The 65508-nt window shown below is 44.4% G+C and overlaps 1 protein-coding gene across 1 annotated transcript; it reads left to right on the plus strand.

The window, feature by feature from the left end:
• The first annotated feature begins 9821 nt into the window (after window positions 1-9821).
• Window positions 9822-47707, plus strand: PSD3 (pleckstrin and Sec7 domain containing 3). The gene is made up of 8 exons (XM_010170260.1): window positions 9822-9980; window positions 18698-18741; window positions 27471-27664; window positions 30161-30231; window positions 37529-37686; window positions 38569-38713; window positions 42202-42345; window positions 47495-47707. Exons 1-8 carry the CDS (start codon window positions 9822-9824, stop codon window positions 47705-47707), a joined length of 1128 nt encoding a protein of 375 aa, XP_010168562.1.
• The last annotated feature ends 17801 nt before the right edge of the window (window positions 47708-65508 follow it).

A 65508-nucleotide genomic window follows, 5' to 3' on the forward strand; every position in this document is an offset into this window, starting at 1 on the left:
ATTCTGTGATTCTGTGATTCTGTGAAATCACACCAATCAGAGTGCTGTGTACACCCTCACTGCTCTAATCTGCGGTCTCCACACTTCCTCCATTTCATGGCTGAGGCTCTTCAGCAAGGAATTCCCACCTTCCTGGTACTGCTGAATGGAGACAGGAGCCTGATGAATTTGGGGAGAGGGGAGTGTGTGGCAAGGTGCCAGAGGGGCCCCAGGAGGACAGTGTTGACTGCTGGAGCACCCTGCAGCTGTGGGCAGAGGAGGAGGGCAGAGGGGACCAGGGGTCTCTTCTCCGCTAAAGAAGCCAGAGCTCCACACAGCAGGAAGAGAGCTTGCCTCTGTGTTTCTCCCTCAAAATGAAGTTTTTCCCATTAAAAATGTTTCTGGAGCAGCCATTTCTTATTTTTTTGAAATGAAAGATCTGTTACTGAAAGCCCTTTTCAGCTGCTAGGAGACAACAGAGTTTAATCTAGCGGTATAAAAAATCAGGGAAAGCAGGATAAAACCATTAATCCTTGTCTTAAACAGTTGTTTGCAAAAGCATACTTTCCTTTCACTATCTTAAGAGCCACAGAGCCATAGTGACTGAAGAGAACACCCAGCTTGTCTTTGCTCCCCTCCATCCTCAGCAAGGACCTTCCTGCTGCGATAACCTTTGTTTCCTTTGGCTTGCGATTTTTGAATACTGTTGTTTGTCCTGTCTAAGAGTAATAACTAATTAAAGCACACCTGTGCAAAACTATGAATTAACCAGGTTATGATGGTGTGTGCGTTGCTTTGGATCCCATGAGTAACAGAGATCCTGACACCTCCCTGCCCCATTGAAATGCAAATGTATTTTCTTTCAGTGTTCCAGGAACTTGCTTCAGTGCATATAAAGAGAAAAATCTGAAATCTATGCACTCCTCTCAAGTCAAATAAGCCCAGGTATTGTGTCAAGGAAAGAAACATAAGATAACAGCAAAAGCCTCATGCTCTCCACCAACTCTCTGTCCCTGAGCAGGGAAAGCAGAACTTTAGAAAAGGCTTAAAACATAAAATTTTGTAATGGTGATGCAAAAGTGAGGATTCTTCTGTGATCTATGGGTGGTACTAGGGATTGCTCATCTTGCTAGGAAGCATCTGTTACAGGACAGGCCTGTTTCTGCTTTCATGATCTGCATTGCTCTGAATTATTTTTGCTCCTCTAACCTTTCATCTCTTTCTTTTCTGATTGTTATTCAAAAGATCTCACCTAGCCCACCAGGCTTTTGTGTCAACAAGGAGTGAAACCCAAGCAGAGTCAGCTAAGAATTTCCATTACTACTAGCTGCAATTACGTGGCTCAATACTAGGTTCCTAATGAATGTTTTGAGGTTTAATTTTCATCTGTGCAGGCAAGGTCTCCATAGTGTCTTGTCCAGGCTGATCAAGCAAGTGAATCATTTGATGCTTAGCTTCTCCAGCATGTCACATAGCCAAGGCTGTCAGCAGTCCCCTGGTTTAACTGAAATGCTTAGCAGCTCCCGAGTATGAATGTCACTGTTCAGAGTTTCCCATTTCTTGTGCTGTCAGTGTGGAGTGTATAGACTGGTAGTCTCCAGGAATGATGAGCTCTACCACTTTAAAGGAGGAATTTTGGGCTCTTTTCGAGCTGGGAAATCTCTAATACAATGTCACACATGCATTTTGGTCCCTATGACATATTACTCCCACCTCCATGTAGGTAGAAAACAAATTCTGAAAAACATTCTTTGATCTTCCACCCACTGATCTGCTTGAAATTTAAGTTCTGTGCTGCAACTCGAGGGAAGGAGGAGTAGGAATATAATTTATACCATATTTAAAAAAAAAAGAGAGAGAAGAGGAGAAAACATTACTTCCACCAGTTTTAGAATTATTGCTGTATAAATCTTTAGTATTCCTTCCTTTTATTTGTCACCGCACTTTTCAAATGACATTGGACTACTCTGTCCCAGTTACACTGTTTTCTTTCAAGCAAGAGCACTAGGTTGCTCCTTAAATTTAGATTTTTTTTTTTCCTCCTTTTCTGTGATGTTAAATGGAACATTTAGTTTCTGTCTTGAGGTCATGCTTCCTTGGGTGATGAGTATTCGTAAGATCCTGGTACAAACATGGGGCAAATCCAAGCCACCTATTTTCTGCCCTGCTGACAGATGGGTTCTGGCAGGAGTTGTGAGGATTAGGAGGGATTTCTCTTGCTTTTGGGGCAGGACAGCTGGCTGTCACTCCATTTGTGAAGGAAAAAGATGTCAAAAGTTATGCCTATGTTCTCCTCTGGAGCTGCTCCTTCCATGGTGCAATGCTTGCAAGTGCAGGTGTCACCCATGTGAAACCTGTGTGGTTCTCAGAGTGGCCTGGATTCTTCTCTTTTCTGCCCTTTTCCCTGCCTTTTCCTGCCTTTTTCCTTTATGTTGTTCTTGTGTTTGCTGTCGGAGTCAGAAGGAAGCATTGCAGGGTGGTTGGTTTTTTATGCATATCTCTGGGGGAGTGCTGGGTGGTGAAGTGCTTGGTGTTGTTGAGTCTAAGCATGCTCACTGCAGGGACAGAGACAGCGATTGTTTGCAGCTGACCTGAGAGGGCTGGTAGGCTTTGCACCAGTGCTTGGTTCACCTCTCTGTGGGTTTTTGTCACAGCTGTGCAAAATTTTATGGTTTTGGTGATTTAATGGATTTGTTCAAGGTGTGGCTGGTTTTTGTAGCTACATTTGTTAGCTTTAACTTAAGGAACTTGGTGGTCCATGTTGGTTGGTACCTACTATGAGGCTCACTTAATTTCTGTCATCCCTGTTGGCAGTAGACAATAGTTCCTAAAAGGACGAGTGCAAGAGGAGAAACTTTTTCCCCTGGATACTATAATACTTTGCCAGGAAACACAACAACAAGTCTGTGACACAGAGCTGTTTTCAGATACGCTGTGAGGAAAACGAAGATGGGTAATGGCATCTGGACACTTGCAGTGCTAATCAAGATAAAGGGGGCATGGTTTCTTTGCATCCCTGTTATTATCAAAGAGCTTGTTTTCATTAAATCTGTCGTCTCCCACCATTCTCATCAAGGCATTTATCTGAGGAATGGTTTCTTTTAGCTCAAGATAGAGCATGGATCCCAGAGAGGTGCAGTGATACCAGAATTGATTTGGCCAATATGGTTTTGTCACTCTGCTCACTTTTACAGCCTTGCTGTTGTAAAATGTCAGTAGTAAAGACTTGTGTGTGTAACCACAAGCCAGCTGGTTGTGGACATGCTTTTAGCCTGCTTCTCATGTAAATTAAAATATACAGACTTCAGTTGCCGTCATGGGGTCATAGGAGCAGTGCTTGTATTTTCCCAGTGCTATGAGTTGACGTGCTTTACTTCATGGTTGAGATGGTCTAAAAGCACATGCTTATGCAGCTACAATAACCTGGTTGACATGGGATAGCCTTCTGGTCTGCAGTAATTTGACCACTTTCCATTGTAAGGATTACTTTCCATATTGTAAGAGAAATCAGAGTCATCCCCAGGGATTCTGTCAGAGCCTATAGCTCTAGTGTGTGGACTACAATATAAACCATAAGAAAATAAAAGATTTTTTCTCAAAGACATCAACAAGTGTTTTTTGCTGATAAATTCGGATTGGGATAAATCCCAACATCTCCGTAAATGTCTGGGAATAAGGTACTGTGGTTAGTGGATGGTAGGAGTCTCTCATGGGGAAAGCTAGGTGGAGAATTTTGGTTACTAATTTTGAAATTTTCTGTCAATATCTGTCATTCTGCCACCATACCTGCTGTTACCCTCTTAGGGTTTCTGTTGATCTAGTTGCTTATGCATGTAGAAATGAAGCTGTTGCTCTAGTGTTTCTGCTGTTCACAGGGATGGCAGTTGCAGACATTTAGATTTAATCTTGATTGTAAGCTATCCGTGGCCAGCAGACCTCAGAAATCATTATCTTAGAATGCCAGTTCAATGTTACTGTTGATCAATTGCTGAACTCTGGTTCTGTAGCCATTGTGTATGAGTAGCTTATCCAGCAGAATTAGCTTTCCCCTCTCTTTTGGGGGAAAAGGAAAAAAAAAAAAAGGATGAAGGAAGAAGGAAAGCAGTCTTATGAAAGATTTAATGTTGTTTATTTAACAAACAGTATTTAATAACAGCATTAAATAGTGTCACTTTTCTGTGCTACACAAATATGTTAGTGGATCTTGAAAGTATATTTCAGGTAATTGATGTGTGTGTGTTTAGGTATTTTGTTAGTTTTTGTTGTTGGTATTTTTGCTACTGGGATCAGGCTTAAGTGATGCTAATGGATTCTTGCAGCTTTGTGTGAGTACACTGGAGTTCTTCAGACACAATAACATAGTCCTTGGGTTTGGTCCCTAAAACCTAGTATTGATTTCACTTTGAATTTTACAGCTTTTCTTCTTTACAGCCCCATGATCTGGAAGACAGGGACAGGGAGCAGAATGAAGCCCTCGTAATCTGAGGGGAAATACTTAGCAACCTGCTGCACCACTTAGACCGACATGGGTCTCTGGGGCTGGAGGGGGTCACCCAAGGGTACTGAGGGAGCTGGTAGAAGTGCCCACCAAGCCGCTTCCCATCATTTATCAGCAGTCCTGGCAAACCGGGAAAGTCCCAGTTGACTGGAGGTTGGCAAATGTGATGCCCATCTACAAGTAGTACTGAAAGGAGAATCCAGGGAACTACGGGCCTGTCAGTGTGACCTCAATGGTGGGAAGGTTATGGAGCAGATCGTCTTGAGTGCCATTGTATGGCATGTACAGAGTAACCAGGTGATCAGGCCTTGTCATTATGGGTTTATGAAAGGCAGGTCCTGCCTGACTAACCTGATCTCCTTCTATGACAAGGTGACCTGCTTAGTGAGTGAGGGAAAGGCTGTAAATGTTGTCGACATGGGCTTTAGTAAAGCCTTTGACACCATTTCCCACATCCTTCTCCTGGGGGAACTGGCTGCTCATGGCTTGTGTGGGTGGACTCTTTGCTGAGTAAAACACTGGCTGCATGGCTGAGCCCAAAGAGTGATGGTGAATGGAGTTAAATCCAGCTGGAGGCCAGTCACAGGTGGCATTCCCCAGGGCTCAGTGTTGGGACTGGCTCTGTTTATTTAATATCTTTATCAATTATCTGGACGAGAGGATCATGTGCACCCTCAGTCAGTTTGCTGAAGACACCAAGTTGGGCAGGCATGTTGATCTGCTTGAGGGTAGGAAGGCTCTACAAGAAGGGTCTGGGCAGGCTGGAGTGATGGGCTGAGACCAGTTATATGAGGTTCAGCAAGGCTGAGTTCTGTGTCCTGCACTTGGGTCACAACAACCCCATGCAACGCTACAGGCTTGGGGAGGAGTGGCTGGGGGGGGGCCCCGGGGGAAAAGGTGGCAGAAAAGGACCTGGGAGTGCTGGTCAACAGCCGGCTGAGCCAGCAGTGTGCCCAAGTGGCCGAGAAGGCAAATGGCATCCTGGCCTGTATCAAAAGTAGTGTGGCCAGCAGGACTAGAGAAGTGATTATCCCCTTGTACTCTGCACTGATGAGGTTGCACCTCAAATACTGTGTCCAGTTTTGGGCCCCTCACTACAGGAAAGACCTTGAGGTGCTGGAGCGTGTCCAAAGAAGGGCAATGAAGCTGGTGAGGGGTCTAGAGCACAAATCTTATGAGAGGCAGCTGAGGGTTGTTCAGTCTAGAGAAAAGGAGGCTGAGGGGGGACCTTATCACTGCCTACAACTACCTGAATGAAGGGTGTAGCAAGGTGCATGTTGGTCTTTTCTCCCAGGGAGCTGGTGATAGGACAAGAGAAAGTGGCCTCAAGTTGCACCAGGGGAGGTTTAGGTTGGATATTATGAAAAAATTCTTTACTGAAAGGGTTGTCAAGCATTGGAACAGGCTGCCCAGGGAAGTGGTTGAATCACCACCCCAGAATGTATTTAGAAGACTTGTAGATATGGCACATGGTTTAGAGGTTGACTTGGCAGTGTTAGGTTTATGGTTGAACTTGGTAATCTTAAGGGTCTTTTCCAACCAAAACAATTCTATGATTCTGTGATTCTTGTGTTGTTGAGTGATGTTAGGAGGACCAATTAAGGACTGAGTACGTTTGACCTCCCTGGGAAACTTGACCAGTAGGAGGAAGAGATGGGAAAGAGCTCATTACACAGTAAGTTGGAATAACTGCCTGTTTTGTCTATGGGTGATGTAGTCTGCCATAGTGCCTATGACAGGTGAAAAACTTTTGAGTTGCTTTAAAAGGGTGAGGTGGATGGACTAGTAGAGACTGTGGTTTACCCCTCCTGCACCTGTTTTAGCCCAGAGTTTCAAATTCTCCTGCTGGTTTATGGTTTGCTCCTTAGAAGTGCTGGTAGGGAAGGTTCATAAATACGGTCAACATTCATACACCCCAGTAGTGTGACTGGGCTGTTCAGATGAAATAGTGACTGAATATCTGCATTCTGCCCTTTTCCCACCACCTCTTTGTTGGCCTCTTATCAAGAGGAAGATCATGTCTTCTGGACATACCTGGAGGGTCACCTGGATGTAGACAGCTTTGATGTCTCTGGTATTGCACAACCATATCAGCCCCTCTTTAAAAAAATCCCTTCTATCCCTTGATTTATGTTAACAATCCACTTCTTCCTCAGAAATCCCTGTTGTTCAGTTACAGACAGGAATCAATTCTGCGTGCATGCAAATTTCTAAAATGGTGGGACTTCTCCAATGTTAAAGAGTGGTCTTTCCCCAGAAGACAGTCACTGTGTACACAGGGCTACTGGCTCAGTCAGACAAGATTGTTAGCACTTGCAGATGAAAATCAGGGGCACTGATGAAATCTGAGTTGAATCCCTGAGCTGAAGATGTTTAAGGCTTCAAAAGCATGATCTCAGGAGGCTCTCTTTTGGAGAGTATGAGCTGAGAGAGAAGTGTTTCCCATATTCCATTGGGAAAAAAAACCAAAACAAAACCAAACAAACAGCTGAACAAGATGCAGCCTGTCACACTTGGTGTTTTGGACTGCTGCTTGGTTACAGCTGAACCAGACTTGTTCCCTTGTGAATTAAAGTTATTGTCCTGCTTGAGGATCTGCTAACCTGAGCTCAGAGGATGCTAGGTGGAGAACTGCTGCACTGAGGTAGCAACGATGATGCTATGCTGTGGGCAACAGAAGATAAATGTTGCCATGATTCAGTCTAGCTTGTGTTTAATAATGAAATTGCTCTTCATAATTCACGTTGGCCTAGGTCTGCATGCAATATTTAGGGAATGTAATTATTTCAGGTGTGTTGAGGGTGCTTAGGGCCTTATAAATCCAAGAGCAAGAATAATCTGCTAGGCAGGGGGCTGGTGGGAAAGGGAGTGATTTGTGGCCATTTACGTAGCATCTGTCAGGACCTGCTACTTAGCTGTTTGATTGCAGTCAAAATTTCCTCTAAGAAGAGATTTTTTTTGAAAAGCTTTTCCTCTAGCAGTGGATAATTTCAGATAGATTAAGTAGCATAAAACCTTTTCTGGGAAGTGATAAAGTAACTTAGAGCGTGTAATTGCTTGTTGCCAGATAAAAATGGTCCTCTGTTCCTTCAGGTACCCCCTAGCAATGACAGGTTTGTCTATAAAGGCTGGGGTACATCTAGGATTTGATCTTAATGTGTGAGGTTGGAGTGGTCTTGCTAGACTTGACTGTGGTGGAAATGAGAATGCATTCTGCTTGTTTACCAGGTGGGAAGAAGTCTGTACCTTAAGAAGGACAACGGCAGGATCTGTGGGGAATCAAAAGCATGTCACCCCAAGAACAGGTTTTATAGTGATATTTAGGTTGCTTGTTCCCTGTTCCACTGGCCATTGTCTTTCAGCCTGGTCCACACTGATTGCAATCTGTGGACTGGATTTGCATCTGTAGCATCCTTGAGGGTAACGCAAACAAAAGGTGACTGATGACTGAAGGGCTGCTGCATAGTGGAGAGGCAGCAATGTCTTTTATGAGCAAAAATGCACCTAGGACGATAATGTGGCTGTCTAGCTATTTGCCCACTAAGGATGTAAATCCCTGATTGCAAGAGGCTGGGAAGATGTAACTGGGGGAAAAGCCCACTCAATTAGTCTGCTTCTTATCTACTCCTCAGTGCTGTCATGCATGTGACGTAGGATGAGCATACTCTTGCTGTGTCTTAACATAGCTCAGCTGACATGGAATGGGACTCAGGTGTGAATGGGGGCCAGAGCCTTTGGCTGCCCAACGCGTTTCAGCACAGGACATTGACATCGGAGTGCCAGGACAGCAACCCCTCTTCTCTGGCTGCATGCACAGACTTGCAGCTCCCTGTGAGTCGACAAGAGGCTCTTGTGTCCTCCCAGACCACAACCTCGCTGCTGCTGGACTTGCCCTGCCTGGTGGGCTGGCATTGTGGGGCAGGTTGCTGAACCCAGTGTTAGCCCACGATGAGGTCCCCATGCTGCACAAGCTGTTTGCCTCTTCTGAGTTCAGGATGATGTCCCTGTTGTCCACTTCTGCCTTAGTGCTTGCACGAGCTGCTCCACCTGCCCTGGAGTATGCCGACAGTTGCCACAACCCCGTGCAGAGCAGAGCAGAGCAGAGCAGAGCAGAGATCTCTCTGTCTCATCAGAGCAGGTTGCTATGGCAATGCACAGTCTGCTGCGCTCTGGGTCTCCAGGAGCCAGAAATGATGGTGGTTTTGCAACACTGAGGTAAACATCTCTCTTTTCCCTTATATAGCGCATCCACCCCTGGTTAAGAGCGCTGGCTGCCATCGGCATCGGCCTCCTCTCGCCCCCTGCGCAGGGGAGAGTGGCTCCAGGTGCTGGGAGCGCGCCTGAGCCGCGGAGCCTGGCTGCCGTGGGTTGGAGCGGTGCCTGCAGCGTGCGTGGGCTGTGGCAGTGGCCCTCCTGTCGCTGGGTGGTGTGGGTTTCCCACTGGGGAGGAACAGGGTACTGCTCGGGAGCGGCATTGCTCGCAGGGCCAGCTGCTGGAGTGTGCTGTTTGCTGGCGGAGGGGTATGGCTACAGCTCTCCTGGATGCCAAGGGTGCAGATGGGTCCCCAGCTGCTCGCTCGCAGCTCTCTCGATGGTTTGCACTGGTCATCTTGGGCAAGTCACCTGCTTTCGCCTAACTCCCTCTTAGAGCCTGAAAGTGATCTTGCTGTTCCTTGCCCCCTGGGAAGGCACCCCAAGGATGCTAGCTAACAAGTGCAAATGAATAGAGTTGTGGAAATTTGCTGGGGATCTCTCTGGGCGTTGCCAGAACTTTGTTGTGGTGCTGTGGGCTTTCATTCATTTCTCCACTGCTTTAAGAATCCATCGGTATTTCTCACATCCAGAAGCCTGTAGCTGGCAGGTGATTGCAGACTTTTTACGGTGTCCTTTGTTACTGCAGAGAGTAATGAGCATGACAGGCTGTTGCAGGCAGGGAAGTGTGGATGTGTGAACTGAAAATGAATCTCTTGCTTGATCTCCTGGCATTTGTTCCAGCATCTTTCTCTCCACCTCTCTCCCTCTTGCTGTTGGTGTGTGTGTGGAGGGGGAGTGGATGCTGGAGGGGGGAGTGGAGGAGGGGAGGAGTTTCTAGCAGCCTCTTTTTTTTTTTTTTCCCCCCCCCCCCACCCCCTCCGTCCAGTGACGTGAGCAATGCCTGGAAGAATCAGCCTGGCTCCAAACAGTGTGCCTGAAGATGCTGGAGAAAACAGCCTAGTGCGCTTTAAGCAAACACTGATTGCTTGAGCCTGAGCTCTCCAGACATAACCTTTTCCAGTTCCTCTGCAGGGGATTGGGAAGTGCCATTACCTTTCTTCTCCCCCATCCCATACACTCACTTTTGGAAATGATCGGAGTTAACAGTGTTCAGAGCACCAGCAAAGTCCGGGTGAGAGCCACAGGTTCGGTGAAATACTCCCGAGAAGAATCTCTCTGGCGGCAGTCCCATCGGTCAAAATCTATGAAAATCTCAAACTCCTCTGAGTTTTCTACTAAGGAAAGCAAGGTAAATAACTAAATGTTAATAGTGTTTCTCTCTGATAGGAGTGGAGGTGGTGGTGTTGAAAAGGTTACAGTCTGCAGGAATTAAGGGCTCTGGATGATCTGCAGTGATGACAGAATTGCTGTCAGGTCAGAAAAAAATATCTAGGCTTGAGGAGAGACTTGAAGGTGAAAAAGGTCTGGTGTGTGGCAGGGATTGAGTCTTAGAGGAATGCCCTGTCGCTGAGCTTGGTGCAATAGTAAACAGTGAAAACTTGCTAGCGAGGATGCTAATCGGAGCTCAGCCCTTAGGAAAGGTGCCAGAGTTGGCAAGTGATGTCCTTGGGATTATCTGTTTAATGGGAATGATTTTTCATAGAAAAAATAGTTTTTGCTCCTTCTCTGTAGCTCTGTGGTTTAGTAGGTGTGGGTGCTGGGTAAAAAATATCATCTCTCTTGCATGCTTAATTACATATTGCCATCAAGTATTTATTAGGAATGCATCACTTGTGCGTTTATAGGAATACCTTAGTGTATTGTAGCCATTGGTAGCACAGGCTATGCCCAGCTGCTACAGTGGCTGTGTGCAGCATCTCCCTTACCCAGACTAGCCCAGTTGTTTGGTTTCTAGGCAAACAACCCCCACTCCATGCAGTATTGTTTCTTTCCTCATTCCTCGCTCCAGCTCAATAACTGAGAGCCACCCAGGAACCCATGGCAAGAGCTTTAGTAGCCATCTCCCTCCCAAAGGTGCTCCGTGTCTCCATGGGTTGGATGAACTCAGTGCAGTGACCAAATATGCCTCTAATTTCTTTCCTGCTGCAAATTGATTCTGCCTTGGGATTAGAATATACAACCATTTGCAAAGGTGTGTTGAATGAGGCTGAAGTATTTCAGAGTGTCAGTCAAAGGCATTTAACCATGTCCTGTATCCACATACATGCAAACAAGCAGGCACATGCATGGATCTTCCTGTTCTGTGCCTTCCCTGAATCTCAAATCTGTCCTGAGAGAAACCTTTTCTGCCCAGTACTGCACAGTAGTTCCTAGCAGATCACTGTCTGCTGGCTTACAGGTTGTATGGCATTTTAGAGCCTCAGCTGCAGATCTTTAATCATGAAGTAACACAAACGGAACTAAATGAAGTATTTTATTCAGTCTAGTTTCAGGAACATCCATTTTGAGGGTCTTACTGACTATAACTAAGAAACTGTGTACTGCTAAGGTTGTGGCAGGATGGCACTGCTAGCATGGCCATCCTTCTCAGGCTGTTGCTGATGCAGTATCTGCTGCTCTAGCAAATGCCAAAGTAAAGGCTGCATCTTGCAGGTGCTCTGGGACCCTGCTCTTGTGATCATGTTCGCCCTAGGCATGGGAATAATTGCACGGTATTTGATGGGAGGATTTATCTACGGAAAGTCTCTGCATATGGGGGAAACTCGGGTCTTTTGACATTAGGTGAATCACTTAATCTCTGTACCTCTGTTCCCTCTCCCAGGCTTTGTGCTCACTATGTATGCATGGTGTAACATCCTCAGGGCAGGGACTTTCTCCCAGAGATGGCATCTGACATGTGGTGTCTCTGTGGGATTCACGTTTCTGCCTTCTGAGTTGTGTAGGTTGTTGTGTGAGAGATATCCACTTCTCCTGCCTCTCTCAGAAGATTGGGAAGCATACTGCAGCTTTGGTTTTGCTTGTAGTGCTGTTCCCTTATTTCATACAAAGACATTTGTGTCTGTGGAGCATCTAAGACCTGCAAAAGCTGTGTTATGGAGGGCTGAGCAGATCCCTACATGCCCATCAGTGACGCCTGCCCAGTTGACAAGATGACAAGCAGCTCTGCCACTGATTGGTCTTGTGATTTTGGGCAGCCCTGTTCTTTCTGTATGTCTGTTCCCCCTTCTGACTGTTTTGCACTGATTTAGAGAACTGATTTATATTTGAGTTTTAGCTCTTCTGTTGTGTTGATGGAAGAGACCTGGAAGTTGTTGCTGCTGTGTGGCATTGCAAATGAGGTCTTTTTATCAGTGTAAGTATGTGAGTATGTGCTTATACATCACCTCTCACGAAGTATCTTCAGTTCTAGGCTGGGCTTTCAGGACAGTGGTGCTGTGTAGACCCCCTTGGTCTCAAGTAGGGCTTGATTTGTACGCTTGTCCTCTTCCATACTTCTGTGATTGTGTTTCCCACTTTGTGTCTGAACTGCTTTGTATTTTATGGGCTTCCCCTACAAAGTAATTAAAATGTTCAAGACCTGTTTCTGTTACTGTTTCAGCTGATTTAGTGCCGGAGACAGATGAAGTCATTTGTGCCTAAGAAACATACTCTTCTGATACTTTGTACCTATATGACTCAGCCTATTTTGCTGATCTAGAGAATATTAAATATCCTCATTCTCTAGCCAGTATGAACAAGGCACCAACATGGTGCCTGCATATGAGGTCTGCCTGCTGGAGCATTAAAGCAGCTAGGTAGCCCAAGGACCCATCATCTCCTTGAAAAACATCAGGCTGTGCTTCTGTGCACGCATTTGTACACACATGCACCTGTACATATACAGGCCCCATCAGGTGATGCATCCTGGGCGTGTATTATAGGCAGGTATCACATCCCCAGACCAGCAGCAGAACCTGTGAAAAGGGTACTGTGGTGTTCTGTTGTTCTCGGGAGAGCAGGCTCAAACCCAGGCTGCAAGCAAGGTGACTTCAGAGGACCTTAGGATTGTCTGTGTGACCCAGCATGCTCAGCAGTCTCTTCTCCTGACAGACTCTGTTTTCCTGCAGCCATGGACTGAATTGCAGAGTGCCTGTGCCTGTCCTGCCTGCAAATACACAGGGCTTGTAAAACAGTTTCTGAAATAGGCTGTGTAGGTGCTCCGCTATCAAGAAACACTTCTCTAGCTTTTCCTCTTTTCACCTCTAATAATCCAGTATGAGGCCTTTACTAGTAACACTGATGAAACACTCCAGCAAGTACAGAACAAATCTCTTGAAGCAACCACCATGTATCAGTTTTACACAGGACGCATTTCTTGTGTGGCATTAATTTCTTGGCTCTCAGGAGCCCCAGCTAACTATCCTTTTCTGTTTTATGATGATGTATCTGGCAAAATCTTTCCTTCCTTTTTTCTTTCTCCTCCTTCCTCCCCTTCTCCATACAACCCAGATTTCTAACAGAGGACTTTCTCTTAGAAATGTTCTCCTCCAGTTGGTGACGCACTTGAAATTCCCTGGGTGAAATGATCTCCTTTCCTTCCCCCCTAAAACATTCCTATCAACCCTATCTCCACCCACACCAAAACAACATTCATCGGTTCCATATGCTGCTGAACAGCTCTGTGCTGTTTTATGAATAATGTATGCCGGCTTGTTAGAAGAACGTTTGTTGTACAAACCAGTGGAATTTGAAATTGAGAACAATATCAGCAGATATGCCATGCCGTGCACTAACCCACAGGCTTCTTAGGGTACTACTGTGGCATCCTTGCTGCATCCTCTTCAGAAGGGGGGGAAATGCATGAGACGTCGGGAGCATGTGGGCTTTGAGCCTGGCAAGGAGCTACAGTCAGTGATCAGAGCCCTTATCCTTGCCTTACCAGGTGTTACAGATCTGTGCATGAGGAGAAAATGTCAAGATCTGGATATTGGGGGAAGGTGGCAAATAGGAGATGGTGAGGTAGTGTAGATCTGCATGCAAGGAACAGTTCTGGGGGAGGGTCAGCCTTCAGATAATCACTGAAACAGCAAACGGGCAGTGGTATATAGCAATGTGTCGCACCCCATCCAAACCTGGCAGAAGGCAGTGACACAGACACACTCCCAGGTCCAAAGGACAGGCACACTAACACCTATCAGGACTGCATGCAGATACTTGTGATATCTGGTATCTGTTGCCTCTGTAGCCTGTTTTATTTTTGTAGAGTTCTGCTACTTTTGTTGGTTTTCCTCTCTCCAATAAATAGCGTATGGTGGGAGCTGGGGCTGGTGTCTGGCTGACTGCTGTGATCTGAGGGGCGGAGCTGATGGACCAGTGCTGAGTGACTGGGTGAGATGCTGAACTTCTGACTGAACGCTTCTGACTGCAAAGACTGAGCATGTCTTTACCCGGAGGTTTGACTGGGGCTTCCTTGGTTGCCTGGGGTCAACTGTACCACTACCAGCTGGAGGTGACGAAGAAATGTCCCCAGGCAGGGCTTCTTCTTACAGTGGTATCAGAGGAAGGTGGCAGGAGCCTGAGACAGAGTGCACAAGTGCACCCCTGTTCTGGGGGCTGAAAAAGCCACCTGCAGTAGCTCCTTTAATGGTCAGATAGTCATTCCTTCAATAACAGCTCCAAAAATTGGGTTGGAACTGGGTGTGAGCAGAAAGCCTGGGAGGCAAAAACTGGAGAAGAAAGTTTGGGTCATCCCTGCTGGCTCTCTGAACTTTGTTTTCCCCGTTTATCCACTCACGGCAGGCATTTCTGGCTCCTTCTCTTTTTGTGCATGGAACAAGTATAAGAAATACCTGTGGTGTATTCCTTTCCCTCTTGTCAGGCTTTTCTGGTGTGTACAGAAAGTCAGTAGTCTCTTTCTAGAGCCAACCCTATGTTGCCTGTTGAGGGAAGGGCTCACACAGTGCCCTGGGACCTCTTGCACACTGCTGGCCAAGCTGTGGGGGCCCTATGCCTGCTTGTTACATTGATGATTTACCAAGATGAGTATCTGGGTAATTCATTATGTCTTTTGTCCCTATGCGCACACCTGGTTGTGCCTTTCTTTTGTTCTCTGCTTCTGCATGCAGAAGCTGAGTCACAGCATAGCCAGCAGCCTGGTTAAATAGGTCCAATGGTTGGCAAATGTGACAAGGTTTTGAGGGAAGTAAGGATGGTGAGTGACCTTTTTTTCTTGGCAGCTTTGTAATATAAACAGAAGTTTTCACAAGCACTCTCTGCATAGTTTTGCTTCTCTTTCCAAATTGAATAGGAGTACCAACTGGTGAGAGCTTATGAAAATCTGGATTTTTAGTTGACCTGCCTGCTTACCTAAGGGAATGGAACTTCTTACAGAGTTAGAGGCTTCCACTTAAAAAAGAAAGTGTAAGTTTCTTGCTGAGGTATGAACAAATACAAACAAATCCCACAAATACTTAACAAATCCCCTTGTTTTTTCATACTGCAGTCTGCTAAGTGTCAAATTGGAGCTGTAAGAAACAGCATTTGAGTTAAGATAAGGAAAGTGTCTGGGATGTTGCCTACTATTCTGTTTTATGCAGCAGGTAATTTTTTTTTATTCTCCCTTCAAAACTGCCTTTGTTTCTCCAGACACCTTAGATCAGTGCTGGGTCTCAGGTGTGGTGGAACCAGAGATAACCAATACTCAGAAAAGGGAAAGCTGCACGAGTAGGCTTTTGCGATCTGAGTAACAGAGTTTAAGAGCTGAAGCAGTGAAGCTGGATACCGCTGAGTAATTGGTAGCTGGGGGCTTGGATCCTGCCTTCAGTAGCCTTGGGTGCCAGAAAGGACAGAAAGTCTCTTCCCTTTCCAAGTGGTATTGGTCCAGCTTGGAAGATGGGACCCATGCAGTATTTGTTCTGGCACTCCCTGCTGTCATCCACCCTCCAGTTTTCTGGCTTAGATAGCAAATTTGCCAAGCACTTCCCAGGCTAGAAGATAAGAATCTGTGATTGTTGTCAAACTGTAAGAGTGCTTTAAATCAGAGCTTTTTTTTTTAATTCTCATTGCCTAGAGAGAAAACATGAGTTAATAAAACCTGTCCTTGCAGCTAGTTAAGTATCATGAAAGTCATGTCCCCGCCATAATCTCTGATCAGCTTTGTTGCAATTTAGTGAAGCATTTAAGTGCTTGTCTCCAAGTTTGTTTGATTTAATCATACTCGAGAGAAGTCTGCTGAAAAGAGCTGCTGTCTGAATCAGGGCCTTGGGAAACAGCCATTAAATAAATGATGGAGCAGGTGCTGGGTTGTATGCGTCTGCTACTGGCTGCAAAACGTGGGAGGAGGAAATTCTACTTCTCTAGTTCATGTGAGAGCCCCGTAGACATTAGGAAAATGTTAAAGCATAAATTGCTTCAGAGAAAGAACGTAAAACAGCTCTAAAAAGCTGGTGAATGCAATGGCAAGTGTGCAGCCCAGCAGCAGTCTCTCCCAGAGAGGTGGGTTGAGGGGCAGGCATGAGAACTCATGTATCTCCATCCCTTGAGAGGTCTGCTCACTGAGGTATCACTGAACACACTTGGTAGACACACCAAACGTGCCCTGTATATGGCTGCCCAGGCTGTGGATACTCTGTAGGGTTTTCTCTTTCTTTTTGTAAATAGCAGAGACTTGCTGAGAAGCTATGTTTCATGCTGTATGGGGGACACTGTGTCCTTCGTCAGATGTATGCCATATGACTGTGTTGGTGTCTGTTATTCCCTAAAGGAGGAAGATGGAGTCTGGCTCATTAGTAGAGATGGGGACAAACACATGTCACTTTCCACAAGGCAAAAGCCTAGGGCATTTGTTGTTCCCATACCAGTCTGGAGTGCTGCTTTTGTATGTCCTGCTCTTTGGCTGTAGTAATCTCTGTAGACTTCTTTAGCAGCAAAATCCCATAAAAAGCAGTACTGCACAAGGCAGGTGTTCATTTTCAGAGGTCCTGACCCAATCTTGTCGGCATTTGAGCCAGGGAGCAGCAAAAGACATTTTTGATACCCCAGGCCAGGTTTTTGCTATGTTTCAAAAGCTCATCCAGCCAGCTGGGGAAAGAAATGCTGCTTCTATAAAAATGGGGAGGCAACTGGGGCAAAAATGCAGCCTCTTTCATTTATATGTAATTTTCTGGCTCAAAATGTAAGAGAATATTTTAATCATAGTAGGAAGAAAAAGATAAGTCAGAGAATAAGAGGGGGCTTTGGCCAAATCATTAGAAACATAGTGGCTTCTGCTAGAAGATACTGAGTGACCTTAGGGAGTCAATGTCAGCATCAGCTGATGAAGAAAAATTGCGGTGTGTCTAATTCTGCTGGACTGCTGACTGTGTGGAAGGAGAAATATTAGTCCTTTCTTTTGCTTTCTTCCTGCTAGGTGGTCTTAAAATCTCTTGATAATTCTCCCCTGAAAATTAAGCAAAGCTCCTACAAACTGCCAGCAACACCCTTTCCCTCACCTTTGTCTGTTTGCCTTTGGATCAGAGCTCCTTAAAGAAGTTTGAAGAAGATAGGTTAACTAGAAATAGACAGTGAAAACTCCAGAGTTGGAAATATTTCACCATATTGCTGTGAGTCGTACAGCAAAGTCCTGTTAGCAGTGAGGATCTCTCTCTGCTAGGTCAGTGTAAGTAGGGTGTGGGGTTATTCCTCCTGGTGGTCATATCTGTTCTGTTGCTCTGAGAAACCTGCTTTTTATGGTACACTGTGACTAAAAGTTGCTGCGTGTGTAGCCTCAGCATGAAGCGAGTTGTACCAGTATGTTTGACCTGCTTGTGTATGGTTCAGTCGAACCAGATTTTCACAGAGCTGAATGTTAAAGATGCTCAAATAGACCATGCAAGGTTTAGAAAGGAGTGAGTGCATCTCAGGATGAGCAGTGGATATGCTTATGGGATTCTTGTTGCAAGTTTAGCTATGGCATATGCACAAGACTAGTTTCAACTCCTCAGTTTTCCAGATTATTTTTGTTTTGGGTCAGAGTTAAGGCTATTTAAATGGTAATGTTTCTGTTGAGAGTGTCATAAGTATTATACTATGTGATTTTCAGTCTTGTTCATACTTGATGTGCTACTTTTTGGTAATCATGTGCATCAACAGTTCTTCTACACGTTAACATATTTTGAGACTGTGTAGGAGTTACGTGCCAGAGGGAGTAGATCTAGCTATGTATATAAGATAAATTACAAATGTGGATTATAAGTGTGAGAATCAGAGACATTCTATACCAAAACACTTCACTTGAGTCAAGTGGCCTATTTGAAGAACTCCATTAGCTTGTAGTAATAGTAGGCATTTGTCCATTGTATGCAACAGCTACTGGAGGGCTGAAATCACTGACACACTTATCCAAGTGATGGACCTACTCCCTCTCAAAAAAATCCATTCCAACTGTGTGCTATCCACCCAGGCTTAAGTCAGCCTCCAGACCCTTTTCTTTGCAGGCTGATATCAACAACAGAATTGTGACCTTTGCTGTCAAACCTACTAGCATCTTTTCCTATTAATTGAAAGAGTAATGATGTTAGCAGGCAGCAGTCCAAGATATTGATCTTCAAGCACAAAAGCTGCTTATTATTCATTTTCTGTTTCGCACTTAGAAATGAAACATGTTTATGTTTAAGTGTGTGACTGGGGAGGGATTCAGGTGTCTATGAGGCTCAGGGGCTTTGGATAGCTATAAAGTGAAGTCTTGGCCCCGTTAAAGTCAGTGAGAAACAATCTCACTATCAGGAATTAAATTGGACCTTGAATTTCAAGGCTGTAGTCTTTTGGCTTTTGCAAACTTAACAAGGTTATTAAAAAAAAAAAAAATATCCAAACAACAAACTCCCAAAACCTGCTTGAGAAAATGACCGTTATCTCAAACCCTGCATTCTGGTGTTTTTCCCTTAGATGAGATCTCTGTTCGAGACTTTTGCATTACTGTGAGCAGATATGTTACTTTCTTCCTCAGAGACAGCTTGCTTGCTGGTATTAGGTAATTTTCTTCAGCGTATTAATGTATGTGTAGCAGGGGTCAAACAATGATTCCATCTCATTTTTCTCTCTTTGCAGGCCCTCTACAATTCAATCAAGAATGAGAAGCTGGAATGGGCAGTGTAAGTACGCTGTGTAGAAATTAGGAGTTTAAAAATAATACGTGTGTAGTAATCTGTTTATATGTCCTATGTCACCATCGAAGTGGGCTCCAAAGCCTGTAGAAGATAGCCAGTGTACATAATGAGTTTGCTTTTCTGTTAATGAATGACCTTGCAATACTGCCTCATTTGTTTCTCCTTCAAGGGGAGTTGTTAGTGATAGGAGCCAACTGCATTTGTAAGGAAAGAGGACATTTCATTTAGTATGAAACCTCAGCCTGAAAAGAGAGAAATTAAATCCTCCGTTGTTCTGTGACTGCATAAATAAAACAGAAGCTGATTTATCCCTTTAGCTTTGGGTACTTGTGTCAGAGGCACTGAATAGAAACACATGTCTTGGATTGAGTTTCCTGCTGTTGGTTTATTGTCTTGTTTTGTCTCCTGATTAACTATGGGTAACTTAACAACAACCTAATATGAAAGATGATAAATTGGACAAAGTCCAATATCCCCTGTCCTCAGCTGCTTTTGACAGGCTAACACTTGTTAACTATGGAAATACTGCAGACAGGAAAGAGCTTCAGTTTCTGATTGTGTTAAAATGACATTTCTCTGTGCTTAGGTTTTATGTGGTCTAAGTATGCCAGCAAATAGAAGGGTCTGCTTTAGATTTTGCTGCTTGCAGAACAGTGGATTCTGGTGTAAGAATGATGTCTTTTACCTCTTTTGGCTGTACAAGATGTTTACCTGCTTGGTTTTATATATCTGAAACCTCACCTTCTTGAGAGCAATGTATGTCTGGATGCATGCTCCTGCATATTTTGTGCTAGAAGTCCTGACAACTGCCATAGGTCTTGCAGGCCCAAGTTCATCGTCTACAACTGAATTTCTCGTCAGGGTATGCATCCTCACTTACAAGAGCTGCTGGTCCCAACTGGGATTGCAGCCCCCCTTCCGAAGTGTGTTGGATAATGTCAGAGTAGTGAGGAAGGTGTGCTGGTAAGGGTGGTCACCAAAAACTGGCATCCCTGATGAGCCTCATAAGAAGCACAGTGGGAGGCATTTTCCAGACCGTGTCTTGGACCTGGAATGTACTGTGTGAATCTTACATGTCACAACGCCAGAGCTGTTTGGGAGACACTCTCTCACAGGTACTTTAGACCAAGCAGAATCCATTATGTGACTTTCTCGATGTCAGAATTTTTCCTTCAGCTCTTGGCAAGAGGCCATACCATATGTAATACACTTGGGCACCCTCCAGGTGGGACCTGGCTCATGCCTGGCTCTGCTCCCATGAGCTTCAATCAAGGTGATTTATGAGATAGCTTGTTCTTGTATAGGTAGTAACTGCTTCAGCATTTACATAGTCCAGTCCCTTGCTAATGAATTGTTTGGGAAAAAATTTCAAGAAGGCTGGAAAAGGGAGAAATCAGAAGCCTCCTTAAATATAACTTTGGGATGTGGATGTAAAGCCACCTTCTCCAAGCAGAATGCTTAAGGTGGCCTATTGTCCATTCCACTCTGAAACTCAGACAGATAGCTGGGACTGATGTGACAGTTACTTTCCATGCTGTGAAGAAAAGCTCATTCTGACCATAGTCAAAGAAACTGTGCCTTTACCTTTAGGGCTGAGGGTGCTGGTTGGAAGAGGGAGCGTGAAGATGCCTCTCATCACTTTTACAGAGATGTGTGGTTGATTTAAAATAATCACCTCAAGGAGCTCCAGGACTGCCTGAGCTAGAAGGAGGAGGCACATCACTCTCTTGCTCTACTGTCGTGATCTGCAGAGAAAGGTGGATAGGAAAGAGACACAGCTGGATTTGCTGTGATGGGATTGAGGAAGATCCTCTTTTTTTCCAAAGAGTATCTCTTTGCTTCCCTGATGCAGTTGGGAGGGGAAGAAGTAGGAGGTAAGGCAAAGGTGGAAACAGGGCTCCAAAACCCAACACAAGCTGCCTCATGATACTGGCATGTTGAAGGAATGCCTTTCCTCCAGCCAGAATCCTTTTGAGGACCTAAGACTTTCTCTAATGAGCTAAGCAATAGTTTAAGAGCTTCTCTGTCAGTATGTTATTTGGTGGATTAATGACTGTCAATAAGTCCATAGGCAGGGGAAGGTAACAGCAATATGTAAGATGGGGGAAGACTGCTACATGATCCTTATCTTAGTAGCTGTGAGCTAGGTGTGTCATCATCCTAAATGGTTTGCTGTCCATTTCCAGTAGAATTACAGTCTGATCCAAAGCACACAGAAAGAAAAGCCTACCATTGATTCCAATTTTGCAGTCAAGAGAAGTGGCACCTTATTCAGCAGATGTGCTTCAGAGACATTCAGTAGAGTATTCACTTATCCTTTATGAACGGGGAAGCATGAGTACAGCTCTGGAAGAGAGAATTGCATTACAGTTCTTTTTGTGCAGTAGTTCCAGGTTCAAATTCTTCAGAAGGTTAAAAGCAAATCACGTACCATGATCTGTAAAATCACAGAATCGTAGAATGCTGTGAGTTGGAAGGGACCCACAAAGATCATCGAGTCCAACTCTTGCCTTAGCATAGGACAATCCCAAGATTCAGACCATGTGTCTGAGGGCACATGTTGTCCAAATGCTTCTTGAATATTGTCAGGCTTGGTGCCATGACCACCTCCGTGGGGAGCCTGTTCCAGTGCTCCACCACCCTGTGGGTGAAGGGCCTTTTCCTAATGTCCAACCTAAACTTGCCCTGGCACATTTATCCTGAACTGGTGAATGTGGGATCCTGAATACACACTTCTAGTCTGCACTGCACCCCTCACATTTTTTGGTTACTTTTCACAGTAGAACTGCCAGAAAACGTTCTGCCATTTACTTAGCATGCCATTTACTTTGCTTGCCATTTCCTCTTGCCTGCCTTGTTGTTCAGTGTCCTGGGAGAAAAGAGAAAAGCACTACGGGAAAACTAACCATCAGAAATACAATTTTTCTTTCTTTTATCCCATTCCGTACTTCCTCTCTACTGCTTACAGTTCTAGATCTCTCCTGTCTGTTGGACTGTGGTTAATTTCTTTGAACAGCAAATGAAGCACTAAGTAGTGACTTCACTTAAGTCATTGGCAGAAGTTCCTGCAATCCTGCTGACCATAGTGAAGCAACATACTATTTCATCCAGTTAGTCCAAGGCATCCTGTTTTCAGTGTGCTGAGGTCACTGGAACCACCCCAGTAGTGCATATAGCCCCAGAAGTTGCGTTGTAATTTCTCATGCTGCTTAGATTTCCCTGAAGGACTTGATATTTCTATGAGATTTTTTCATACATGAGTGGTAAACTCTTGTTCTTCAACCCTGTCATCACCCTTAAGATGAAATGAATTCAAGATTCTGGGAACATGAGCAACAAGATTAAAAGATCTGGGTTTGTTTAGGTGGAAAAGGGAACACTGAGGAGACGGACCCGAATCTATTTTTTTCAGTGTATAAAGGGTGTCGCAGAGCAGAAGGGTGTGAATTATTCTTCACACCCATTGTAGTTGGGCTTAGATTTGAAACAAGGTAAGTTTGGGTTAAACATTAGAAATAGCTCTCTAGCAATAAGTGTTTTAAATCGGGGCATAGGTTTGCCTAGACAAGCTATGGAAGTGCTTTCACTGGAGGTTTCTGTAAACTGATTATTCTGTCCAGAATCCGTTAGGAAGAGTGGATCCAGCCTTAGAGGTATAGAGATGGATTAGCTGTCCTCTTATCATCCTTTGAGTCCCATTTTCTATAATATTATGGCCCAGGTTTTTGTAGATGTTTCTCATCCTTTGGCTTTTGCACTGATCATCATCAGGTGTAAGCTGAAGAAGAATAACTTGATTTCAGAGGTGCCAGAGCTAAATATGTTTTGTTCGTATGATGTCTGCATGGAAATATGGTGGTGAACATTATTGTTCTCCATTGTTTGTAATACTGTGTCTACTTCCTGTTGAAGGTGATAGGAATAATAAAATCATCATCTTAAAACAGACTGAATGGTGATCTAAACTTAGCATATGAAATCCCAAAGTGCTGTTTACAAAACTGCAAAAAACAAATGGCTGCATTTGAGATGGCTGCATCCTGAAAGCTTTCTCTCGGCAGGACAGTGTAGTTTTCAGGAGAACCACTTATGTTTTGACTAGTGGATGATACCATTTTATTTCCAGAGAAGTTTAAACATGGACACAGTATATTCTTTTTTGGTTTTCTGGACTCCACTGAAAATTCCTTGCCTTCCAGACAAACCAAAATAGGTCTTTTTGAGACAGTGATGGTGGGAGAGGGCTGCTGCCAAATCCTTTCTGTGTTTCTTACAGCAAGCTGTGATGCTGACACAGGGATGGTTATGAAGACGTCTGTGCTGAAGCTAACCTTTTTCTAGGTCAAACCCAGAAATCTCTCCCCGTTATAATTAACTCTTTGTCTCCCAAGTTCTAAGATGTTTCCTGTTTGCAGCTTCATGATTGATTTTAGAGAGGGGTCAGGTGGTAATCACCTGGTTCTCCTTTCTTCTTTCCTCCATTTGGGAAAGGTGCCAAAATTTCTCTCCACTGGTTTCTCAAGTAATTTTCCTAATACAGATGCTATCAATTCCACAGATTCATATAATTATGTATTACAAATCTGAATATTTTTTTAAATGGCAATTTTTAAGTGGATAAACCCAGCCTTTTGCCATGTTGTGTAAGTTTCCTGTTTGAACAAATGCAGAGACAAAGCAGACTTTTAAAAAAATAGAGGGTTTGGACCCTGTCTTTCCAGCTTAGTGACTTTGAAGTTTTTCAAGGCAGAACCTCAAATCAGGCTGTAGGGTGTGCAGAACTGTTTTTGTAACTGAGAGAACCAGGTGGTGGTTTTCTCCCAGAAGACAAAAATGGCACTTTGTTGTGTAGGGTCTTTTTGGGGAGAGGCAAAAATGGCAACTTCTACATTTTTGCTTGTGTTTCAAATCTGCATGTTTAAGAATAAGGGGCAAACTCTTTCTGGTTGTCAGTGACCATGCATTTGGGAAGGAAAACATTGTTATTTCAATGCTGTATCTTTAAGTTATAAAGCAAGGAGATTCTGGCTTTGGTGTGCTGGTTCTCATGGGCAGCCAGTGCCCTGGTTACTGCTCTGTTTGCAGGTCCTTTTCCAAAGAGACAAGCTAAGGGAGAAGGGAGGGGAGGAGCAGGAAGTGAAGCTCCTTGTTTTGGGAAACCTTGGAAATATCACGTGCCATAAGCAGAGTTTTTGAGAACTTCTAGAGGTGGTAGCCTTTTCCTGTCACCAGTACCCTGCAGAGCAGAGATTCTAGTAGGTCCAGCTTCCCATGGATGGAAACGAAACCTACAAGAGGGTTTACAGCCATCAGACCCTTTCACTTGTCAGGGAGTAGTCACCAGAGGAATCACTTCCAGATCCAAGCCAGGAATGATCTCCCTCTGCTGATCAAAGACAGAAAATATCTCAAAACTTCTGCAGACCTAAGTGGGCCCTCATGAGGATGTTTTTCTACTGAAATGTGTGATGGAACCAATGTGGGTTTTTTTATTCCTTAAAGGCACAAGAATTGTGCTATTTCTTGTACCAAATGGAAAGGAGAGGCACCAGGCCTGTCCCTGGCAAGGACCTGAGCTCTGCCTGTGTCACGCAGATCCATGACTGAACAGACCTGCACAGAGACGTCACACACTGACTCTTACCTCTGCATCACAGGAGGCCTCCATCCTCCATGCCAGGGATGCTACAGGACTTGAATGGCTGTGAGAGCCATCTGAGGATGAGGAAGTAGTTAGATCCCCCACAGGCTGTGATTTTGAACAAAGATCAGTTTTTAGGGGTATATATCCAGAGGACAGCTGAATTTCCTACAGCTCTTCCTTGCAGCTGTACTCTGAAGGCTGGTGAGGAGTAAGCTCAAATTGTTTCATCCTTGATAAAGCCTATATGGGACCTATCTATTCAGGCAGCTTTGTTGAGTATGTAAGAAAAGGCTAATGCCTGAACTGTTTTGCTACTTTGAAACTTCTCCCAATCATCCTGCTTTCTTCTTATGCTTGAACCACTGAAGCAACATGGAGCATTTGAAGAAGTGGGTCCCAGATCTCCTGGTTTTGTTTCCACTGGTGGTTCATATTCAAGATCAGAGGGAGACAGAGGCTCCTTTTAGTTCTATTTTCTCAGCTGTTCATCCATTTCTTGTTCTCTGTAAGGAGTCCTCCTTGCCTCTCTGGTTCCCTTCATTGCACCTTACAGACTGGCTCATGCATCTTGACCTTGTGCATCTTGTCAAAGCATTCAGCTCTCACAAGTGCCTGAGGCTTCTGAGTCTCAAGGATATTCCATTTTCAGTAACAGTTTAAAGGACCAGTTAAAGGTTTGTTCAGTGCTACCGTGGTCAGGACAACAGATGCCATTTTGTCCTTGTCTGCATTTGTCTTTTGAAGAGTTTCTGTTTAATAGCTGCCCCAGAGATGCTGAGTTTGAGAGCACTGCCCCTGGCACTGCTGATGTTCAGGATCCCCAAGACTGCTCATCACAACATCTGTGGCTACTTGGATAAGGGCACTGGAATATTCCCACAGGACAGTTGATCAGTATAAGATAATTTAGTCCCATAGCTCCAAAGGAGAGAGCTTATTCCAAACAAATGGAGGTCTCTGCTGACAAGGAGAAATTGACTGTGTCCTTGTCTGAGATCCCACAATTCACAAGGCACTGCTATGTGACAGATCAGTCCAAGTGCTTGTGCCCTATGAGCAGTTTTAGTCTGGATCAGGTACTACAGACTTGTGTTGAGAGAACTTGCTCCTGGAATGGACACATATCTAAGAAACATGTGTCACACAATAGTCCAGGCTTGCCAGCAGCTAATAAGTGCAGGAGACACAGGAAGGGTGGGGACAGTCAACATTGTCAGAAATTCCTACACTTTCTCAGTTTGGAGAGGACTTAAACCAAAGCGTGCATGAAGAAATCCTTATTACTTTGACCAACAAAAAGCTTTTTGCAGATTTCTCTGTTCTGGAGTGGGAAAACACATATCAATAGGCAGAAAGAAGCAAGGACTATTCTCCCTTGCAGGAATCAGGTCTTCAGGTAAAAGTTTTGTTCCTCTTAATCAGGAGACCTTGCAAAACAACACCATGTTGGTATGATGCACCACCTTGGCTGTATCTACAATTAAATCAAATGTCTGGCACCTTGGTGTGACTCCCAGTCTGAATGTCAATGTGTAGCATCCGTATCCATACTGTTGAAAAGTCTTACCCTCCAAAAGAATATGCTTGCCTCTCTACTACCTGTTGGGGTGATCCTTGACTGGGCTGATTCCTAAACAGTATCAGGAAATTGTTTGGGAGTGTGCTGGGCTGAGACCATGCCAAGCACAAAGTAATAGGAGATGATCAAAGCCAAACACCTAGGAGCATTCCCTGGCACTGCTGAGTTCATTAATATAGCCTCTGTGTCTCTGAATTTGGTTTCCTTGTTGTCAAACCAGTCCTTTATCTTTGTATCTCCTCACAGTAAGTTATTCCCCAGAGGAGCATTTCAGCAGAGATCAGGATAACACAGCTTGTCACTCTAACCTGCAGTTCTTGGGGGACATTTCTTTGGATGGTCATTCCCACAGGCAGACATGGTTGTGTTGTGCCCCAGAAGGAGCTTTTGCACTGTTAATCCTTATCTGATACCTGCCTTTGAATGTACGCATGTGATTGGAAGGTCTACCTGAGTTTACTCTCTCTGCTGATCGTCTGGGGCCAGTGTGATGCACCAGCTTGAAGTCTACCCCGTCTATTAGCCATCATTATGTTCAAGTGATAATGAGGTTTTTTTAATAAGATGGCTGGTCTTAGGAGAAGCATTGCTACCACGATGTTCCAATGACAGCCTTCATACTCCCTAACACACCTTTTCCAGTCACCTGGAGGGGAATGTGTGGGGACTTCAAGGGACACACCAGCTGTGTTTCCTCCAGATGCACCATCCACCCAAATTCAGTGCCCTGTTGTTCTCGGAAAACCATGGTCTTACTCTTGTGATAGATACCCTTTGTTTTCTAGGTTGCCTGGTCCTTTTGCCTTTGGCAATGATGAGCAAAAAGGCATTTATTAGTGAGGCAATGCTTGTGACTTGCTGAAATGAGTTGCATTGTTGTACCCAAGAGCTGTGTTGAATACATTGCCCTAATAAGTAACATTTTGAGCAGCATTTTGTTTCTAAAATACAGATAACATAATTCACCTAGTGTAGTTTTTATTTTTAAATTACTGCTTTTAGGCTAGTCTGTAGAGGAAAATAAAGAAGAGGAGGTAGAGTCTGTGTTTCATATGCTAAGTTAAGGGGTAAGCCACAGTGATCTGTAGTAATCTAATTCTTTTCATCTACATGTGAACTCTTGAAGAAATTGGAAATTTTTCAGGAGAGCCCAGCAGGCAAATATTTCCCATTTTAGCACTCAAATAAGTGAGATTAAAAATAGGTGAAGTTGAAGGACACATAACACTCTTGAAATCCTGCCTTTTGAGACTGTAAAAGGGAAAGTTGGGCTTTTTTGAAAATCTGGCTCCTATGTCCTGTGCTGGTGAAATAGGTGTACTGAAGCTTTGCTATAATCCAACTATGTTTTGGTATGTTTCTAGGTATCTCTCTAAATAGGGCCTCCTATAAAAATAGAGGTATGTTTTTACTGGGAGTGTGCAAGAATTACTGAAATAAAACTTTGCTGGTCAGTCCCTCATTCATGCTTGGTTTTCACTGCTTTTTAAGGGATGAAGATGAGAAAAAAAAGTCTCACTCAGATGGTACAGATGAAAAGGATAATGGGAGCCAGACGAAGGCTGTCAGTCGAATTGGCAACTCAAATAACCCATTCCTAGACATCCCTCATGACCCCAGTGCTGCTGTGTATAAAACTGGATTTCTGGCTCGGAAAAGCCATGCAGATATGGATGGAAAGAAAAGTGAGTATCTTTCACTCTTAACATCTCATTTTCTTGTTATCTCTGCACAATGACACTTACAATGAGCCCATGTGCTTCTCAAGGCAAATAGTGCTGCTTCATTAGGGGAAATTGCAGCAATAACAAACAACACAGCAATTGGATTATCACACGCTAACTGTTAGGCCAAGATTTACAATATTCAGTCCCATTTGCAGCAGCTATAATGCATGAGCATAATGAGTAATGTGATACAGCAAAGCAATGTGAATCTTTTGTGCTAGAAGAAAATGAATCTCCTGGTTTACAGAAGAGAAAACGGTTTCAGGTGAATTACAGTAGCTGTTCCATAGTAGTTTGTTAATTCTCCTTTTCCTTATGTGACACCAGGTTGTTTCAAATCTTCCCTCCCCTCTGGGTCTGTCTTTAGAGAAAGACTGTTCTTTATCTCTACTTGGAAGATGCTGTAACCGTTCCCTTTCCTACTTTCCCAGCCTTGTATCACCTACCCAGTGAAGTTCAGTAGCTTTTGTAAACACCCAGATTTATGCTATACAGTTTGTCCCTGCCCCTTTCTTTGTAATAATCCTTCTATGTCTCTTACTTACTTTAATTATCCTCTTTCCTTCTTGTCCTGCTTCCATTTATGGTGCACTAATTATCAAAGGCTTCTGATTCACCTGTGTGTGTTTCGTTGTTTGGACATCTTAATTTCTTTGTTTTCTATTTATGTTCTTGGAAACAGCAGAGGCTATTCAGAGCATTTGTGTTTTCACCCGATCATTGCATCACCTACTCACAGTTCACGCTATTGGGCTGAATCTTGATGGCAAAGCCTGACTTTGTGATGATCTCCAGTAACTGCAGCTCTCTCCTTGCTGGATTAAGCTCTTTGATGTTTGCATGTTTTGCTAATATATTTTAGAAAGTACAGTTCGAAGTTGGTGTTTTCAAGCTGAAGGCTGACAGCTGGACAACTAAATCCAAACAGAAATGTTGGAATCAAACTGATCTCATTCTTTGTGATAACTGGGTGCTCTGAACAGGTTCCTCTTTATTAAACTGCTGTTTATTTAACCTTAATAAATAATTGTATCTGTTTTCCTTTATTAAGTTATATATGTAATTACAAGTAATCAAAATTCCTCATTATTCAGCACACTGGATTTTAGCATTTTGAGGATAATCCTCTTATGACAAATGTAATTAGGGCCATGTTTTCAGAAGTTTCTGTACATGTTAGAGGTCTGTTGCTCATTGTCATGCAGCTCTTGAAAAAACTACATTCTGACTTTGCAGTTGCAAATAAAATGAAACTCTTTCTTTTAGAGTTAGTTAGACCTTCTTGTAATTCATTTCTTAAGGGAGTTGTTGCACAGCAGAGATCAACTTGTGCAGGATTGCTAATTAAGTGATGTGCTAGCATGCTGTATGTATTTTCTCAGGAAAGGAGCACTGAGGGCTAAAGCACTTAGGCAGTCTAGAGGAGAAGGACATAATAGGACCTGATCGCTGGAAGCGGAACTGAACAAATGCCAATTAGAAGTAAGGCCTGTTGCATGAGACAAGAATGATTAACCTCTGAAGCAAGGGACTAATAACCTCTTCACCATCACTTGTTGTCTTCAGATCAGAATGGGGTGCCTTTCCAAGGGTGATGATTTAGTTGTGTACAGGTTATTAATTTCAATGTAGAGGCAAGTGAATGGCAGCCAGTGGTGTGTGTTTGGTGGAGAATGAGCTTAGATGCAGGCTTCTGGTCTCTGACACTGTGACTGTACAGCCTGTGCCTTCTCTCCCTCTATTGCAGCTGAATTTCAAACTGGAGCCTTCATGCTGAATCCCCCTTCTTTTTCCACTTCCCCCCCCAACCCTCTTTCTAGAAATTTGTGGGCTGGATATGTTGTCTCTATTATGTTCTTCAATCTCTAGCTGACTTTAGGTTTCTTCTGGGCTTTTTTTCCTTATGATTTTGTTTTGCTCCCCTCTCTTTTTTCTTCAGCTTCCCCTGTGGCTGCAGGAAGAGGGGAGGGGATCAAGAAGCTGCCTGACTACTCAGTGCTGAGTTGGGTGTGCAGCAGCGGCAAGGGGGAAGGATGATTTTGAGAGGCACTGCTTTCTGAGCGATGTCCCTTTGGGTCTGAGCAGTGCCTTCCAGGCTGCTGTGGCATGGAGAAAAAGTGTTTCCTTCTGAAAACTCTGCTATGGCATACAACTCAGACCTAGCTGTGTAGGGGCAGTGTCCACCTGCCTACAAGAGCACAAAGACTGGATCTCTCTGGCCTGTTTTCTGCATTGCTGCTGTTCCCTTCTGATCCAGTCCAGGGCTGTCATCAGGGTTGTTTTATTACTCTCTCACACAGCAGGTATGTGCAGGCAGTGTGCTGAGTTGCATTGTCCTTTGAAAAGGAGAGTACAAAGGAGGTTTAACACAGGACTAATGTAGCTCTCCTGTTGCCTAGACAAAGTGTAAAAATGGATCCGAGTTAAATGGGTTTTCATTCGTTTTCTTTGCAGCTCCCCGGGGAAAGCGAGGCTGGAAAACCTTTTATGCTGTGCTGAAGGGAACAGTGCTGTACTTGCAGAAGGTAGGGGAAATCACTGTCTTTTGTAAACTAATTAAAGAGGGATAAAGCAGCAGGCATCCTCTCTGCTCTCACATCCCACCTCCAGGCACCTTTCCCTCCGACACACAGTGTAACTGCTCTCTCTGCCCCCCACCCTGTTCACACACATATTCAGGCATGAATCCTTTCATTGACACCCTCTCCCTTTTCACTTTCAAGTTCAGTTCCATTGTCGTCATCCACCTGTGCACCCTATCAATTCCAGTTTATACCATTGCTGTCACTTACAGCTGAAAAAGTAGCCAGCTTCATCAGCAAAGACAGCATCATCTCTCTGTGTCTTCCACGCATCCCTCTAGGCTGCTTGTAACATTGCATTTCATACGTACGACTTTCCCTCCTATAAGGCTGACCTTCTTCCCTGTCTTTTCATAGTACACGTTTCTGCAGTGCCTGCAAGACCAGCTGCAAAACAATTGAACAGCAGCTTAGCCTTGGTAGGAATCTGCAGCTTCTGCTCCATAGCAAAATTGAAGGATAAAAAGATACTTCCCTCTACCCCCAACTCAAGATAAAACACTGGTTTCTAACAAATTTTGCTCCGTGACAGCAAAGAGTGTAGAAAAAAGTCGGCTGAAACCCTTCAGGTCTTTTGACAAAAGCTTAAATATAGTACAGTTTTAACTATTCTCTTGGAACATGAAATGTAACATGTGAGTGAGAGCTGTCAAAATCAAATAAATGGTAGCAGAGAAGTAGATTGTTAGGTGAAATATTCATTAAATAGGTGTTGGCCCAGACTACCCTGTATTGTAGAAGCTTGCTCCTTTGAAAGCCTTTTTATGTTTCCATTGTGGTTTGCAACTATCAGGAGCACAAGTTTAAGTGCATACTGCTGTTTCCTCCCCCCTGCTATGGCTTCCTGAAGTTGTTGGTCTCATTGGAGCCAACCTGGATAGTCTCTGAGAAGCAAGAGAGCAGTTTGGATCAAATTCTTTCAGCATAAGGTTTACAAGGTGGACACTTTGGGTGCAGTACGTTTTTGAGAGGACTGAAATCCTGACACAGACAAAACAATCTCCAGTCAGGAGGGAAGATTTGGGCTGAAATTTGGATGTGACATGCTCAAAGCCAGTGCAAGAGGCTAGAACCAAGTCTGCTGAATCGGAGCTGAGCCTTCCCTCTGGTCCTCGTGCTGGCAGCAGGTTTAGATTTTACTAAAGTGGCCTTCATGGCAGGTTTGTATTTGCCCTTTCCTGGGTGAAACTGAGTCACTTGCTTTGATTTCTAAAGTAAGTAATCTTCAGTGTTCATCTGAAAAGACTATGTGGTTCCCCGAGAAGTAAGAAGACCCCTTGTCCATAATACATTAATTAATTTATTAATTAATAATTGATTAATTATTAATTAATAAATTGATCTGGGGGGTAATAAGCTTTCAAGGGTAAGAAATGGAGATGCTGTCTATTTTAGAGTCTTAATTAAATATGTTGATGAGTATCACTAGCGTATTAGTTTAACATGCTTTCTGTTTGACAAAATGTAGAGATGCTGATGTAGCATGCAAATTTTCTACAGAATGTTGCTCTCCCTGGTCTCACCCTCCATCCTTTGGAGAGCAAGAGAGTAATTTCGCATCTGACTGCATTTTTGCAGAATGAAGTGTGTTGCTGGAGTTTTTGTTCTTATTTGTTTGTTAGTTTTGTGTCTTACACTTGTCACTGCACTTGAATTCAGTGATTACAGGGCAGTTACTCAACAAAGCTCCACTTTTCCACTTCGTCCTGAAGACAGTTGCACTGAAACCATCTTGCTGTAGCACAGTGACAAGCAAGACACTTTAGGTTGACAGAGGGTCCTGATAGGAACTGACTCACTCCCAAAGTGATGGGACAGCTGTGAGTCTCCCCAGGGTGCCTCTGGCCTCTGCTCAGCCTCTGCCTCATGTTGCAGCTGTGAAATATCCTCTGATTTCTCTTCAGCTCCAGAAGTTCCAGCAGGGCTTTCAGCCTTGAAATAAACTTTGCTCTGTTAGGAACATAGTACTGCAGAAGTTGAGGCTGCCAGGGTTTTAAAACACAAAGCTAAACCAAGCTGTTATAGTAAAAGTTGCTGAGCTGTTGTTTCCTTTTGCAATAAACCAGGGGACTGAAATTATCCTAATTTCAGAAAGTTTAGGAGCATTTTAGAATGGGTTGATTTCTTTGTGGAAATGCATAGCTCTGTCAGTAGTCCTAGGCAAAGGATTTCCTTGCCTCTGTTTGCCTTCTCTTGTGATTATGGAGTGCTACATTCACATATGGAAATACACACACATTCTCCCTCTTTCTCTCATTATCTGTATATTATCTAGATGTCTGTGGACGTAACATCTGTGATGATGGTTTCATTGCACTGAGTGCTATTCAAGCAGGGGAGAGAGAAATGTGACTGTTGGAGGTGCTGTATGCACACAAACCTCTGCACTATTGCTTTCTGCGTTTATCTGTAACTCAGCTGTTCTCTCCAGACACTACTGTAATATAAATATTGTTTATAGCAGCTGTGATTCCCCCCAGTGAGCAGTATGGTTCCCAATTCTGCTGTTGTTCTCTTTGCATACCATTCCAATTCTCCTTGTTCTAATGTCAAAGTCCATGTATGAGGGTGGTTTCTAAATGGTGGTCACTTGAGATTTACTGGGGAGTTTATCTGGGCATCTTGTCTCCATGCCCACATTTTTTTTTCCATTGGAATTGTTCCAGTGCTAATTCCTGTGCTGCATAGTTTTATTTTTAAATGACTGATTTACGAGAGATGGTTTCTGAATTAGTGAGCACAGAGGCCACCGGAGGAGCTCAGTGGAAGCATTAGCAATTAGAGAACTAAACATGCCTGCACAGTATTATATCAAATGAGAGCTTTGACATGTTTGGGATGTTGGCCCTGTCTCTGGGCATCCTCAAGCCAAGGTTAATTTCCTGCCCTCTGTTCATAGCAAGAGGAAACTGCAAAGTAGGAGCTTGACAGAATGTCTGTTCACTAGACTGACATGGGATGTGATGTGCATATAGAAGAGAGGTTTATAAGGAGAGAACATTAAGGCTGACAGCGCTTTGTTGCTAGAGATTGCTTCTGGGCAAGCAGTGCAGGACATGAACCCTCGTGTTTTGTTCAAACTCTTCTGTGAAGTTTGCAACGTCTTCACTCATTGACGTGGCACTTTATAATTTCAGGTATTTTTATATAGCTTTTCTCAGATGTGTTTCCTCTATTAAACTATAAAAAAGGAGAGAAAGGCCAGAATGATGTTAAGTATTTGCTGATGAGACTTTCTGAAAGAGAATTTTGCAGCCGTCACATGCAACTAAGTTGAGATATCCACCCATGGTACACTGACTGATAAAAAGCCAAATGCTATTCTCTGGTCTATCAAAAGTGGATTTAGAAACATGCTGACTCCGGGTCAGCAGGATGTGGAAAAGTCAGTCACCAAGAGTCTAAGAAAGATGAATTCAGCATGTCATTGCGGTATGTGGAGCCCTCACATCAGCCTTCAGTTGACAGAGAGGTCACAGTTCCTTTCTGGATCCTCATGTATTTCTTGCCACTGTCTTGGTCTAACTTTAGTGAGCTGCCTTCTATCTCAGCTCGACCTTCATGCTGACACCAGCGCATCAGAACACATGCTGTCCTTGATGGCGTAGGAGATAGGGATATTCCTGCTCCTCTAGCATTCCCTGACAGTTGAAAAGAGTTGGAGGCCTTAGAAGAGGAATTTTGACAGCACATTCACATCCTTCCAGCTTTTTCTGAGGCTAGCCAACTATGTGGAGACATTTCCGGTATGCTGTTCAGTGCCTTTGGAGAAGCTGGCGGAACCCCAGCTGTCAAGGTAGATTGCAGCCAGTTGATCCAGTGGAATTACCAAGGATTATTGTGAACACTCTCTGTTGGTAAGGAGTTCTGAGCCAGGACTGCTTCTGGGATTGCCCAAATGTGGAGTTCTTCTGGAACAGATTTAGACACCAGAGTGGGTTATAGACGTTGGATGCTTCTCACAAAGGAAGCTGGGAGGCAACAGGCAATAAAAAAATGAAAAACAATGTGTCCTTGTGGCCAAGAAGGCCATTGTATCCTGGGGTGCATTAAAGAGAATGTGACCAGCAGGTCAAGGGAGGTTCTCCTCCCCCTCTACTCTGCCCTGGCGACGCTGCCTCTGGAATATTGTGTCCAGTTCTGGGCTCCCCAATTCAAGAGGGACAGGGAACTGCTTGAGAGAGTCCAGCAAAGGGCTACAAAAATGATTAAGGGGTTGGAACATCTTTCTTATGAAGAAAGATTGAGAGAACTGGGTCTGTTTAGCCTAGAAAAGAGACGACTGAGAGGGGGCCTTATCAATGTTCATAAATATCTAAAGGGCGGGTGTCAAGAGGATGGGGCCAGACTCTTTTCATTGATGGCTAGTGATAGAACAAAGGGCAACAGGCACAAACCGGAACACAGGAGGTTCCACTTAAACATGAGGAAAAACTTCTTTACCGTGAGGGTGACGGAGCACTGGGACAGGCTGCCCAGAGAGATTGTGGAGTCTCCTTCTGTGGAGATGTTCAAAACCTGCTTGGACGCCTTCCTGTGCAACTTGCTGTAGGTGAACCTGCTTTGGCAGGGGGATTGGACTAGATTATCTCCTGAGGTCCTTTCCAACCCCTAACATTCTGTGATTCTGTGAAGAGCTGACACTGTCCCTAGGCAGTAGCTTAAGGAAAGCCAGAATATCATGTTTCTGAGGCCTGTCTAAATTCACTTCCTGGCCCTGACGTTTCCGCAGTCTCCCTGGGTGGTGGAGCCAGTCATTTTCCCCCAAACTACCAGCAAATAAATCAGCTTTTGAACCCATGAAGGAAGGCGCTTGACCTAGGGGCTTGCTTCCCCCATCTTCAGGATGGGTCTAGGACAGATGTTGGACAGCCTCCTCCAGTTCTTGTCCTTTGGTTAGAGACTTTCTGAGATCTTCCTTGAAGAATGTTTAGAAAGTGCCCTAAGTGGGAGAAGGCAAAGTCTGTCATGATATGGAGATCCCTCCAAAGCTTACTGGGACTCAAACTACAAGAGAGGAAGGGCATTTGGGTTCGCTCACTATGGAAGTCCGTGACCTTGGAAATCCATTATATCACAGATGTTTAGGTTGAAGGCTACCTAAGGTTGAAGGTCATCTGTGCAGCAGTGCTCTGATGCAGATCTGTGATGGGTTGTGCCCTTGTCTGGCCCCATGTGGAGGTGGTACTTGTGACATTATCGCTGATTAGATGCATCTCCTGTGGTGAAGTGTTTGAGCAGGAGCGGGTTCTGGCCCTGCACTGGCTGGACATCTCTGAGGAAGGATGAGATGTGGCAGAGAAGCAGGATACTTTGTCCTCCCTTCTGGCAGGTGGTCACCACAGCTAGTGACTCTCTATCCATTGAAACACGTCCTGAAGACCCCCAACCAAATCCAGCCTGGCTGAGAGCTCAGATGCTTCCAGCAGTGTTGTAGTTGTCTCTGTCTGCAACACTGGTCTGTGTGCTGCCAAATAAGCCCTGTAAACCAATTTATGCACATTAACCAGCTCTTCTCCAGGGTGGGTGCCTCTCTGGGTGTTTTAAGGTAGTGCTGTCCCTGCACATGCTCTGTGTCCAATACTCTGTTGCCTGCTAAACCCCATCTTGTAACTCTTGTGTTAAAGTGGAGGGATCAATAGTTATCTGGCCTGCAGGAAATTATTCCTGTTTTGCAGCCATCACACCTCCTCCCTTGGTGGGTGTTTCAGGTGTGACTGATGTCTGTGATGTACTAAGGGGGAGAAATGGTGTCGATTGCAGACTGCTTTGGCCTCTCCTTCAGAAACCTTGCATATGCAAGTGACTTTTCATTGAAAAAGCTCCCAGCTTTCCCAAGCCATTTGTAGTCAGGTGGGCTTTAAACTGAACTTGTGGCTACACCATGGTTGTGCCTTCATCCAGCTTCTGTCACTCAGGAGATCAAAGACTGCTCCCAGGCTGACCCTTTGTGGTAGTTTAACTTGGCTGACAGCCAAACACCAACCAGCCTCTCACTCACTCTCCCTCCTCCAGGGAACAGTGGAGAGACTTGGAGGGATAGAGATTAGGAGACTCATAGGTTGAGATAGGAACAATTTATTAATTGAAATAAAATAAAATAATACTACAATAATAATGGTAATAATGGTAATAATAAAATATACAAATGAATGATGCACAATACAATTGCTCACCACCTGCTGACTAAGCCTGGCTCATTCCTGGATAATGATCCCAAAGGAGCAACAAACCTGAAACTAAAACCACAGTCCTGGAGGTGGCGGGGGGGGGAAGAGAGAGAGAGAGAGAGACAGAGCATGTAAAGACCAAGCATTCTGTTTGACCTTAATTAATATACTGAACATGACATTACATGATATGAAATATCCCATTGGCATATCCAAATGCCAGTTTGGGTTTCCTAATTTTACTATGCTCTCCACCCTCAGTCCTTTGGACATGCAGACTATCAAAACATGGGTAAGTTTTAAAGTCCTTTGTCTTTCAGTGACAATCGAAAACATTAGTATGTTGTCAACATTCTTCTCATAACAAATCCCATACTGAAACCAAAACACAACGCTATTCTAGCTACTAAGAAGAGAATTAGCTCTGTACCAGCCAAAAACCAGGACACATTTTAAACACAGAGGAGTTTGACGCCCTGCTTTTATCATTTGGTATTAGGAGTGGTACTGTTGTGTCAAAAACCCGGACACTGTTGTGCTTGCCGTTTGCGTATCCTGAGCAGAGAGCTATAAAGGAGGCTCTGTATTTGCTTTGTGGAGACTGATAAGGAGACTTCTCCACTGTGTGAGGGCCTGCCTAGAAGGACATACAAAGGTAGTTGTTTGGGGGGGAAAAAAAAAAATTAAAAAAATCCAGCAGTGGAGGCTGAGAACCCAACCAGGAGCCAGCGGCTGAGCAGCGGAGGTGGGGAGCTGACCACAAAGGATTTCTGAAATGAAGACAAATAGTCCACAGCTGTTGTGGTTGTCAAATACTCACTGTTTACCCCTCTTCCTGTCAAGCGGGAAGTGGAACTACTTCTCTGCCTTGAAGAGAGGTCGGAAAAGAGAAAGAAAGAGAAAGGCAAAAATGTTAAAGGTAGTGGAAACCACAAGTGCTCAAATGGGGTTGTATTTGTTCATATACTTTAATACTATTCGTGACTGTGGAGCAAGGCTTTTCCCTAGGTTGAGGGAAAAGGAGTAGCACGTGGCATAATATGCCATTTTTCCCCTGTTATCTCCTGCAGGATGAATATAAGCCAGAAAAGGCTTTGTCAGAGGAAGATCTGAAGAATGCAGTTAGTGTGCATCATGCACTGGCATCCAAGGCAACAGACTATGAGAAGAAACCCAATGTCCTCAAGCTTAAAACAGCAGATTGGAGAGTCCTGCTTTTCCAAGCCCAGTAAGTGCTTTCTTCTGATTTGTGCCAGTCGTTGAGGAAAGAAAGCAGTGCTGAAGGAGGGGTAAATTCATGCCTGGACAGGTTAAAGCAGAGGCTTAAGAGGTTCAATCTGTTGATTTGATCAGAAATAAGATTAAGTAGTGATTTGATTAGAGCGCACAAGTAGTTCATGAGAAAGAAACATCAAGTTTTAAGAGGCTTTTTAATCTAGCTGAGAAAGGCATAACAAGATGCAGCAGCTGGAAGTGGAAGCTGTAGAAAATTCAATTTGGAAACAAGGCACAAACTTTTAACAGTCAGGGTGATTAATCATTGAAACAAATGACCAAAGGCAGTCTTGGATGGTCTGTCTCCTGATGTCATCAGGTCCTAACCAGATGTCTTTCTAGAATATACACTTTGGTCAGAAACAAAGTTAGCACTTAATACAAGAATAATTTGATTAATTTCTTCAGGATGTGATATCCAGACAGAACAGATGACCTGCCTTTTGCTTCTGACATAAAAACCTCTACATTAGTCTTGTGCATGAGCTCTTTTCTGCTGAGACACATGTGAAACCTCCTAGAGATTTCTGGTGTCCAGCACAGCTGAGACCTTAGGACATATGTCTGAATGAGGGCCTTAGTTGACTCTGTCGCCTGTGTCATTTGGATTGGATTAGAAAAAGACATGTGCTAGGATGGGTTATGGACCTAATCACAAGACAGCCTGTGACTGAGATACCTACACTAGCTAATTCCAAAGACAAACCAGAAGACTCAGCAGACTCTAAGACTTCTCCAGTTCTGGTTATTTTTGCTTTTAAAATGCCATTGAAAGGGTGGGAAAGATGTAGAGGAGGCTGAGTCAACAGGTACTTAATATGTGTTTCTTCCCTAGGAGCCAAGAAGAAATGCAGACCTGGATCAACAAGATTAACTGTGTGGCTGCTGTCTTCTCTGCACCGCCATTTCCAGCAGCAATTGGCTCTCAGAAGAAGTTCAGTCGCCCACTCCTGCCAGCCACCACAACAAAGCTATCTCAGGTGAGCTGGTTTTATATAGAGGATAGGTGATGGTGATTTGTCTAGCTGGCTGGAGACTGGATGGTCATCCTTGGCATTGTTTTCTGGCTCTTGCCACTAGCATTCATGGGAGAAGGAGGCTTGCACAGTAAATCTCTTGCTCGTTTCCTGATGCAAGTTGAAGAGAGGGAGCAGACTTGAATATAATTGTTGTATGTTTTTGAAGAAAATAAACAATGACCAGTGTTCCTAGTACCAGATACAGGATTTTCATCCCACCATTATGGCTCTGTAGAGGACATTTCAAGTACTGTCTGACTGGTGTTTCTTTGAATTTCATAGAATCATAGAGTCATAGAATGGTTTGAGTTGGAAGGGACCTTAAAGATCATCTGGTTCCAACCCCCCTGCCATCAGCAGGGACACCTTCCACTAGACCAGGTTGCTCAAAGCCTCATCCAGTCTGGCCTTAAACACTTCCAGGGAGGGGGCATCCACAGCTTCTCTGGGCAACCTGTGCCAGTGTCTCACCACCCTCACAGGAAAGAATTTCTTCCTAATATCTCATATAAACATACCCTCTTTCAGTTTAAAGCCATTAAATTTGAATGTTTATTGACACTAATTTCAGAAGAAATGGACATACTCCTGCTCTTTGATTTACCGGCATGATAAAAGGTAAAAGCTGATGCATCAGGCAAGCATCAATTTTATTTCTTCCACAATACTTTTTCAGACTACAATTCTTATCACTCAGGGATTTCCTCTTTAATGTATAAACTGTCTCTTACATTAACATCTTTAACCTTCACTTCTGATCACATAAGCTTTTAGGTTCCACAACATCCTGTGGAAGGGAGTTTCACAGCTCTACTACTTCTTGCACCAAAAAACACCTACTTCTGCTTGTTTCAGACTGGCTGTGTCTGATGGTTGCACCTATATAGCTCTGTGTGCTTTGGGAGCTGTGACACGTGCCTGCAATTCCACCTGCACTGGCAGAAACATGGTATTGATTGCACTGATCAGGCTGACAGAGGATCAGAGGTGATAGATCCCAATCCTAGGTGTATAGTTTATGAGTAACCTCCTGTAACTTTTAAAGTCATCTGCCTATGCTGGATTGCTTTTTTTTGTTTGTTTGTTTGTTTTTTTGTTTGTTTGTTGTTTTTGTTTTTTTTTTCTTCCCATTTTTATAGCTTAGCAATGCTCCTTAGAAACCACTATCTCATAATATGCATTTCTGTAAGGGGGTGGGTTTTCTATGTCAGCCCTGTGTTTTCTCTCTCTGTGGCAGTAGCCTTTCTTCATTCAATGTGGTGACCGACTTTCCATCTTCTATTCTGGGTTAAAGTTTAAAACGTCTCACACACAGTAATACTAACTTGTCTCATCCTTGTGGTTTTATCTTTTGCTCATGCATATCTTTTTTAAAATACTGTATGGAGCTTTGATAACTTACACCCAGTCACCAAAAAAAAGCTTTTTTTACTCATCATTGTTCTGTGTGAATGTTCCATTTAGCACGTTGTTTCCTAGTCTCATTATTTCCATTTAATCTGGAAAGGAAAAAAATAGAACACAGCCCTGTGGTTTGTGTCTCAAAAAAGGGGAGACACAAAAAGTGGAGTAAGATAAGCTGTTTTAGCTAAAGAAGGATGTTAAGTGTTCAAAGCAGATAAATTCAAAGGCAAGTAGAAACATGTCTGCTTTTATCTGTCAGTGTGGAAAAGCTGCCAGCAGCCTGCTTCTCATTTGGCAGACAAAAAAACAGGAATTGTCAAATCCCTGTGGTTGCTGTTTAGGATTTTGTGGGCTAAATCATCATGGAAAGTACTTCTTCAAAGGACCTGTTCCTGGTCAGGCTGAAGTTGGGATGTGGTGAGAACCTAACATCGGCTAGGGAGAGAGGTTGGACATGACAGGTTGTGCAAGATCATTGTACCGAGTTTGCTTTCAAAGGCAGATCAGCATCTGATCTTGGTTAGTCCAACCAAAGAGGGATGTGACAAAGCTATATATAAAGGAATAACCAGTCTAGAAAAAATCTGCTAGGGTATTTCTTTTCCTTTTTTCTGAGAATGTGCATGCATACACAAAAGCTCCGAAGGCCCTGGAAATTACAGGTGACAAATTAATAGCTGCTCAAAGATGTCCTGCCATCAGGCTTTAGAACTCGCTGCAACAGGATGTCACTGGGACCAGGGATTCAGCACAACGTAAAGAGTGATTGGGCACCAATAGGGAGAGAAAGCAGATCCAGAGTAGTTACTAACGGCAACAAGAATTTTCAGCAGCCAGTAGAGAGTGGTTTGAGCCCTACTGTGTGTACATGGAGGCAAATTATCCCACACGTTTCTTTCTTCAGTTCTCTTGCAAAAGAGTTGAAACACAAGATTAGCTGGGGCTCATCTATCAGCCTCTGTAAGAACTTTTCCCCCTTTCTTCTCTTTCCCACAGCTCCAACTCAGTGAGCTGAGAGGCTCAGTCCCTGGTGTGACTTAGAGTGCAATGCAAGCATGTCTGAGCTAGGCTCAAAGCTGCAAGCTGCACAGCCACACCACTGGGTGACAACTACTGGCAACTATCACCTTCTCTGAGGCTAGGTACAGATGTGGGAGCTGAGCTGGGTACTCTGGTACTCTGGCTAAGTCACCTAAATCTGCATGATCATGTCTGTATTTTGGACTTATCTAATTCAAATATAATTTCATATCCAAGCCTAGAAATAGCCAGAAGGCCATGCTGCAGGAACTGGAAGCCTTTTGAGCTGGGGGAAGGTTAGCTGACAGATGGACTGGAGGAAGTGAGTGTGCCTGGGATTATGATAAAGGAAATTGCCTAGAAAAGGGGAGTAGCTGCTCCTCACTCTCTCCAACTGCACAGTGGGGTAAAAACTGGTAGCAGCTTAGGAAAACGAGATACCTTTTGGGGATTGAACAGCTCTTCCTCTTCTGGATGCACTGTATTGTTCTGAACAAATGGAAGCTGCAAACCAGAGAGCATTTGGTAGTGTGGAAATGGAAGGAAGGGCCCTGACTCCCACATCCCTTCTGTCCTGGAAGGAACTATTTTTCATTGCAAAGACCTGAGGCAGGATCTTCACCTGTCTCATTCAACCCTTGGTCTGACTGCATACAGCAGCCTTAATTGATTTGCCAAAAATATGTATTACAGCAGAAGTGTCATGTTGTCAGTAATACTGTGCAGCAGGCTGCTTCCGTTGCTCTCAGCAAGGCAAGGGATGACAGGTTTGCTCTCCCTCCCAGTGGCATCTGCTAGCTGCTGAGTTGTTCTGCAAACTTGGCCTCTGTGCTTGTGTGACTTTGAGAGAGCTGCTGTGGACAGAGCTTTGGGATAACAGACTTTACCAATCTAATTAAAAATAGTTAAAGGAAAGAGAGAAAGAAAAATAAACTATTTGGAATTATGGTACAGGGATCTCTATTTTCCTTTGTTTATCAAGTATTTTAGAGTCTATCACTTAAGTGCCTAATATGTTTCTGAAGGATGAACAGCTGAAGTCCCATGAAGCTAAGCTGAAGCAGATCTCCACTGAGCTTGCCGAACATCGCTCCTATCCTCCCGACAAGAAGCTCAAAGGCAAGGAAGTAGATGATTACAAACTGAAGGACCACTATCTGGAGTTTGAGGTATATGTGGGAAAAATTATAACTTTTACTTTTTGGGTGTGGATGGGGTCTTATACTTGGGGCACAGTCTTAAAAGTTCTGCATTTCTCATCTTACTTCACCAAGGAGTATGTTCTTGTTAGACAGATACATCACAGCAATCCCAGAAGGTGGGATGTGTCTCCTCTTTCTGATAACGATTCCTTCTGACCTTCAGCATGAATTTAGCTCCTAGTCTTCATAGTGGAGGATAAAAATGTGACCCTCTGTCTTTGCCTGATGTATCTATTTGAAGGGATTATGAGGTCTTCAGGCAGGAACTGTCTCAAGTTGTAAGTTGAAAATCCATAGTCTGAAGAAGAGAAAAAGCAGTTAAGACGAAAGTCAGAGGGACCATCAGAGGAGATGCTGGAGGCAACACAGCCTCCAGAACTGAAGTAAGCCTCCTGCCATTGTGTTATATGAGTTTCTTTTGGAGGACCTCTTTTTACTCCTGAGCTTGACTGATTGTGTACTTTTGCTTTTGCAGAAGGTTGTAACTACTGTGTTGGGTGTGACTTGGCTGCATTGCATGCAGTGAGCTTGAGATGTTTTGCACGGATGTTTTGCTGCTGTTTTGTGTAAGGAACAAAGTTGTTCAGTTTTTTTCTTCCACATTACACATACCTGAAATGATCTGACCAACAATAAAACAAGGAAGTGGTGGGCAGGGCTGGCAAGCAAATTTGTACACAATCATATGAACAGGAGAGGCTACATTATCAATAAAACAGGGCTGAAGTGAGCTGATGGGACAGCTCCCGTGACTGGAGTGCTGCATGAATGGACACAGGCTTTTTAGAAAGGACAGAGATGGCTGGCAAGGAGGAGGTGTCACCCTTTCTGTGAGTGAGTAGCAGGCACACATTAAACTTTGCCTAGGGAAGGGTGGTGAGCCAGCTGAGAGCTTGTGGGTCAGGATTAGTGGGCACACCAAGACAGGTGTCATTGCGGTGGCTGCCTGCTAGGCCTTTTCCTTGTGTTTGCAGGCCCTGGTTCTCATGGGGAGTTGCAACCACCCCTGTATCTGCTGGCAGGACAACACAGCAGGGCACAAGCAATCCAGGATGTTTCTGGAGTGCCTTCATAACAACTCCCTAACACAGGTGACTGAGGAGAAGACAAGAAGAGGCACTTTGCTGGACCTCTCAGTTATAAACTAGGAAGAACTGGTTGGGGATATGAAGGTCAAGGGAGGGGCAACCATGGCAGCAGAGGCCAGGAGATGTTGGACTTCACAATCCTGAAAGGAGAGGTCAAAGTAAAAAGTAGGATCACAACCCTGGACTTTAGGAGAGCTGACTTTGGCCTGCTCAGGGAACTGCTTGGAAGAATCTCATTAGATACAGCCTTGGGAGGAAAAGAGCTGTGGGAGAGCTGGTCACTTTTCAAGGATCACCTCTTCTAAGCTCAGGAATGGTTCACCTTGACAAGCAAGAAACCAAGCAAAGGTGACTGAAGGTCGTCATGGATAAACAAGCTCCCGGCAAAACTCCGACTTTGAAAAGTCACAGTGATCAAGGGAGGTCCCTGAAGGCTTGAGGAAAGCAAATGTCATTCCTGTCTTTAAAGAAGGTGAGGAAAGTCCAGGGAACTATGGGCTGGTCAGCTGCTTCTCCATCTATGGGAAGGTTATGGAGCAAATTCTCCTAGAAATCACTTCCAAACACATTGAAGACAAGAAAGTGATTGTGAGTAATCATCATGGCTTTATGAAGTGGAAATCATGCCTGACTCAAATGATAGCCTTTTACAATTAGATGTCTGGTGTGATTGGTGAGGGGAGAGCAGTGGATGTTGTTTGTTCTTGACTTTAACAAGGATTTTGGTGTTGTCTCCTCTAACATCCTCATAGACAAGCTATTGAAGTTTGGACGAGGAAATTGACAGTAAGGTGGTTTGGAAACTGGCTGAACAATTGAGATCAAAGGGTTGTGATCAATGGCACAAGGTCAGTTTTGAACACAGCACTGGATGTACAGAGCAAGCCACACACCTTCACTCTGTAGGGGGTTTGTGCAACTTGGGAGAACAAAGAGTTCATTGGCTTTGGGTGCTTGACACAAAGTTTATTTTCTGTCACTTCTAGAAGCATGATGCGTTAACGATGAAGTGTAGGCTGAAGTGTTAGATTGTTTTAGAAAGACTGATGAAAAAGGAAATTGTTGTGGATTTTTTCTGTTTTCTATCAGTTTTATTGTGGCAGTCTTTGGAGAAATATTCCTCAGGTACAAAGCAGAACCAGTACAGCTCATGAAACAAAAGAAATCTTCTTTCCTAGTGAGAACCTTGAACAGCAGTTGAAATGTACAGTTCAGATATGTGATCAGTGCTGCAGGAATATCTGTCTATGCAGGCAGCTGGTGGCACCAACTTCAGTTGTGTGCAAGAGATGGTGCTTAAAGGTGCTGCTGTGCGATGCTGTGTTACTTTGACACTTGGCACAGATTTCTTAGGCCATGTTGAACTACCAATCAGCAGTTAAAAAAAAAAAAAAAAAAAAGGGCGAGCTATATGAAAATCCTGAATGGAAACTTTCACCTGGTTTTGGAGTTTCATTACCTTCCCATCCAAACAAAGTCCTGTCAGGGTCAGGCAGGAGCTGGTGACAGACCTTGCAGCATGGGGTCAAAGCGAAAGGGCAAGAGGCAGCTGAGGCAGAATATTGAACTTGGCTCTTTCAGGCTGAGCCTGAAAACCAGACCTTGCATCCATGTACAAAGGGACCATGCTGATACACCTTCAGAAGTGCAGCAAAAAGGACAGAGAGTCCCAAAGGAAGCAGCATAGTCCCATTAGGAAGGAAGAAGCCAGATTTCTTTTTTGTAGGCCCTTATAATGCCTTTTTTTTCCCCACACAACAGTGTTTCCTTCATCCTTGTTCCTGATGAAAGTATAAGTGAGATGGTATTTCCTTCTGAGGGGAGGTGAATCAGGAGATGCCTGGTCCTTGTTCAGGGATGCAGCCAGGAGCATTTCTTCTTGCTGGTGTCTTTTCTTGTAGACACCAAGGAAAGAACATTTCCTCTTTGCTTGCTGTCTGAGGAAGTACTGCTCCAGATGATGGTTGCTCATTGCACCAAATTTATGATTTGAGAGAGATCTTTTGAGTGCTGTCAGCTGGGAGGTGAAGCCAGAAATTTGATGGGTGGCTACCTCATCTCCTCTTTATTATGTGCATTCAATCTTCAGAGATAATGTTGCAAATGCTTTTGAGTGGTTTTAACTTTGGGTTTTTATTTTCTTGACAGAATTTTCCAGGTTACTTTCCTTTAAAGAAAAACTTCCATCAGCTTTAATACCTAGCTTCAAATGTCAGATCAGTAAAAGAGCACTTTTGTTGCGTTTGAAATCATAATAGATGATAAATGCATCACATAGTTGCGATAGAAATTGTGGGCCTAAGAAGTCCAGGGCAAAATGACCATTGGCAGACATGCCAGGCAGAAACTTGTCCTTCATTTTCATTCTGATTGCCAAGTCTTGTGACCCTGGTGGTGTTTACTGGTCCAACAAAAAGAAGAAGGTCCCTATGGAACGTTACGCTGATTGCAGGCTTAGAGCACTGGCTTAGCTTCTCTTTTGCAGAGGGGTCCCGTTTGTTGTGTGTTAAATCATTCATCGGCCCAGTGCATCATCATCAGGGTTCTGCTTGCTGTTTCTCCATTTCCTTTTTTATTCAATGACACATCTTACCTGCTTCATGTGTTTGTCTCTCACATTGTGGAGCTGGAGCTCCTGATACAGAATTTATAAGAATGGGTTTTTTTATTTAAATTTTGACTGGATTCTTTGATGATCCTCCTTTGTGAGGTTTTGCTTATTCAAAGGACTCTTTGGAAACCCAGTCATGTTTTCTCCTTCCCCACACCCCCCACTCCCCCCCTAAATATTCCACACTTCAAAACAGTTTGACTTCCTGCCCTTGAGTAAGTTTTATTACAAGAATTTTATTATTTTATTGTAAATCGGAAGAATTTTTATGACATACTTTCTCCTCTGTCAGGAACATAACACGCTGGCAACTGTTTTGCCACTTTGAAATACAAATTAACAATCAGTACAGATGTTTACACCCTCCTTCCCTGGCCCCCAGCCCACTCAGGTCACCTTAATTTCAATGCCTGCACCATGCCTTCAGTGGATATGTCAGGGGCAGGTTATTAAATGCCAGGAGATGGGTTGCTCTGTTCTCAGGACCTCTTGCCCCAGCTTCTGTTTTTGAGGCCCTGCAGGGATCTTCTGTTAATGTTCCCTCATTTTATTGGTTGCTGAAATGCTCTGTGCAGAAAGATGTTACTGTGGCACAGAGTGAAATCTTCCCATTGGAGAGGGAAAGCTTCGCTACAGACAAAGAACAGAACAAGTGGGCCTGCAGCACTGTAAAGTGAACTTTTTACAGATAAAAAACACAAGTGTCTGGACAGAGAGCAACCTTCACCATTCACTGTGAGTGGCCCTGTCAGGGGAACATGCCGTGCTGCTGTTGTAGCCCTCTCATCTGCTCGCTTTTGTTAACGTCTGACCTTGCAGAGCATCCTCTCACAGGCTCAGTGGTGGCCAAGCTGGTACAGTCTGAGCTTAGCAGGACCCTGCTTTGGTTTCTGCCTGTGGGCTGAAGCAAGGAAAGCAGGACCTGCTGGCAGGAGTGGAGGGTCATAGGACAGAGCTGTAGCCAGCCACAGCAGTATTTTTTTTGTCCCTTAGTTTGCTGCACTTTATCTCCATGCCTGTGTAGGGCACATAACATCTTAATACGTGTGAGCACAGAATATGAGTCAGCGTGACTAAGGTCAGCAAGCTCTTGCTTGGTGTTGTTACTCGGAGATCACCGTGTGCTCCAAATAGCTGCAAGCCACCATTCGTCAGAGCACCAGGATTTGTGTGCTGCAGAACTGAGTGCCTCTAATTGCATAGCACCCCAGGCTCAGCCTGTCTGAAATCCTTTTTGTACAGTGTAATTTGCATTAGCCACCATTGTTCATGTCCACATCAGGCACCATTGTTCGCATCCATATTAGGCTCCTGGCTTTCAAGGCCAGCAGAAACCATTAAATTACCCAGACGATCTCTCAAGTGCTTCTGCAGAATTTCTTTCAGACTGATTCAGGCCTCTCTTTTCATTTCCCAGAAAAATCGCTATGAGATTTACGTTGGCCTCCTGAAAGAAGGGGTGAAGGAGCTGCTGAGCGGAGGAGAGAACGATGCACCAGGACTGAAGAAATCCCACTCGAGTCCCTCATTGAATCAGGAGTCTCCAGTTAGTGCCAAGGTGAAGCGCAATGTCTCAGAGAGGAAGGACTACAGGCCAGAAACACCCAGCATTAAGCAGAAGGTCACTTAGGGTGGAAATGACAACTGTGGGAACAGCCATGCAGCAAAGTACCGGTGGTCAAAATTTTTTCATTTAATAACCTGTCATTCACAAAAAATAAGTGCATCTGCCTGAATGGGGTGTTAGTGACATTTTCTATTGTATATTTTGCTGTTTCTGTGCAGATTGTGGGAGATGTCTTTGCTCCTGCTTTGCTTTGCTTTGTTAATTTATCATTTAGCAATTGAAGCATCGGGACTTTTTTGTGTTCTGTTTCTAAAGGAGCAGGGGGAGGGGTAGAGCGCTGTGACGTATATTCTGTCTCTTCCCTATTTATCTCCTCCCATCGGCATGTGGCTTTCATCTCTCAAGTCACTTATCACTTTATTTACATGGTGGGTGGGCAAATTAACTGGACAAATGCTGCAGTGCTGTGAATGCGAGCTGTAGCTGTAAGAAAAGCTGTACAAATGGGCAGCTGCAGAAGGCTGGCTCTAGCCTAGGGTGCTGGGAACACTGGTTTCCTGACAATGCAGAACATGTTGGTATTGGTACTTAGCAGCAGGTGCTACAGTAAATAGTCACTGTTGCTTATCGTTATTGCATTGACCCTGAAGACCCACAAGTGTGAAGGAATGAAACGTGGAAACCTGGCAATGCTGGGATGACAGCATTGGCATAATTTCTTTGCTTCCTTCCAAGCAAAGAGTATTCTCCTGAGTTAGCAGGCTAGGGGGTATCCAAACCTGTGTTGTCTTTGCGGTCAGGGGGATTAGGGACTACCCAGTCAGAATGACTACCTGGGCTTTAAATTTATTTGTGGAGGAGGCTGCTGTAGATGTCAGCGATTAGCATTGTATTTTAAAGACAAAGGGCCTCTGTGTAGTTTTTAACTATACATTCTCACTTAGCTGCTATATAGAGCCTTATGATGTATTGTGCCCTGATGCTCCCCCCCTCCAGGAGTTTCCTTGTTGGTGTGCATAGATAGGTGTTTGCAATTTCTCTGCTAATGACAAAGCACTTTGCCTTTTCTCTTCAGGAAGGGATTCTTCTGAGCAATCCCATTTTCTGTCTTGAGCTGCCATGTAGGTGGAAGAGGCTGGTGCAGACTGGAGAATGGAACAGGCATGTCCTCGCTGCGGGCCAGGGTTTGATGCTGTCTTGGCTACTGTGTGCCTGGAGGCCAGCACACTGCAGCCTCAGCTTTGACAGATCCTACCCTCCACCTGCAGGGAACCATCCCACCTTGCAGCTCCTGTGTACTCTGTGACAGACTTTCAGAGGGGAGCACAGGACAGGGAGAGACCACCATGGGTAGAGCTTTCCATACCTGAAAGGCCCGTGTTTGTGCCACAGACCCTCGGGTTGGCCAGCAATCTTCAGGCACAGTAGAAAGTTGATGTAGAAATCACTGTCCTGCTTCCCAGCCCCTTTTGCCTGCGCGACATTGTGGCTCTGCAGAGAGTGCTGGCTCACCTGTTATTTAGCACCTGGGTTTTAATCTCGGGTTTGATACTGGCCCACTGAGTGAACTCAGACAGGTCTCTCCCATTTTGCTTTGCCCTTCCCCTATGTGGAGTAGTACAGCCAAACTGGCCTGTCCTGCAGAGCCCCTTGGGAAGTAATGTTGAGGGACAGTTGAAAATTGTTTGGAAGAAAAGAAGGTTATCAGGAGTAGTCAGCATGGTTTCACTAAGGGGAAATAATGCTTGACCAATCTGGTAGCCTTCTAGGATGTTATCACCAGCTGGGTAGATGAGGGGAATGCAGTGGATGTTGTCTACCTTGATTTCACCAAGAAGGTACAGGATAGATGAGTGGATGGTGAGGTGGATCGAGAACTGGCTGACTGGCAGAGCTCAGAAGGTTGTGATCAGTGGTGCAGAGTCTAGTTGGAGGCCTGTAACTAGTGGTGTTCCCTAGGGGTCTTGTCTTGTTTAACATCTTCATCAACGACCTGGGTGTAGGAATAGCATCCACCCTCAGCAAATTTGCTGATGATACGAAGTTGGGAGGAGTGGCTGACACACCAGAAGGCTGTGCTGCCATTCAACGAGACCTGGACACACTGGAGAGTTGGGAGGAAAGGAACCTGATGAGGTTCAACAACAGTAAGTGTAGAGTCCTTCACCTTGGGAGGAATAACCACATGCACCAGTACAGGTTGGGGGCTGACCTGCTGGAGAGGAGCTCTGTGGAAAAAGACCTGGGTGTCCTTTGCGGCAGCAGTGTGCCCTTGTGGCCAAGAAGGCCAAGAGTATCCTGGGGTGCATTAAAAAGAGCGTGGCCAGCAGGTCGAGAGAGGTTCTCCACCCCCTCTGCTCTGCCCTGGTGAGGCCACATCTGGAGTACTGTGCCCAGTTCTGGGCTCCCCAGTTCAAGAGGGACAGGGATCTTCTGGAGAGAGTCCAGTGGAGGGCCACAGAGATGATTAAGGGGTCTGGAGCACCTCCCGTACGAGATGAGGCTGAGAGAGCTGGGACTCTTCAGCCTGGAGAAGAGAAGACTGAGAGGGGATCTGATCAATGTCTATAAATACCTGAAGTGTAGGACCAAATGGATGGGGCCAGGCTCTTTTCAGTGGTGCCCAATGACAAGACAAGGGGCAGTGGTCAAAAACTGGAACACTGAAAGTTCCAGACAAACTTAAGGAAGAACTTCTTTACTGTGAGGGTGTTGGAGCACTGGAATAAACTGCCCAGAGAGGTTGTGGAGTCTCCATCTCTGGAGATGTTCAAAACCCGCCTGGACACTTTCCTGTGCAACCTGGGGGAACCTGCTTTGGCAGGGGGGTTGGACTAGATGATCTCCTGAGGTCCCTTCCATCCCCCACCATTCTGTGATTCTGTTTGTTGCTGTTATTTTTGTTGTGCCTGGCACAAGACAGCCTTCCTGATGGATGTAATCCTTAATGCATAAAGAAACATCAAGATAAATTAAAGGACTGTTTAGAAATATGCTGGTGTTCCCAGCCCAAGTAGTCAAAGGGCCACACATCAAAAAAATTGCCACCTGAGTGGATTTGTGCTCTGCCAGACTTCCCGAAGGGTCCAAGTCAATTAATACAGCTTATTGAACTACCAGTTTGTAGTGGCCACTCTGTGCTAGAAGTCAGGAGGCTGGCTCCTAACCCCGGCAATGTTGCTAAAAAATGCAGAGTCCTGAATAGAAACCATCAGCGCTTCACAAGCACTGGGGCTTTAGAAGTTGTGCAGGCTTACTACAGTGGAGCAAATGTTCAGTCCTCTTCCCGGAGGAGAGGTGCCTTCTGCTGCTGGAGCCAAAGCCATGTGGAGCAGCATGCTGTGTTAGGAGGCTCAGTGTGGACAGGTGCATCATAGTGCTCATTGGAAGGGATTGTTTGAATTAATCAAGTGTGGTAGATCAACAGTTCATGGAGGGGAAACAAAGCTGGGAGATCCCTGCAGCTGTTCATCATGCTCTGATGGTTTAAAACAAACAAGCAGAAGAGAGAGAAGATGAAATTCGTTCAGGGAATACCAAATGTGCATTTGAGAAGAAAACTTGTCCTGTCTTAGTGGCATTAGGAAGCACACTGCAGAAACAGAAAACCTGTACAGATTTGTAAATAGGCCCTGCTTGGCTATCAGGGCGCAGTTGTCTAGATGAGCTTTTTGAAGGCAGACTGGAACATGCCCAGCAAACCTCTTGTGATTATGGAGTGCGGTGCTTTAAAAGGCAAAGATGTGACATTTAACTTTTTTTCCTGCTTTTGAAATATTCTGGTTGCTGAAGACTGCAGTTAAATTGCTGAGCTCAAAAAGAAATTATTCCTGTAAAATGCCTTTCCCAGCTTTGACACAGAAACTGGATAATTCTTCTTCAAAGTCATTGCAGAGGAGATGATTTGAAGCAATACGAAAAGTCAAAAAGTAAACTGCAAAAATGATTTTTTTTCATTTTTTTTTTTATTTTTTATTCTCCATTTCCATGTATACTTGTAAATTAATAAGGGTATATTTTTTTTAAGTCTCATCTGGGCTTAGCAAATGCAGTTTTTCACTGCATTTTTTAGTCATTACACATTTCAGCTTGGAGCAGTCTTGGTGACACTGCTGAGGTGTGCAGATGAGTTTACTGAGAATTTGTCAGTTTCTGTTCAAGTTTTAATTAATGCCACTTTGCTCTGTTACTTTACAAATTCTAGGCATCCCAGGCACCCATGTGAAAATGCACGTTTTGGAGGCCCAGAGAAAAACATGATCCTGTTGTGAATGCCTAAGGCTCCTGGACTCCCTTGGGAATAGGATTATCTACTAAGCAGTACTGTAATCTGTTTTTTTTTCTCCCTGATGCTATTGTAAAGGGTCAGGGCAGGTTCTCAGCAAGTCTCAGCAGTGCATCTTCTTGGGTGGCACCACTGAGAGACCGGCCAGATAGCTTCGCATGGTACCTGGTACCCTGCCTTTCCTTGCTGAAATGTTTGCCTTCAGCAGAAATAAATCCTTGTCCTCAGCGACTCAGGAGCTCCTGTTGCAGGAGCTCCTGTTGCTCCTGAGCTCCTGTAAGGATACTCTGCTGGTTTCCAGCCCTCTTCTGGGACCCACCAAGCACCTTAACTTGGTATCAGCAGAGCAGCCTGCAGCTTTCTGGGGGTGCCAAGTGTAAGCAGGAGTTACTGGCAGACCACCGCTAGTGTGTGTGTGCACAAGCCAGCCTTTGCATCTGTGAAGAAGTTGTCATCCTTCCTTGACATCCTCCCTGCTGCAGCATGCAACCATTGCTCAGACAATGCCTCTGCCTGCATGCTGAGAGGGGGAGTGCAAGGAGGCGAGCAGGATGGGGCCAATGGCTCCTCGCTTCCCCTCTCTTAAGGTGCAGATAGAGGTCCTGGGGAGACTCATCCTTCTGTGGAGCCCTGCTGGTTGCTCACCCTCCAGGTCTGGACCATCTTTTCTCCCCGGCTGAGGGAGGAGAAGCAGGAGAGGACATCACTGGGTCTGCACCTGAGAGCAGAGAGGTGAGGGAAAAAGACAAAATTGCCTTCCCCTCTGCCCACTCAGCAACCAAAGCAGGTGAGATACTTTGCCAAAGCCAGAACCTCTTCTCTGTGAGTCAGCAGGATGCAGGGGTCTGGTTGAGATGGTTTTCATTCAGCAGCGGCTGCGAAAGAGACTCTCTGGGCTGGCTGTGTGTTTGTGTGCATCTTGCAGATAAATCACGCATGGACCAGTGAACATGACTACAGCTTTTAAATCCAGTATGTTGTGTTGTTAATTGATGTAGAGAGATAAGTCAGCCAGCAGAGTGATTAATGCAGTGGAGCTGTGGGGGAATGCTGTTCAGCTGTGACACTGACTCAGACAGTTTCTCATCTCTCTGGGCTGGCTGTGTGTTTGTGTGCATCTTGCAGATAAATCACGCATGGACCAGTGAACATGACTACAGCTTTTAAATCCAGTATGTTGTGTTGTTAATTGATGTAGAGAGATAAGTCAGCCAGCAGAGTGATTAATGCAGTGGAGCTGTGGGGGAATGCTGTTCAGCTGTGACACTGACTCAGACAGTTTCTCATCTGTAGCCAGCTACTTGTATATGGTTACCAGAAGCTTTCTAAGGGCTTATAACAGCTCATCCCTTCAGTGCTTTCCCTCTGATCCTACCCATTCCCAGGGTGCATGCAGTCCGTGTGTGTTTGGGGGCTCTCCTGAAAAGCGGTGCTCAGCACGGCCCTGTTTTGAGCAGGAGTTTGGACTAGCAGACCTCCAGAGACCAAAATTGTTTGGTGACTTTTCACAGCTCCAGTGCCATCTGGTAACAAGGCTGGTTGTTCTAGCTTGAAACAGCCAATTCTTTTGCCTTTCTCTGATGGGGGAGTGAGGTTTTTGCTTGATTAGAGCGGACCCTTCAGTGAGGAGGTGGTTGTGGCAGTGAAGAAAGTCAAAGGTGGCAGGGTTATCACTGAGCTTATGGAGGCAATGTTCTCCTTGAAAGTGGGAAAGACTTTTCTCTGCAGATGGCATACTGCTTACCATGTCTGCATTCTCCATCCCTAAATCAATTTTGGCCTTATTGCAGTTAGTCTGACAGCTCCTTCTCCTTTTCTGTCAAGCTGCTCCTGTCTGTCATCTTAGCACCTCAGCTGCTTCTGTATAACAGGTCTTTTTCCTTCCATGCTTGCAGAAATCCAGAAAATTTGACTGTCCCATCTTGCCTTGAGAAAACCTGCTCTGAAGCAGTGCTGCGTTGAATGGATAACCCTGTGAACAGCTTTTTCATTCTGCTCGTTAGTAGCCTGTGTTTCCAGCCACAGTTAGAGCTGGGAGCTGTGAGACAGAGATTGCTGTGATTTTCTAGTGTTATGCTGCAGGGACACGAGGTTCTCCCCTCTCAGACTCCCATGCTCAGACCAGACACTTGTGACATTCCTAGTCTCCTTTCCAAAAGTTGCAGAGCCAACCCATGCTGTGGGAAAACTTTGAAACGCTGTTTTGTGAGGAGTTGGGTACTTTCCAAATCAGACCCTACATTTTGCAGCCTTTTGGGGAGCTGTATTAAAAAAAATAAAAAATGTCGTTATCAGTCAGGTACCTTGCTCAACTGTTTTGTTAGCTGCATTGAGACTGTAATTTAATTATTTATTAGAGCACTTCCTTTAGCAAATGCAAGCAACAGTTTTCCCAAAGGCTGCACCATGGACATGACTTTGCTCCTGTGGTCAGAAGGAGCAAATTTAGGCCAGCCCAAAGCATTCTCTGTCCTCCACTTTGAATAATGAACTACTCCATAAAAATTACAAATGTTTAAACAATGAGGGACCTCCCATGGCATCTGCTGTTAAATGTGTGCCAGGAATCAGCTGCGGTACAGGCCAGAAGTTTATTTGGACTGAGAAAAAACACATCATTTAACAGTGCAAGGATTGAAAGTACTGCAAAGGACAAGGGCAGGATTTTTCTCTACATAAACCATTGTGATTAGCAGCCACTCTATAGCAGTGGTCCTGTGTGTAAATCACCTAAATGAGACCAGCACAGCAGGATATTTTTGTCTAAGCAGGCAAGGTTTCAGCTTTGTCTTGGACCAAGTGGATATCCTGGTGTAACTGCAGAGCAGCTAACCAGGCTGCCGTGGAGAGTGGTTTGACACAAAATCCTCTGACTCTCCTGAGCCTCTTGCTGGAAGAAGGGAGATCGATGGTACCCAGTCTGTGTCACTGCACAGGGCAAACTCTGTCAGTGATAGAAGTCTTAAATCACTTACATGCTTATGGAAACCTCATGCTCAGTGCTGTCAGATTCTGAAAGACTGTAGGATGAGAACAGGGATGGGTTGTACGGGGTTTTTTTAATTTGTACATATCCATGACAACTATGTCCTCTTAATTGAGGCTGGGATTAAAACTGGGCTAAAAGAACAGAGGATTTTTTTTGGCAGTTTGAAAACTTTAAAATCACTACTATGCATGAGGTACAATTTGAGGCTTACATTACTTGGTGAGTGTGTTTAAGTGATGCCTATAGATGTGTGTATGTATTTCATAGGTATAGTATGGCTTCTGTGGCTCAGCACTCCAAAGCCTGATATTCTTTTCTGAGGCTTATTTTGGTCAAAGCACTTCAGCAGCTGCAAACTTTGTTAGGATGCTTGTTGTTCTAGTTGTTCTCAAATTAGATTAAACAGTCATCAGAGCTTTCGCAGATTTAGGGTATCCCTTGAGCTGCCTTGATCTCCGTGTGTTTGTCCACCATAGGCTGCCTGTTGTGTGCATGTCGAAAGCAAAGGGATATATTTGAGAGTCTAAGCAAGGGTTTCTGCTAGCTCAACCCTGGGATAACTCTCTCCCTGTTGATGTCAGCCGATGTCTGCACTGGGAACATCTGTGCTGACTTCTTCTGAAAATCGGACTCTGGGGATCTAATACAGAGTTTTACTTCTGAGAATGTTGACCTCGCTCTCTGAAAATTCAGCAAGGGGACATCATGTCTGAAAGTGTACAAGCAGGACAGGTGATGCCTATGATGATGTTGCCTGCAGATACAGCTGTACTCCAGTTAGTGGGGTTTTCTTTCTGCAGCTGTACAGATTCACAGAAAAACATCTGGCACATCAGCAGGGAAAAGAGCATCAGGGATGAAATATCTCTCTAGGGCATCTCATATGCCTCCCAGAGTTTTCCCTTGGGAGGTTTAAACAACCTTTTAACAAGTTGCTGGTCTAAGTAAAAAGGCATAAGGAAACCCAGCGTTTTTTCCTATTGCACTGTAGTCAGGGCAACACTAGCGTTATCTGCATTATCCCTGGAAAGGGGGAGCAAAGCCTGAGGATGGGATTCTTACCTGGAGTCATAAAACTCTTACATTTCAGTTGCCTTGAAGCACTTGAGCAACCTCAATGAAGCCATGCCTTTGTGCTTCACTGGACCATGGCCAGACTGATCATATCTTGCAGGGCTGAGATGCAAGCAGGCTGCAGCTCAGGATGAAATGAAGAGGAACATCGCCATCACCTTGCTTTAGGCGAGCTGTAATCCTGTATTCCTTTTTCAGACGCTGAGCTTCTCCTTTGGGTTACCTGCCTCCCATGGTGATATAGTGGGAAGATGAGGCTAAGCATTGTTGCACTCAGTCACAGTTAGGAAGTATCAGTTGCCCTTTCCCTGAGCTGTAGCAGAGTTGTTTTCTCTTAGGCTTAGAAAGGGGACTGAATTTTCAGATTATCATTGTATAATCTGAATATCATTTCCAGATGATATATATCATACCCATATATGAAGAGTAACTTTTGATAGTGGTAGTGCAGAAAACCATTTTGCACATGCATGTACACACACCGTGTGCATCTCTTGTGTGCAGACCTAACCTTACAGGGCCTGACAGCAGTCCTTGCAAGACCTTTCCTCAGTGTGGCCTCCTATCCCTTTTGCCAAGTGCGGGAACCTTCTTTCTGATAACTTTAAGCTCAGTTTACTCTCATCACTGAATCACTGAAGTGTTTTTCACGCAACACACTATAGAGATGCAGTCCCGGTCTCACTGCTTTGTGGTAACTTCTTGATCTGCTTGTGAAGCAGCATTGAGGTAATCACTAAATCTTTTCCAGCAGCCTGAAACTTGCTGCTCTGACTCTTGAGGTGGTCATTGTCTCAGGTTTGAGGCTGTCCTACCACCAGGGCACCCTCTTTTGTCCCTGGGAACATGGACGGACAGAAAAGCACACTACTCAGTGGGCAGAGTCAGAGCTATATAGACCTAAGTCAAACCCAGGTTCATGGGAGGTGTTTTCATGTGCTGCTGATATCTATGAGGACTCAAACATATACTTGCTTATAGGGACATGCTTTCCTGAAGCAGAGTTGTCACTCTTTTCTACAGGTACCACAGGATGCCCTCCCTTATTCTGCTTCATGTAACTGGTACTAGAATGATCATTTCCTGATAAATGAAGGCACTTAATCAGTCCTCTTCCTCTTGGAAGAAGGACTTTTTGGGGATATTGTTATATCATTTAAAATAATATTTTGGAATTTAAGTTTACATTGCTTTATTTTTCACTTGAGGTGACTGTATATAAATATTTTCCTCTATTTTATCATTGCTGATAAAGTAAGCCTACGGTATACAGACAAATAATTTGCCTTTGATGTATTGAAACTGTGAGATATAAAGTAGACTTCTCTCTTGTGTCCATGTTCCTGACTATAACTCTGTTTCTCTGTGTTTTTATAAGTTGGAATAAATGTTGCTTACAGGCAACAGAGAGCCTGCAAGCTTCCCAATAATTTTTATGTAATTGAAATCAAGCAGCCCTAGTGAAGGATCTCACATATGTATAATGATATATGTATATGTACAAACTTTAGAAAGAAATAAACCAAATGTATTTCATCTTCTGCAGTTGAATGTTTTTTTATTGGAGCCCTTACCCTGGCTTCCTACAAGTAAGAACATGAAGGTGGCTTTACCAGCTTATACAGCAGCCTCTGGCTGTCCTGCTCGTGGAGATAAAGACCAATTAGCTGGTGCAACCCTTTCCGCAGTTGGCAGTCAGCAGTCGCAAGGGTTCCTCAGCTGGAGGGTGCGTGTACTGTCTGCCTTACAGAAACACAGTCTGGACCTGAATACCTCTGCCAGGGCAGAGGCCACTGTGGCCCCATACAAATATATAGCAAATATTCCTTACCGAAGGAAGCACGAGGAGGTGTGTGATTGGGGTAGCCAGTGGAGCCAGTGGCACTGCATGCACACTAGTTCTGTGTGAGGACAGCTGGAGCATGTCTCTCTTCCTGTTACACCTCTGCAGAAGCTGGCTTCCCCTCTGGGCTGTTACATGGTATGTAGCCTGCAGAATTAGTACCACTTAGCTGTGAAGAGACACCAAGAAGAGAATTAACTGATTAAAAATGGGTAAGCACATGGGTTGGAAGAAGGAGGCTGCGGCAAACTGCTGTTCAGAAATTATTGTGAGTTAACCTCAAAATTTTTGAGGTAGTTTGTTTGAGGGCACTATCAAGGTTGGTAATTGCTGTTGGCCTGGTGGATGGGAAGCAGGGACCCATGAGAGGCAGAAAAGTTGGACAGTAAAGAAAAAAGAGCAGTGGAGAAAGGCAGAGATAGGAGTGGGCAAGAAACAATGGCTATCCAAAGTGAGAGGAGACAAGCTGTACAACGTACAGAAAGCAAACAGCCTTGTGCTTGTAGTTCTTGAGTTGGACATGGCTCACATGGGAAGATAGGGTACTGTGTGGAGAGTAAGAAACAGGGCAAATGAAGGGGACTTGTCCAATACCAGGTGGGGCGTGGAGGAGCTGTACAAGCGGGCTGGGAGCTTGTATTTGGAGATAATAGTAGGGAAGATACGTTTTTTCTTACAAGTATCTCTGTAAATGTTTTGACTGTCTTGACATGATTGTTTCTTTCTATTTTTTACTCTTTGAGACTCAGCACGTTGCCTTTGGATGAATGGCAAGACCTCCAACACTTGAGAGTGATAGTTGTGAGTTTTATTTTCACACTGTGCCATAGGATGTCAGATTTTTCATTGCTGTTCCATCCTGGTTAGTTCAAAGTGCTCAGAGTTTTTGGTTCCAGTGCATGCTCCTGGATTAGTATGTCTTTTATGAGAAGACTGAACAAAGTGGTGGTGAGGACGTGTTGGAGTATTTTACAAAGATGTATTAAATGCCTCCTCTAAGCCCAAATGAATGTTTTAACCATGTCTGAATTTAATGTCAGTGCTGCTCACCACATCTTTTCCTATTTTGTCCTCCTAGCTGACAAAGTCAATGCCAAGCATTTTCTGGTGATCCCTTTCTGCCTAGAATTGTGTCATGTTGCTCACAATGCATTAAACTAGAACAAAATGACAGAACAGTGAAAGACAGATGCATTTATATTCTCTTCATTGTCCATTTTCCATTCAGGTTTCCAAGTACAGAATATAATTATCAAGGGATCCTGAAAGGGCTAGTTTGTGTATGCAGGTGAAACCTCCACAGTCCACAGAAGTTACGCATCTCTTTGGCTTTTTATCAATAATGTAGCATGCGGGAGTGACTTAGCCCAAATGTAATGCACAACTTGTTCTGAAGTTGTCATGCATATCTCTGGATTAGAAATGGGAAGAAAGATTCTTACCCAGCAGAGCATTAATGTACTGCAGTGCCCTCCTAAACAGCAAGAAAAGGAAAAATACTCAGTAGCTTTTAAGGTGGAGCTTGAAGGGGAATGATACAATGATAACCCAGGTTTTCATCTGTCAGGCCATTGCATGTTCCATCTCTTTCTTTCCATGTTTGCCCCTAAATCCATGTTTCTCAAAAGAAATTACACCAGCTATCTTACTAGCCATTTCTCCAGGAAAAGGACCATCCTAGAAAACACGAACTACTGCACAACAGCTAGCCACTATGGCAGGTTTGCTGTCATGGTCATATTCATTTTAGGGCATGTGTTCTGGTCCCATTCCACAGATAGTTGTTGGGTGGATCAGGTACATAGATGATGTAGGTCTTTGTTTTGCTGGTCTGCTCTTGACAACATGATGCAAAGACAAGGAGCTTAACTGGGATGAGGTGGGTGAAGTAATCAAGGCTGAAGTGGATTGATTTGCCTTGGAGAATGTGTAAGGTAGTGTGTTGCTATTATGCTCAGTAAATTTGTGGGGAGATTTTGGACCCCCATACCCAGGCAGGGTGTATCAGTAATACTGTATAAGGCTGAGATTGCCCCAGTAACAACTTTGGAAACACCAGACTTTGGTACAGATGTTGCTGAATTGGGCCAGCAAGGAATAAGTAACAAGGAACATATTGTGTCTTAGGGAGGAGCTTGGGCAGAGAAAGGGTGGCAAAAGGGTACAAAGATGGCAAAAAGTTTGTTCCAGAAATAGAAACAATGATGAATAAGGTAGAAAATCAGATGAAGAACAAAGGACAGGGGAATCTTCTGAAAGGAGGAGTGCAGATGCCTACAGGCAACAGTGATGCTGACTTGCAAACCTGAGCCAGTGGGACTACCCATTGGGCTTTCCATCAGGTCCGTGTCTGAAAAACTGAGTGTGAGTGGGTGGGCTGCAGTGGGATAGATTGCCACACTGGAAATAGGTCATGTAGGGAGGGAAAGGTGGTGGATTTCTAAGTGAATAGATGATGTGTGTGATTCATAAGATTCAAGAGTGTTAGATTAACAGCTTTATAATTGTGTTAATAGGGTGGAAAATAGTATAATTGCAGATTAGCAATAGTGGTGCATTTATTTGATAATGAGGATATTGATTACTAAATAGATTGACCAGTTTCTTAGTAATGTGTTGCTTAATCACTGAAGTCTGCAGTTTCTTAAATCAGTTACATCTTGATCTTGCAATCTAAATGGAGGGAGTTGCTTCCTGAAATAAGTTACATGGGGAGAAAGGCTCCAGGACAGTTCCTGCCTAGTCTTAGCTTGCTTCAGCCACAACAAGTTTGATGACTTAGACAACTACAAGGATGTTTGTAGGAATATTTGAAAATATTTGAATTATGCAGGAGCTCTGCCAGTGATTGCAAGCCAGATGTTGAAAAGAATGAATCTTGAAAATGCAAAAATAATAGTAAAAAGGACATATTGGGAAAGCAAGGTCTGTGAATTAAAATCTCAGGGACAGACTTTATAGTGCACAAGCATTTTGTTTTCTCAAAGAACAATGTCTACATGTCTGCACATGTAAAGGTACTGGTGGGCCTTTATCTGTACAGTCTTGAAATGTAGGTGAAATGTACATTACAGAGGCTAGAAGACTGCAGAAGAAAGAAGGATAGAGCACTGAAGGCTGAAAACTCTGAGGAAAAGAAGGTGGCAAAGAGGGTTTGCCTGAGGGAAAAGCAACCAGGAACTGTTTGAAAACTGAAGGCAAGAAGAAAACTGAACAAGACTGTAGAGAAAATGCATGGGAGACAACTGAACAGTACACAGATTCAGTTATCACTTGGAAAAGGCACTCCATTAATGAGAAAGGAGCAGCCACCTGTGAAGGTTGCCTAACAGCCCCTTTTGTCCAAGTGTTCTTTTGGTGAAAAGTTCTCATTCTGCCATTGTTTGCAGAGGCACTTAGAACACTGTCAGGGCTGCCAAAAAAAAATTCAGCAGAGCGTGCTGCGTGCTGGCCTTCAGGGAAAACTGACATCCAAGAAAAATATTCCTTCCTGTGCTTTGTAGCTTGGAAGACAACAGCATCCCTGGATCTGTGCGGTGTCTCCTGGATGGGGAGTGGTTTTGCTGGAAAGAGCAGGAAAAAAACCCCAAACCAAGCTGAAGTCCATTTCCCCCTCCCTGTTATACAGAGATTGTTCAAAATATGTGGGTTTACGTAGGTGGGTGGTTGTTTGTTTTCTTCCCCCTCAAGAAGATGTTCAGCCAGAAATCATCTTTCCAATCTGCCTCACCTTTTGATGCTGAGCTCAGAAGCACACAGGAGAGATGCTCTGTCACCTCTTTGGGAAGGTGAATATTTTTGGTCAACTTGAGCAACCTTCTCCTCTCTGCCCATGTGTCCAGTGTAAAAAAGCACACTTTCTCTTTTCAGGGTAATTCCAGCCGGGACTTGTTAACCAAGAAATGTGTCTCTGGACAGTCTTCAGCACAGACACGTGCCCTATCATTTGAGAACATTGGATTTTGATCGAGGTGATGACAGGGATGCTGCTGTGAGGGTGGGTGTGGAGAATGCTCCTGTCAAGCCAGAAGTTCATGTGTGTGGTACCCAGCTCTTGGTAAACACTGCTTCCTACCCTACCCTATTCTATCTCATTCCATCCCATCCCATCCCGACACATCCAGGGCTCAACTGTGCTGGGCACCCCGTAAGTACAAGTACTGTGACGGGTGGATGGAGCCAGGGCCATTGCTAGCCTAATTACCAGAGTGAAAACGACACCAGTTACTGCACCCTTGGCTTCTCACAAAGAGGTGCTCACAGTGGCAGGAACTTGCAGTGGGCTGTGCCTGGGGCAGGAATCCTCTCCATGACTGGGCTAAAACATCCTGTTGTGACAGTTTTGTGGGGGCCTTGCAGCCAGCCAATAACAGCAAGCAGGGTGTAAAACCTGAGTCCCTATTACCACAGCCATACCCACGCTGCGTTTCTCAGGCAACTGAGGTGTAGGTGGCAGTTAGAGGTTGTAATTTTTTCATGGGGGAAAAAAAGCCCATACACTCACACACACACCAAAAAAAAAAGTGCTCTTTCTGCTTAGCTGCAATTTGTGACTGCACTTAAGACAAATTGTCACAATCCGTATTCCCATTGGCAAGGAGCCAGGCTCCTCAGCATGCTGATTAAACTGTGTGTGGGCAAAATCTAGGCAGATGATGGGGACCGGGTACATTGAAACCTTGGAGAGCTTTGTTTTCCTTTGCTGCTGCTTTCTTTTTCTCTCTAAACTCCTTGCAGGCTAGTTTTTCTGACCATCTCTTGTTGGATCTGTTTTGGTGCCTGAAACTCTAACTTTGGGAGATGAGAATAACCGTGAAGCCACAGAGGCAGCTGCTCATGGTACATAACCCCTTAGGTGCTTGTTCACCTGCAGGTGAGCAGGTAACCCTCTGGGTGCAGTAGAAGTACTAAAGAGACCAGAAATGTTGGGCTACAGTAATATAAAGGGAATTTTTGCAGGTGGATAGGAAGCCCTTTTCTGCAAAGCGCCCAGCCAGCCAACAAGGCATGTGCTTCTAGTCCAGCTTCAGCCTTTCTGGGAGCTCCATCTGCTCCTCTGAGGAGGGTGGCTTTGCTTTAGTGAGCTATCCTGCCCTTCTACAGCCTGGAGTACTGGGCTCCTTCTGACTGACACCACAGGGAGCTGCCCAGGAAGCACTGGAACTGGAGAGTTTGAGACATTGTCTTTCTAGTCAATCTACTGCTTAAATCTCACAGTCATAGCATTTCCACTGCCTTGTGTGTGAAGACTGGGGACTGTTGCATCGTTCCCAGGATATGTGTCTGCCTGTTATGGTAGGCACCATTGGTTTATGCTGACTTGCTTCTTCACTAACTTTTTCATTTGATCTCTCATCATTTCTCTTAGGGCTTGTCAGCACCCAGTCAGGAAGATAAGAGAGCTGACCAGCCTTTGGAGCCACAGCATGCATTGGGGTGAAGACACTATTCAGAAGCATAATGGCTGAGCTCCACTGTGGCTCAAGGTTCCTGCACTTCCACATGGGAGCTGATGCCACCACAAAGGACTTGACTGGATAGCTACACCTCAAGTGAGGTAACTCTGCTTTAAAATGGGTGAGCTGCACTGCGCTGAACACCTCTGTGAGTGTCCTGATTCGGAGGCAGGGTGGCTTCCGTGAGCTTCTGGAACATGGCAAGCTGAATCCCTTTTTTAAATCTAAACGTGCAAGCTGAATCCCTTTTTTAAATCCCACAACGATTTGATTCACATCTTTAGTGAATTCCTCTTGAACTTTCTAAGAGATCTGGCACAAACAAGTCCCTAGAGGTATTTTGCAGCCCTCTGGGCTCTTGCTGTGCTTGTGATTCATCAGATGTGTCTTGATGTTTAGTTCAGTGTGCAGTCTGACTGATGGGGCCTCCTTGCCAAGTGTTCAGAGCTGCAGAAGTCCTTCAGGGGCTCGCTTGTGCCAACCGTGTAGTCTGGGGCTCAGCCTCTCTTGATTACAGAGAAGGTAATTGTCCTCCAGGTGGGAGCTACCTGGAGCCTGAAGGTGCCGGCTCCAGCACACCCCCACTGGGATCTGCCTCAATGCCCAGGAGCCAGGGAGGTTTCACCATCAGCTTCCCCAGGAGCAGACTAAAGCCAGAGCTGCATGTATGCACGCCAGTTCTGCCTATACCATGTAGACTACAAATTCTCTAGAGCAGGGGCTTTGGGCACGTACATTCAATAGTAATAAATATGATGATTTGGAAACTGCTTGGCTTTCAGAGACTGGTATGACTTTAATGCAAAACACAAAAGGCCTGGCATGGTGTTTTATGAGCCCTGGAGACAGCTTAACTTGTTTGAATGTGTACTTGGCTTTGAGTCACAGATGTGATCAATCAAAGGAGCAGTCTTCTCCCTCTGACTCACCAAGGCTGATTCCTTGAATTTGAGGGGTTTACATAGCCACTTGATTCAAGCATTAAAGAGTTTGACTTGAAAAATTCTGGTGCTAAAACCACAGTGGAGGCAAGTGACCCCAGCTCCAGCAAGGTCAAGGAAAGATCACTCCAGTGCCAAGGGCAGAGGACATCTCCTGGCTTTTATCAGCTGAGAACTGAGCTTTGTTGGCAACGAGCTGTAGATTCACTGGGGTGTTAAGCCTAGAAAACTTCCCCTGCATATTTGCTCTGATCCATCTCTGATCTAAATGGCTTTTAAAAAAATGAAGAAAATAAAATCCAGACCCATATAATGGGATTTTCAAGTTTGTCATTACACTCCTGGGAATCCTGATTTTGTCAAAGGAGGTTAAAATGAGAAGGGAGGAAAAAAAACCCAATGTCCCTCCTTGTCCATTCAGGTACCTCCTGCTGAAGTACAATTTTTATTTCACATTTCCTCAGCAGGTATACCTTGAGTCCTGGTGAGTTTCTGCAGTCTTTGCACTGTCTCACCTTGAATGGTGACATGCTGCTACAGTTATTGCTGTTCCTCTTTTGGCTGTGATGGGTGTGAGAAAACAACAGATTTGTTTGGCATCTGGTATTACTTGTAGCATTGTTTCATTGGAGTACATCATCCTTTGCTTATCTATGCCCCTCAGTGCTTTTATCCTTGTGCTAACTGACTACATCACACTGTATCCTCCCCCTGTGCTATTGTCCTCTAGGTGGAAAATGAAGCACAAAAAGCCCAAGTAAGTTGGTCACCCAGAAATTTGTGAGCATGTATAGAAGGTGATTCCTCTCTCCCAGAAAATGCAGTGTATCACTTTTTATCACACTCCCTTTTTAGCTGCCTTGAGTACTTCAGCTTCACCTACTTTTCGAAGATCATCTCTTCTTCGTCTTACCCTCCATTCTTGGTCTCAGCTTGTTTATTTCTGAATTGCCATTAGAGAAAACTTTGCAACTGTCTGAATCTCTGCAATTACAACTAACATCTTTAGCATATGTACTGCTCTTCTAGCTCAGCACAGAACCCCAGTTTCAGACCAAGCAGTAGAACTGGACAGATGTATTTGTGGTCACTGGTGCTACAGTCATCATCTGAGTTCAGAGTACTGCTAGCTAAGCAATGTGTAATCCTCCCACACCTCTGGACTATGGCTTTGATCCAGAGGTTTCATAGAATCATAGAATGTTGTGAGTTGGAAGGGACCCACAAAAATCATCGAGTCCAGCCCTTGTCCTAGAATAGGACAATCCCAAGATTC

The sequence above is a fragment of the Antrostomus carolinensis genome, unplaced genomic scaffold (assembly GCF_000700745.2).
Source record: "Antrostomus carolinensis isolate BGI_N321 unplaced genomic scaffold, ASM70074v2 scaffold10496, whole genome shotgun sequence".
In the NCBI taxonomy this organism is placed as follows: domain Eukaryota; kingdom Metazoa; phylum Chordata; class Aves; order Caprimulgiformes; family Caprimulgidae; genus Antrostomus; species Antrostomus carolinensis.

Coding starts and splice junctions, on each gene's coding strand:
- PSD3 (XM_010170260.1), top strand. CDS start 9,822: ATGATCGGAGTTAACAGTGTTCAGAGCACCAGCAAAGTCCGGGTGAGA. Junction 27,665..30,160: donor AGATATGGATGGAAAGAAAA/GTGAGTATCTTT, acceptor TTTTCTTTGCAG/CTCCCCGGGGAAAGCGAGGC. Junction 42,346..47,494: donor ACCACTATCTGGAGTTTGAG/GTATATGTGGGA, acceptor TTCATTTCCCAG/AAAAATCGCTATGAGATTTA.